Consider the following 52979-nt stretch of genomic DNA (forward strand, 5'->3'; position numbering starts at 1 on the left):
TTTTCTTTTTTACCCTATCCAATTTTTTTATTAAATTATTTACGTAAATCTAAAATAAAAATAGTTTATTAAAATTATTTTTAAAATTACTTTTAAAATGTTTGTGTGTATCATATTGATATCATGTCAGCAAGACGTTTGAAACAACTACAAAATATTTTAAATTATATTTTGAGTGGGTTAAAAAAATTGCAAATAGTGCATCATCATTTAATGCCAAACAATTTTGAAAAGTAGGATAAGAAATTGACCTTCAGGTGTTGACCAGTAAATAAAATTATAAAATAAAGAACCTTGACTTTTATAGGATTATTTTATGAGGTATTAATTTCAAGTTTATAACAAATTAAAAATTCAATAATTTTTTTTTATATTACGATAAATGCATACATGTAAATAATTAAGAGTTAGATAAAAAATATAAATGCTTTTAAAAATAACAATTAAGTAGAAAAAAAAATATGGTAGTTAATAAACTAAAACAGAAAACGTACGTTAAAGAAATCTTGTTAATAAAATAAAAAATGATAAAGTCAACTTTATAATTATTGTTTAATTATAATATTTACTGTGATAGTGAAAGTGATAAAAATGCATTAAATAGATGAGAGAAAAATGCATTTAATTTTCTTTTTGTGCGTTTATTTTGGCACTAGACCTCTTAATTATATTTTTTACTCTAATGGAACGCTTTTATAAAATGTATCCTCTAATTAATATTTTATTTAACTATTGACAAAATTTTACTTTTTAAGATAAAAAGTTATATTTATAATATTTTAAATTTTAATTTTTATGTTGTATAAAAGTATTTCAACGGAGAAATGTTATAAAATATTGACTTTCTACATAACTCTATAATAAAAATGTCTCGATAAAAAAAATCATGTAATAATCTCTCACTCTCGTCAAATATGGATGCATTATATTTGTGTATTAGTGTATGTAAAGTATTAAATGTATTGAATAATAAAATAATTCTCTTTTTCTCCTTAAACTTAAGTTAATTGTATTTTTTAGTTTTTTAATTTTAAATTCTGTAATTTAGAAAAATTGTTTGTCCTTCACATCTTACAACTAAATGATGTAAAAATAAATTCTAGGAAAATAAACATATAATTGGATACTTGATAAAAGGATTCAAAATTGAAAAAAATATTGTATAAACAATCTTTATTTAATAAGTTGGAGGAAAAAACAATTTTACTTTATAATAAGTCAAAAATATATTCAAAAGTATTTAATGTATGTTAATTAATGTTAAATTTTTCTTATTATTGATATTTATCATTTGACTCTATATATTAATATATTAAATTGAAGTCTCCTTATTAAAAACCAAATGTCTTCTTCTATTGAAGCTTTGTCAAGTTGTGGATACATAGAAGAAGTTTCAGAAATGAAGGAGAAGAAGAGGAAAAAAATGGTTTCGAACCGTGAATCAGCGAGACGGTCACGAATGAGAAAGCAGGAGCAACTACTGAAATTCACCAATGAAGTCAATGATTTGCTAAGTGTAAAGAAGAAGATTGCAAAGTGCATAAAGGAAAAGGAAGAAGCATTTGCTCGAACTGAAGCAGTTAATAATGTTCTCAAGGCTCAGGTTAAAGAATTGATAGAACGATTGTCTTTTTTAAACTCTATCATTCAGGTTGCAGATGTCAAATAGTTATCTCTTCAAATCCTTCACACTAAACCCTTATAGATTCTCACCCAACAAAAAAACTATGTAGTTTATGTTTTCTCTTTTTCTATTTGGCTACATTTGAGTGATTTAATTAAAGTTTCAAATATAACTTTCCTTTTTTCAATGTAGTGATTTAGTTCACCATTTGTATACTTTTAGTTTAATGACTATTATTATTGGAATTTAAATGTGTTTGATTAAATTATTAGCGTGGTTTAGTTAAGTTATAAATAAATAAATACAAAACAAAATGAAAGTTTACTTATGAATCACATTTTAGTACTCACTCAACTCAATTTTCATACACTCACTTCTCATATGTTTAGTATTTTCTATAATTTTTATGTTTTGTTTAAATTAAGGACTAAATTTGAAAAAAAAGTGTGAGAAAAATGAGGTTGTTTTGTGATTGAGATAAATATAATGAAAAAGTGCATAAAAAGTTTTAGAAAGTTTCTTACTGATATAACATGTGTGACTGAAATTATTATTTTTTAATTGATAAAAAAAATATTACAAATTTGTCATTGTACATAAAAGAATGCATATGACTTGTATATTTTGTGAATTTAGGAATAGGGTTATGATTGTTGGGGTTAGGAATATAATTAAGGTTAAAGTTGATGATCGGAGTTATAATTTAGGTTTAAGATTATAGTCATGATTATAATTAAGGTTAAGATTATGAGCAGGATTAAAGTTAGGGTTAGAGGTTAGAGTTATGATTTAGGGATATATTTAAGGACATAGGTTAAGGTTAGGGTTGAGAATTGAAGTTAAAATTTTAACATTATTATTATTATTTGGATATTTACTTTTTATTATATTATTATTGTATACTTTTTTATTATAATTATTTTTTATATTACAATTATATTTATTATTATTATTATTTTATTAATTGTATTAGAGTAAATATATTTTTCATCTTTCGACTGTAATATTATAATTAATATAGTCAAAACTTTAAATCATGTGATACTTGTAGCAAGAAAAAGACTACTGAAATGGATTACTTAAAATAGACAATATATAATAAAATATTTTTGTATACATGAATTTTTTTATATATATATAAAATATGAAAATATAAAAAATAGTTATATTTAATATTTTTCATATTAAAATTTGGTCTTATAATTATAATAAATATTATAATTAATATAAATATAAATATTTCTTTACAAATATTAATTATAATATTTATATTAACTATGAATATTAATTACAATTATAAGATCCAGTTAATATTTATATTAATTATAATATTTAATATTTAATATAATATTTCTATTAATTATAATATTTCTATTAATTATAATATTTATATTAGTTATAACATTTATATTACTTATAACATTTATATTAATTATAAAATTTATATTAATTACAATATTTAGTCTTAATACATATCCTTAAGTTCCACACTCACTCAATATAAACTATCCAGCCTAACAACCACACTAAACTTTTTAATATTATAATTAATATAAGTATTATAATTAATATTAAATATTATAATTATTATTTGTTAATATATGAGTTTTGGTTTAATTCTTCTATTTTTATATTTTTTTTTCATGATGAAATTGTTGTTTGAATGTTAATATAACTGATATGTCAAGTTACATAATAGTTAATAGTTATGTATATCATAAAACCTTTTATAAAAAAAATATTATAATTATTATAAATATTATAATTATTATAATAAATCTCTAACTCAATCACTTACTCAATAATTGTTTCTTCTCAACCTCAATTCTATTTAGTTTTATTATAATACATTATAATTAATAAAAATACTATAATTAGTTTAAATATTATAATTAATATTAAAATTTGACCTTGTAATTATAATTAATATTTATAAATAAATATTCACATTTATATTTTATAAATATTAATTATAATTATTAGATCTAGTTTTAATATAAACAAAATTATTAATTATAATATATTTTTTAAAATATTTTAAACCAGTTTTGTATAAAAATAATTATGTAAAGGGAAAAAAAAGTTAAAATTAGTTTTATTCTCTAAACTTTCATAATAGGAACATGAATATTATAATATTATAAAGTACTTCGTGATAAGAGTATGTTTGTGATGTAAAATAAAAATCAAGTTGTTTATTATCAAATACTCATTTCAATAGTTTATTTTTATTTTTTTTATAAAAATTTTGATGTTAAGTATCACTACGCAACTTGAGGTAGGCTGACACCTAAAGTAACAACAATCATCTGTCACTGTCATCACATGAAAAAAAATATTATTATTAAAAAAAAAAATATGAGGGACTAACCAAAACTCATATGTTAAAACGATACATATGTATATTATACTTATTCATAAAGAATTATAAAAACAGACTAAATGAAAGTCTATTATACCAATGAAATGATTCTCAGTGAATAAATCCTAAATTAGTCATTTATTTTGGATATGTTGATCTGTAGTAAGTCACACATGAAAAACTTTCCAGAATACTGGAGTTTTGAGTAAAAATAAAAATTATTTTTGAGTTATAAAAAAAAAAACATGTTTCACAAAAAACATGATTGTCCCACAAAAATTAAGACAAGTATTTCATTGATTCCGAAGCATCCACAAAACATTAGTCTTAGCAGTAAACGCATCACAAACGACTTTCTATGTCCCCCCAAATACCAATCCTCGCATGAATTGCTAGAGATCCAATAAGTCCAACATTTATTCCTTCAGACGTGTCAATTGGACAAATGCGTTCATCAAGACAGAATCACATTCAAGTCAGACATTAGTAAGTCGCATTTTTTTAGCTTCCTCCATAGCATATATAACTCCATAAAACTCAGCAATCAAAACAGTCTGAACTTCAAGAAACGCTGAAAAAATATCAATAAATTCTCCCATACTCCCACGAAAAATACCTCCACAAGTAGCAAGACCAGGATACCCCTAACAGCCCCATCACTATTAATTTTAACCCAGCCCGGTGAAGGAAATTCCCATATAATAGGAAGAAGACGAAGAACTTTACCACTACGAGTCTTACTACCAAAAAACTTAATCACGTTGAAGTCCAACATATCATTTTTCATTGAAGCTTTAAACGAATTTCCCACTAGACAAGTTAAATCTTTAATTATCGAAATAGCCTTAGAAACCTCAATCTTATCCTAAAATCTAGCATAATTTCTCATACGCCATATCATCCATATAGAAAAGGTTATCACCGCAAGCTTAATCAATTTAACCAAAAAACTACCATCACTCTTAATAAAAGAAAGTAGATCATCCTTATTAGAGAAATGAGAAGTAAGAAAAATTTGTCGAACCCAACTCCAAATATGCAATGCGTTTGAACATTCAAAAAATAGATGTTGAATAGATTCCTCATGCTTTTCACAAAGCGTACACATAGAACATATATGCAAACCTTTATTTTGAATATGTTGATATGTAGGAAGTCGCCATGAAATTTTTTTCCAGAGTACAAGAGTTTTGAAAGACGGAATAGATAAATACCAAATGAATTTACCCTAACCACCTGAAACTTCTGATTCCAAGAAAAAAGTCTTAACCGATTTAAGAGTAAAACAATCAGACTAATCTAGAATCCAATGAATAATCTTATGTTACTTATTATCTTTTTGTCCTTACTTTTCTTAACAGCACCACATTCAAACACTAATGCCCTTACAAATTCACCCGATAAACAAAATCCACTCATATATAAACATAGTTCATATACAAAAAAAAATCCTCAAGAAATAAATATTCTCACAATCTTCGTCCGAAATTCGATAATTATATATAGAATTTAAAAAAAAAATTCCACCTCAAAAGAGTAATACTAGTTTCCAATAAAAACATAAAACACATGATAAATATATATGACAATTAAGATGGGAAAACTGAATTATCAAATTTAAAATGAAATTTCAAAAGATCAAGGTGTATATAACAGGTATTGTCAAGCTTTCCTTTTTACATATAATATTTTTTTCTAATTTTATTTGTCCATTGTTCACGACAAATTGATTTTCATACAATGGATTCGGAAAATGAAATGAAAAAAATTCTAAACTAAATATAAGTATTAACAGAAAACTTGTAAATAGTTGGAAGTGTTAACGGAAAAAAGTGGTGGCGGGTAGTCTGACAGGGAAGACATGGTGCAATTCCAGTGTTGTCAGGTCTGCGTGATTGCAGAGTGGCGCTCACATGGGTGAGTACATACTGGTTCGCTCACTTCCAGTCTTAGAATCTTTTTCAAAAATAAACTTTTCTACAAAAATATAAAAATAAATTATTATTTATTTTATTTATTTATTTATCCAACTTTATCTATTTCTTTTGCAAGTTCAAATTTGATTTCCTAAAATTTAAATTAGGTCGATGAATAATTCATCATGCATCAGAAAATCGACTAAAATTCAGTTGTTTAGAAAACAAATTCTGACTAGATTTTTAATTATTTAAAAATAAATATTAAATACTGTCTTAAAATCGATTTTAAATATAAATTGCAATTATGAATATAAGTTTAATGTAATTTTTTACGAAAAATTTAAGGAAAAAAATAATAAAATAAAAAATTACATTGCAGTAAAATTTAAAATAGTTTTTTAATATTTAAAAATGCATTAGAAAGTATTAAATTATTAAAAATTGAAAGTAGAAATTATTAATTAAATTTAAAATATTCACATAATAAACGAAAAATATTTTTTGTTAATAAAACTTGAAAATTATTATAAAAATAATATGTAATTGGGAAATTTTATTTTAAATATGCATAGAAATATTATTCTATATTATTAAAATAAAAATGTCCTATTAAAATAATTATTTTGAAATATTGTAAAATAACATTATTAAATATCGAAATACATTTTTAAGAGTAATTTTAAGATAGTAAACTAAAATATATTAATTGACAATGAAAGAAGTAATGACCATATAAATAATCTCATATGATAAAAAATTATGTTTAAAGAAAATAATTGAAAACTAAGTTGAATTGATTAATATTATTTTGTAATAGCAATTATTAATTAATTATCGTTTTGGTATAGAATTAAAATGATAATGATTCAGCCGACATGTGTCTAACATTATATAAATGATAAGATAATTTTAAGTCCTCTTTAAAAAAAGTAATAAGAAAATAAATAAAGTTTTTAAAATTTATCTGTAAACAATAAAACAATAACAGTTTGAGAATAATTTTTTTAATGTTTCAATATGAAACAATTTTATGTCATTGACTTCATATTAATCAAACTTTTAATAATACTTTTAAAACTCTTCAATACTATTGATAAGATATTTTAAAAATTACAAATTTAAAAATAAAGTTTATTGCATGGAGTAACGTAATGACAATAAATTCTATTTTACAGTAAACATTTTCACAATTATTCAAACTTTAATTTCTTTTGTTCATGGTATACTAATCGATCATTTGAGGCATAAGTAAAAAATCTCACTCTCCATCAATGTTTTGTAAACAATTTCTAATTTAGTCTGAGTTGAATTTAGTATATGTACTACGTTATATCTGATTTATATTATTGCTTTAAGAGTACAAATGTCACGCTTTTTTTCCACTCAACTATTTTTAACTATAAACTAGATCATTTATTAAATTAAAACCATAATGCTGATAAAAAACTAAAACCATAACATCAAATTTATACCCTCCTTCCTAAATAAAGACAATCACCATGTGTTTCTAACATTCATCTTCATATGGAACAATTTTGCATCACATATAGAATATTATTTCTTATCTTGTAATTATATTTATAAATTATCGAATCACATTATTTTAAGTATACGTCTCCAAAATTAACCAAAAAAATATCAGTGTACCTTCATTAATTTGAAAAAAATAATATACATTTTTGTTAGACTTTGTATAACACAATATTAAATAAGTTTGACATTATCAACCTAAACTTATAAAAGATATTTCAGCTAACCTAGCCTCCTCCGTCCCTCAGGACCAACAAACTTGTTATCCATCGATTATGTCTTTCAGTCTGATCTTAGGCCCTAACTCATTCTTCGTGGACGAATCTTGCAGAGGAACCCTTGAGTTTTCGAGGCATTGGATTCTCACCAAGATTTTACTTACACCAACATTTTCGTTTTCGCTTCGTCCAAAACTGCTCGTGCAGATCCTTCCCTCTAAGGTGAAACGCTCCCCTACCAATTCAATTTGACATCCTATAATTTCGATAAATCACTTAACCCTGTTCATCTTCAACACAAGATGACTCGATGAATGAACTACCTTTAATATAACTAACTAACTATATAAGATTTACTATAGGAAACTCATCCAATGTACTTTTTAAATACTCTAACCTCATTATTTTTATGGAAACTATACTTCATTTCGGAGAACTTATAACCATTATCATAATTTTTATTTCTTTAGTGAAAGTTGAATTGATATTCACTATAATTTTTAAATTTTTGAAATTAAATGTTTCTATTTTAAAAGGAAAAAATAGATTTTAAAAAAATAAAAAAAAACTGAAATTATATTTTAATATTACTTTACGGTTTGACAAATTAAAATAGTGTTTGGCAGTAATAATTTTAATATACATACTTGATATTGACTAATAACTACACGTATACATGTGAGAGCAATTTTTGCTTTATGTACGCTGTGAATTCAAATAAGTAATTTTGAATTAGTTGATTAATAATTGTAATAACCAAATACTAAAGAATGAAACGAAATTAAGCCAAGTTGTGTTATTTTCAGTTATTGCAAAAAATATTATTTTTTACCATGTTACAAATATAAAATATTTATTGATTTTGTGGATAATTAATCTTTAATTAAAGACTCTTCTAAATACAAACGAAATTATCTGTTTATTAAATTTCTTTGTTATAATATGATTTATATTTTTAAACTAATATTTATTAATGATTTATAGAGATTTTTTTATTATAACTGTTTTTTTACACAAATTTATGTTTATATTTTATTCTTATTAATATTTTATTTTATTATTTTTATTTTTTACTTTTAAAAGTTAACAAAGTTGTTTTTTTTTTAATTTTAAATTTATTTTATTTATTATCATTTAATTTAATGGTTTGTTACATGTGTTACATGTGTGTGGACCACATTATTTAGAGAGAGTGGACAAATTTGTTGTTTTATACTATTTTTTTCAATTCTTATTATACAGTTATGAATTTTTCATTTTATCTTTATTAATATTTTATTTTATTAATTTATTTTTGTTATTTAGTTATGTTATTTTATAATTTCATTAGTTAACAAATTAGTTTTTTAGTTTTAAAAATTTATTTTATTTATTACTACTTAATTTAAAAAAATTGGTACGCTGCAGTTTTATATTTTTTTTTTAATTTTTATTATACAGTTATGAATTTATGATATGATTGACTATACATGGACGGTTTTAAATGATACTTCTTATTATTTTTTTAATTTTTAATTTGATTCAAATTAATCAATTTTTTTTTGTTGTTTTTGAATTTTGGCATGTTTGTTTTGGTAATTGTTTATTTGTTTTAAACTGATTTTTTTTCTATTTTAAAACTAAAAATATTTGTAAATTTATCATATATAATTACTATGGCTTATGTTTCATTTACAATATATCAGTAAATAATTTATGTGTTTTCGTATATATTTATATTTATTAAAATGTATTATAAATTTATATTATTAATATAAGTATAATAATAACACTGTTGATTTGAATTTTAATTTTAAACATAAATATATATATATATATATATATATATATATATAAATGACGTGTTCTGCTAGTAAATATAAATTGATTTAAAAATAATTTTTTATATCTGTAAAATAACGAGTTTTAATTTTAATTTCTATAATTTTGTTACTGTTATAAGATTTGAAATTATTATTTTTAATACTCTTAAAATTAAGAAATTGTTTTTTTAAATATTATTTTTATGCTTTCAAATTTTAAAATTTAATTATATAAAAATAAAATATATTTGTTACATTAAATAAATTAAAATACTCTAACAGTAATTTAACTACATATATAGATACAAGTATAATTTTTAAAATGTAAAAGATATATATTATATAAGTATTAATTATACACATAAGTATATTTAAGTTTTTATTAACAAAAATATATTTTTCATAACTTAATTAGTTTCTTAATTTTATAATTATAATAACAATTTATATAATAATTTTAATTTTTAAAATATATATTTTTTAAATTGTATTAGATCTTTTACATTTTTTGAAATGTAACAAATATAAATAAATAATAACAGGGTAACTTAATTTTACGGTGGAACAAAGATGTCGTCATTGCGTGCGCAAGCAATGAGGCGCTCCTTTCAGGCACCTCGAAATTGGCCTTCATTGGAATTTATCTTTCTTCATAATTAAACACTGCCAACCCTTCGCACTTTTTCTATAAAAGCTAACCTCACCTTTTGTTATCACCTTCTTCACCAGAACCCTTTTCCCACATTTGTCTTCTGTCCCCAATTTTTCTATCGCCAACAACCTCTCCTTCCCCTGTTTCCTCCATTGTTCTTTCTTTTGTCTCATCTCGTTTCAGAAAATTAATTAGGTCCATCAGAAGCAGATCTGCTTCAGATCTAGGGGTTTCTTGTCCCAAATCACGACTTGCTGGAGTTTCAATTGTGTTATAAGAGCATAGACCTTTTGCAAAAACACACCAATGTTTTCCGAATTTTTGTGACACACGCTATGCGTCGAATTCGTCTGCTGCACTCGTTTTCCGTTGTGTTCCTATACTGGTTCTATGTTTTCTCATGAACTCCCTCTCAACTCCGTGATTAATTAGATCCGTCTCCGTAGTTAATTATTGTTCTATTATTCCAATAATTAATTAGATCTGTAGCTCCTATTTCCATTAGCTTTCATTTTTTGTTTGTTCTGTTATAAAATCAAATCCAATATCCCTGTCGGAAATGGCATCGATTCAACGTTCGGCGACAAGTTCTGGATCTGAAGCAGGAGATCTGCAAATCGACGAGAGAAAGCGGAAGAGGATGTTGTCGAACCGCGAATCCGCGCGGCGATCGCGGATGAGGAAGCAGAAACAGCTGGAGGATTTGACCGATGAGGTTAGCAGATTGCAAGGCGCGAACAAGAAGCTTGTGGAGAACATCAAGGCCAAGGAAGAAGCATGCGCTGAGACCGAAGCCGGGAACAGTATTTTGAGGGTTCAGACCATGGAATTGACGGAACGATTACGCTTCTTGAACTCTATCCTTGAAATCGCTGAAGAGGTCGGAGGTTTATCCGTTGAGATTCCCGATATTCCAGATCCTCTCCTCAAGCCGTGGCAGATTCCTCATCCGACGCAAGCGATTATGGCCACCGCAAATATGTTTCTGCGTTGATCCATTTGCTCTCAGTGGATTTTATTTTTATTAGTTGAATTAATTAATTAGGGTTATTAGCGTGGTAACCTTTGTCATGTGCATTATTAGTGTTATGTTATGTGTTGTTTTGTGTCAAAATCGTGTGGTCCACAATGCTTTGGATTCCTGAGATGAACGTGAGGTGCAGGGTGTAGATGGCTAGCAGCGGCAGTGTCCCTTGTCCCTTTGCGCGACTTGTAATCATTTTCAATGGTGGCTGCTTTATTTTATAATTAAAATGTTATCGTCGTTATCCTCTCAGCTTTAGCGGAAAGTCGCTTATTATTATCTAATATATTATTATCTAATAAAAAGTGATAATGTATGTTAAGTGAGGATTCTTAAAAGAATTTATAATTTTGTAATAATTATTTTAAAAATTATTTCGAAGATAGTTTTCAATCAACAGTTGTTGTAGAATTTTATGTTATTTAATTTTAAATTTATTTTTTATTATATATATTTATTTTTAAATCCATCGCATCAAAAATTTAACTTATTAAATTATATTTTCCTTTTCGTTTTTAATTTAAAGCTGCCCCAGTTTGGATAAATGTCCACCACAATTTCATGACATCGCAAGTCATGGATTATGAGACAACTTATCCAAAAGACGATGGGACAATGAATAAACAGATTAGACTTGGGATTAATCTTGATTGTGGTTAGTATTTATAGAAGTATGGACTTTTTGTAAGTAAACGCGTTGAGTATTCATGTTCTTACATCTCTCAATTTTCCTTTTATTTTATAATGTCATGTTATTTATCTTCAGTATTTTTACGATTGTTTTCTTCATAGTAGTTTTTTTAATAGTAATTTTATTTTTTATGTAAATATCTAATTTTCTCTTTATAATTCTTTTTTGAAAATATTTATCTTAGTGGACGAACAACTCGTTATAGTGTATTGATTTCTAAAATTTCAATCGATTTTTCTTTCAGATGACATGTGCATCTATCATGACATTGTAGTGACTTTTGAACGCAAACATTAAATGTTTCCAATCAAAATTTCACTTAATTCAATATGTGTAAATTGTCACTAGTGTTATAATTTTCAACTATTCTAAACCAAGAATGATTTCTTGATTTACTATAACCAACAATTAAATCCATTCATACGTTAACACACTAATAAATGAAATGAGTATCACCTTCAATTGAAAATTAATTTTCTTTTTTATTTTATGTAGATTTCGCCCCTTCTTTAGTGATATTTTCCAACCCAATTTGGGTAGCAAATTATGAAAAATGTGTTTCAATATAATTATTGCAAGTAGTTTGTGGACCATTAGAACTCAACAGAGGTCTATCAAACATTCTTGAAAAATTTGTTTCAATAAATGAAAATTTTGAGAATTTTCAATGGACTTTATATTGCATAATGTTAATTGGTAATAATGGTGACAAGAAGGGAGAAAAAGAAGAAGGATTTTGAAAATTTCCCGTGGTGATGACACAAAGGGGAAAGTAGGGGGAGGGATTTTAATAACTTTTAATGAAGTAGTTTTACAAGGTTGAAATAATTTAGTCAATTATATTAGTCTGGATTAATTTATATATTTTTTTATTGTGAGTTCTTTCGTTCTTCTTTCCTTTAGTGGTTTTATCCTATTTTTCTTAGGTAGCTCTCACCATACCTAACATAATTATTTATTGAGTGTTAATATGTTGACAATTCTTCATTACATTAAATTATAACTGAAAGAAAAATATATATTTTTATTAAAATAGAATAATTTTAAAATTACATTAATTAAATCACAGTTGTAAACACATTTTTTCGATGTGTAGTTGTCAAAGTAATATTTTTCTTACTTATTTATTTTTCTCTAAATTTTTCAACTCCAAACATTGTTCTTACTCTCATGCTTTCCCCACTCAAGCGTCACACCTTCACCTCCCTCCTATTATCACTTAACCACCATCCAACGATATTTTATGAGCAAATTCGACGTTCTAACACGACTTCACTTCCTCCTATCACCACACAATCATTATTGGTTGACTCTATGAGCAAATCCAAAGAACCACAACCTCGTCTCCTTTCGACCACCATGCCACCACTATTTGATGACTCTCCCATTAGTAGTTCCAACACATTGGACTATATCATTCTATTTTTATTTATTATTTATTTATTTTTGTTGTATATAATAGATTATGAATCTCACAGATAAAGACATGTTAAATACAAAATTAACGTGCAAGAAAAGATAAAAAAATCAATAAAATGTATTTGATGAACACATACATAAATGAAGCATGATTTCAAAAAATAAAAATGTACAAGTTCAAACAAAAAAACAAGAATTACAAGGATGACGAAAAATAGATGACAGATGTATTGATCAAATTTATTTAAGTTAGATTCACTTGTATATTTATAGATTAACTATAACAAACTAAATAATTGAAAACTTAACTAACTAACAAACAATCATCTAACTATAAGAATAAACAAACATTAATGCTTATGATGATAAACATGTTGGACTTGAAAAACAAAGTCAAATCTAAAAAAAAATGTTTTCATGATGATGTTTTGAAGATATTGTTGAAGATGTATTGTGTGTTGTAACTTTTATTATTTGCATGTTTTTGACAAGTAATCACAAGAATCACAATTCAACACACAATCAAGCTTAAAATTAATTAATAAAAAAATATTTTTAAAGGTTAAAAACATGTGAAAAATGTTTAAGTTTGTTTTAATTTATTAAGTTTTTATGTATTCAATTAAATTATTCTTAATATATTTTAGAATATAATAATCGATTATCTCATATTAACACATGAACTAACTGATTGAATCAAATAAAAGTTTAACTAATTTTCAAAATTTATTGAGAATAATCAATTATCCACTTAAAATAACTAATTAAATGTGTTTTAAATAGTTTTAATAAGCTTTTCCATAACTCTATAAATAGATTTGATTCACTCTTTTACATATTTGATAATACTTTGAAAAGTGAAATCACAATAGTTTATATAAATTATTTTGACTTGTTTTGATTTTCTAAAATAGTGTTTTATAGAGTGATAGTGCTTTCAAAATGTTGTGTAATGCTACTATGTTTTCTAATAACATCTTTATATTGTTGGAGTGTTTTTAGTTTGTTTCATCTTATGTGTTCAAGACTTGGTTTTGTTGATTTTTTTTCTTTGTGTGATAAAAGGATATGATATATCATCTTCATAGTATTCAAAAATTGATATTATTTTACTTCTTGTCTTGCATTTATATATATATATATATATATATATATATATATATATATATATATATTAAATGGTTGTATTAAACATGTAAAAATAATAAATATCAATTATTCTATGGTTGAACAGATGAGTGTGAATATATCATCTAATGTTTTATTTAAGTTGTTGGTAATATTTCGCAAATATTTTTTATGTAGAAATTACAGTGTCAATTTTTTTATATATATAACTAAACTTGTATTTTAACAATTTTACTTCTAAGTTCCACTTGCAGCATAATTATTATGGAAGTGGTTCGGAGATTGTGTACAGGGAAGGTGTTAGTTCTTGTTGCACGACTCAGCCTATAGTTTCAATGCCAATAATAATTTTGATAGGTGGATTTAGATAAGCATCAGCGTCAATGCATATCACCAATCAATCATTAATTTCTTTTTTAATCAACTGCTAATGATAAACCGATTATATATTTAAGATGTGTTTCTGATAATTAGGATAAGATTAAGATATATAAATAAATTTAGAAACTAGTTTGATAACTTATAAGGAAATATGATAGATGTAATAGTAAAAATATGTATACATAACAAATTTTTCTTTAAAAGGGAATCTTAGCAGTATCAATAGTCATAAAATGGTGAAAGATTGAGAAAGAAGATGTTACAATTTTTTCTCTAAATAATGTTGAAAATTACAAAGGTTATAAAGGGTAAGAAAATAGTTGTAGTAGTGATAATTGACTTGTTCTGTGAAGAAAGTGGTGGTTACGTCAAAGTAAGGGTGTTGTGAAGATATACAAAAGAAAAAACAAATTATTATCTTATTTTACGTAGCTCATCATCATTTAATCAAATAATAAATAAGACGGAAATAAATTTATAGGATAAAGTTATCATGCTATGTTGACTAATTAAATATTTTTTTTATATCATAATTATTATATACAAGTCTCTTTTCATATTTACTCAATTAAACATTCGAAATATTATTTTTTCTCTCTCTCTTAAATATATATATATATATATATATATATATATATATATATCTTAACACATTATTCCCACAACTAATTAAAATTATCTTGTATTTCTCTATTTAATTTAATAGAACTTTAAAAAATAAACCTAGGAACTACAGCTGACAACATTATAATTTGTAAAAAAAATGAGTAATATTATTTATGATATATATATATATATGTATTTTTAAAATTAATTAAATTCATTTGACTTAAATTTTAGAATACATACTTTAAGGTTAATATTTTAAGATTTTATTTTTTAATTTTTTAAAATTAGACTAATTGGGCTCGACAGAAGGTGAAACAAGGTTTAAAACAATTCTAGCCCATAAGAAAATGGGTCAGGCTAACCAACATATTTAAGGCAATTGATTCCTACACCCAATCAATTTTGAATGCCACCCGACGAAAGTTTTAAAATTCCATTATGACATTGTCTTCTTTCTTATGAAAAATAGTATAGACTGAGGTGCAGAGAAAGTTGGTGTTCTTTAGTGTTCGTTGGAGGTGAAGATGAGGCACTTTTAGTGTGGTGATGGTGGTAGATCGTTTCACTCTTAGGTTTGGTTGACATTCTTGTGAGGTAAGAACATATTTACACTGGTTTTCGCCTTCTCGATTCCTTCATCCGCCTCAGTCACCACAACAACCTACGTCGCTCATGGGTTGGTGTTCGTTGAAGGTGAAGCGACGCTGCCTCAGTGAAAGGAGAAGTGCCGAATTTCGAAAACGAAGGTGGCTGCTGCTGTATTCGGTGCTGATTGAAGGTGGATGCTGGTGTTTTGGGTGATGATTGGATGCACATTTAATTTAACCTAATTTTCATTTCATTAAGAACACTTTAGTCTTTTTGCATGAACAATTTGGTACGAGTCAAAATTGATTAGGTACAGGAGAATCAACCCACATTTAAACTCTTCATCCTTACTTGTTGGGCTGGATCGGGCCGGGCAAATAATTCTTAATAAAGACAAGTTCTTCATGCACGATATCAATTTCAATCTGTACCCTATTATTTTAAAAATTTTCCAAAATTATCCTCTATTCTGGATTAGAATTCAAAAAACACAATTTAAAAGTCAATTGTTATGGAAAAGAAAATCTAAAATGCATAAAATACATTTTGAAAAATAAAATCTGAAAATATATTATTTCAAAAAGTAATTTCCAAAATTCAAAATCCAAAAATGTATTCCGAAAAATAAAATCCAGAATACAAAATCTGGAAATGAATTTTGTAAAATGATTTTCAAAGGTTTAAAATGTGTTCCAAAAATTTACATTCGAAAATTATTCCAAGAAAAAAGGATTCAGAAGTATTTCTTTTTATCCACACATTCATTTCATTTAAGGTCTTTTACAGAAATATTTTTATCATTTTAATGTGTAGAAGTCTATTTAGCATGTGAATTAAATAAGTTAAAAATGATATAATTTAATTTAGGTAAAAAAATTGCAGCCTCTATGCCATCCTGTGTTCTAAGTATTCCAACTACTCATTGGATCAGGTCCATTTATTAATTCTAAGAAATAGGAAAATACGAAAAATTTTACACATCAAAGAGCAGGGCGGTGCTATATACATGTTGATTTAGGAGTAGCACTCCATCCTACATAACATACACAACCTTCATATAAAAAATCACAAATTTTAACTTTCAAATTTCATAATCTAAAATTTGTATTAAATTAAAAAATAAACATTTAATAAAGAATATAAAAATTAATTTAAATAGTTTTTAAAGTATAAGAAATGGATGGAGTTGTACGCATAAATGCCTAGTGATATATTAAAATTATATTTTATCCATAAATCATTTAAATAAAATTTAATCTAATCATTCCATTAATAAATTTTTATGGATGGATATTCAGTTCATTAAAAAAAATAATACCATATATATTATTATATTAAAATAATTATTTAATTAATTGAATAGTTAAATTAATTATTTTTGATAAATAATGTCAAAATTTTAAATTTTATTTTAGAACTATCCATACAATTAAATAGTTTAAGATGAAATTATATTTAATAATATTATTCATAATAATTTAGTAAATCATTTTTCTACTAATAATTAGGACTTGTATTGTTTGTCTAACGACCCGACTTATACTGTTAATGGCATAATAAATGCATATATTCTTATTAATTAAAGGAGGCTTAAATGAGTTTAAAGTGTGTCATTCATTTAGGTATTTAGTATCATATGTTATCTTGTATGTTCATCTTACTTATTTGTTAAGGTGTGTTAATAAATACGAGATTGTGTTATTAATATAAAATGATTAGGATTAATTTAAAATAATTAATGATTTTTATTATTTACATTAATTATATTAACCATACAATCTCATATTTATTAATATATAAAAATAACTAAACAAGATGACAAGATAATATAATAATTAGTCGTGGGTAAATAAAAAAAAGTAAGCGTCACAACAAACTCAATTAAAAATATATTAAAATTGAGCACTTAGTGAATAATTTTTTTAATAGAGATTCAATTAAAAATATTTAAATTTATGAGAGATTAAAATTTGATTAAGTGAAATTAATGATATAAAACTAAATTAACAAATAATGCAATTGAAAGTATACATGTATTATGATGAAAGAAGAAATTAACAATTAGTGCATTTGAAATTGGACATATGTATTGTTAATTGGGACAAAAAAAATACCTTTATTTTTTTTCATACATGGGATCGGAAGTAATTCGTTTTGTAGGACAAAATCTATAATTTTTTAACACTTTTTTAGAAAGATTTAATTAAAAAAATAAGTTGAAGAATTCTGACAAAAAAAATCACTGGATTTTATAAAATAATAAGTGAATTTTTAGTTATTTATAGAGTTAAATAGATTAACTTAAATCTTTCCAAATTTTATTAAATAAATAAACAAATTTGTGACTATTCGTTCTTTGCGTACATATGAGAATTTAAACAAGCTATTCATGGTGATGTTATCAAATTAAATATAATTTCTTATAAACAAAACTTTTGTAATACACGCGAGAAAGAACGAGTTCGCTTTAACACGCTGAAAAATTAATCGTTTACAAATTATTCCGCAAATTAGACATAAATAATAAATTAACAACGAATGCAAAAACTAATTAAATTAGATTGAATAGTTTTTCCAAAAAAAATTGAAACTCTTACCAAGAAGATCCAATAATTAAAATTCTCACAGTCCATTATTTCTCAATTAAAACTCTTACGATGAAGATCCAATAATTATAACTCGGAAGCTCCATGCGTATGTTTCGTTGCGAAAGAAGTGAGTAATAAAAAACTGTGGTAATCAGAACTTGAGTTTAGTGAATTCCATGATTTGATCCAACCTCATGTTACTAACTAGTAAGAACATGTTCTTGAGGCATCACAACACATACAAATAAAAAAAATAGTGCATAACTTGGCTTTGATTTAACATAATTAGTTACCATGAAACTGTGATGAGTGACGATGAAATGCTATGGATTATGCTAGAAGAAACATGAACACATAGCTATTGAGAATTGATATATCGTGTAAGGCAATAGTTTTACTTGACCCGCGTGGTGGATACCGTCGTGCACTCTCACTCGTGTTGCAGACTCAGTCATCGAAAGTTTTGCACTCTATGGTCTCCGGGTTGTCCTTGCAGTAGTTCTCCAGAGGGTCCGAATCCTTTTCCTTTTGCTTGTCCCTCGCGTGGCTCGCCGCCGCGCTCAGCTCCTCCACCTCGTCCCACGCCGCCACGCACTCGCCGCTCGTGGGATCGCCGGCGCACGCTTCCTGCGCTTGCTTTATGCTCTCCTCCACCTTCTCCGATATCTTATCCGGCGCGGCGCGAACGGGTCGGATCCTCGTCACCCGACCCATCTGGATGCCACCCGGTCGCATCGCTTGGCGCAGTGGAAGTGCAAAATTTATAGCGTGCGCATTTTGCGGTGAGCCCGATGCGTTGAACCAAACCCTGGGGCTTGAAAGGCTCACTCCAGTCATGGTTGCCATTTTTTTTCCTTCTTTCTGTTTCTGTTTCGTGTTCTTTGGTTTACGAAGGAATAAAATGGATTAGAATGGGAAGATTATATCTGTGGCTCAGGAAGATTTGTGGACACATGTTTCTTATCTGGTTCCAACCAATTATATTCTCCCACGTAAAATCCACAACATGTAAGACATTTTTCTTTCAGATTATCTTTTCAATCAAAATATATATATATATATATATATATATATATATATATATTATCGAGGGGTTTTGAGAACGATTATCTTGCTTCTCCCTTCGTCGGTCGTTGTCACTCTAAGCTTAATCTTTCACCTTATTCCTCTCGGTCGTCTGGTTTCACAGTTTGAGATGGTACCTGCAAAAGGTAATCAAACGCTCAAGTCAGTTAAAGTGTTGACACTCGATTGTCAAAGTAATGTAGATAATAACATACCTGATTCTTGGAATCTGCGTTATTTATATTATCTTAATGGATCTTCATTGGTGGGTCGGATTAGGAGGTTGATTCGTGTTTAGGATTGTTCTAAACAATCATTAATCTGTAGATTAACTTACAGACTTGGTCAACCCATAACTCATTGTCATGGATCGGTCGGCCACGTGTCGTCGCGTGACCCTCTCATTGTGATCGAGTTCCTAACCGACTCAATGAGTAATTCGATCGTATACAATAAATAAAAATATATATATATATATATATATTTATGTTGCTTATTTTTTTGAGGAAAGTAATAAAGTTTAGGAGCTAATTGAGTTTTCATATTCGGGATCGTTTTTGGATTTCAATGTTCGTCTTTCGTTTTTATGTCTAAATATATGTTATATAGAGTTTTGTGAAGACTTTTTAAACCTGTTGAGTAATTAAGATAATTATTTATATATACTGACATTTCATGTGAGTTTGTTTCGAATATTACTAATATTTAATGATTTAGTTGTCATACTCTGTTATCTCTTAAAAGTGGGAATAATATATGAAGGTATTTATAATCTTTTACATGTTCAACTATTAGTTGTTTAGAAATTAGGGGAATTGAATTTTGGTTTTGTTTAATGTCTATTTCTTTCTCACATGTTTTAATTGCATATCATCTTTTAAAGATGTATATGTTATTTTAGTTTTATATAGTGATGATATTTTCAATTTGGGTAATTTCTATTTTTTTTTAATTAAGCTTCTATTCCAGAGATTCTTGATTCATGGTGTATTATATGATGTTAAACTTTTCTTCCACTATTTCTATGCCATCAACCTTTATTTTTTCCTTAGATAACATTTTTATTATTTTGGACATCTAACTTACAAATATGCCGGATGCAAATTTCATGCTTCAAAATTACAACATTCAAATTTTTATTTAAGAAATATTTACAAAGAAAGGTAACGCTAAGCTTCAAACTCAAAGATGGGAAAATAAGCTCTGCCTTTCAAATACAAATATCACACTTGAAAATAATTACAATTCTATTAAATAATTAAGATAATTTTTGGATCACTTATTGCTTTAGCTGGCAACATCTTATTTTTCTTATTTTTGCTTTTTAAATGTCGATCATGTTCCTTTACTTTTAAAAGTTAAAAATTATCTCTTTATCATATTTTTCTTCAAACATATGGTTTTTTATAAGACTCTTTTCATAATTATGGAAATTCAAGCTTGTTATCATGTAAAAAATTATATTTTCACAATTTTTCTGTTTCATTATTCTTCTAACTAAAGAAACTTCATTATTCATAAAAGATATAAATTGTAGCAATCGTCCCCATTTTCTAAATAAGAATTTACTATTTTTTCTACTTCGTCATCAGATTTAAGGAAGTATAAAACTTTCATAGAGAAAGTATTAATCTCAACCCTAATTTTTTGTTTCAAATTCAAATTTAAGTCTTTGGATGATTTCTTTTTTTGGAGTACGTACTTAGAACGATTGACTTATTTTTCCACATTTTGAATTTTTCTTCAAGATAATTTATTAAAATCTTTTTTCCACTAAAAACCTCAACTCTTAAACATAGAATTTTCAAAATAGGATAGGTTTGTGTTGGTGTAATTCGTACACATATATACATGGCCATGGTAGAATAAAAACTTAATCATTTTATATGTACCGTGACTGGACTGAGGTTAATTTTATAATATTTTTTCTAATATTTAACCATAAGCAGGAAGTTCATAAGCTAATGGGTCCCTAACGGCAATAACTAAAACTGTTGAAGGTTTGTTTGTTTCTAAAAGTATTTTATACCAGAATTGTTGGTAATCAAATCAAAGAGGCGTGAAAATCTTTTATTGGTTAATAGATTTTGGTTCCAATAATGAGAGAACCTTTGATATTTGCAGCTTTGAATAACAAATGATTGAACGATCTTTTCTATCATATTTGGAGTTATTTCGGTTGAGCCTGTATACAAATTATAAATTGATAGAATTTTTTATTCTTGTTTGGAATCTTATAAGGAATATAGTTCCATTTTGTAGCTTGATAAAAAAATATTTCGTGAGGCTCCTTATTCTCATATTTGGGTTCGTTTACTCATAGAATCACATTGTTCCTTTAGGACAAATTCACCTAGTATTCTTTTGAAATGTTAGGAAGAGTTACTATTATTATGTGTTTATTGCTAGTTTCAGGGATATTTAGGATTTTTAGAAGATTTCTTAGTGAAAGTCGAAGGGTAACATCTCAATAAAACATGAGCTATTTACAAGTTCTTAGTATCAATTTTTCAAATTTTGAATTCAGATAATTTAAACAATCGAGTCTAATAAAAAGTTTGAATTCATTTATTTAACTTATCAAACACTTTTGAATAAGTAACTAAAAAAAAAATAAAAATCTAAATAATTAACTATTTGCTTGAATAATTTAAATCCAGGCAGAAAAAGATGTTTCTCTGGTTAACACTGTCTAAGTTAGATTGATCCTACTAATAATACTTCAATTATTTCCCAAATATAAGACATAATTTAGAGGGAAGATAATGATCATTGTAAGACATTTTTTTCTTTTAAATATTATGAATGTGTATTTTATATTAACGAATACTGTTTTTTTTATTTAAAATCACTAATATTATGAGTAAACTTAGTAAATTAACAATATTGTTTTGAAAAAAAATTGAATTAATTATTTTTATTGATACCTGTAATAATATTAAAGATGTTATTAATGATAAAAGGGAGTTCATAAATATTAACGAGTACCTGATAAATAATGTCAACACTAGATTTGACCGAGAGAGGGAGGTTTTCAGTGATTTAAGAGCATGAATAATGGTTTGGATGAATAAAGATATAAAATAAAATAAAATAAGAAATAACAAAAGAGAAGATAAAATTTATGTGTACGTGAGAAAAAAATATACATAAAGGTAATAATATCTTATGGTTTCACTCACAATTGATTATTGGTGTTTTTTTTCAATTTTTTCTTATAATAATAATAGTTAATATTTATAAAATAATATTAATAACAAAAAATAAAATTATCAATTGCAAATACGCATTTCATTTCTACTAAAATATTTGTCTTTAAACTTTTTATTTAAATTTCTCCTCTTCGCGTTCTTTTTCTTATCTACTAAAACGGAATGGAGCATTCCGTTTTATGTGCAGTTACAAACCAAACTGTCAAAATCGATAGAATTTTAATTTAAAATATTAACTTATTATGTAATAAAATTAATAAGGATCGAAATGCAATGAGGCAATTGGTACTGGAAGACTGACCAACTACGGATATACCGAGAGACGAAGAGAGAAAAAATATCACGGCAGGAATAATTTTTTTTTATTTTATCAATGATGCGACTCCATAAATTGTACCATCGCTTCAGTCTTCTCCCCATTTCGCCATTATCGCTCTCTTCCAATCCCTCTCTTCTTCCTCTCGCTCTTCCGCTCCGTCTCCGAACCGCTGTGAACTTCGCTTCCATGGCTTCTTCGCGGTTGCGCAATCTAGCGCCTCTCGGTGCCGCGCCTACTGAGGACTCCGCTGCCTCCTTTTCTTCCTCTGCCACCGCCGCTACTTCCTTTGATTACGAAGGTTAGCTCAGCACTCATTTCTTCGCCACTGTTTTTGCGTTTATCCAGCAAAACTATGTGCTGTTGTTTTTTCCTCTTACAGTGTTTCGAATCCGGAAGCGTCGTGTGTTGATGACCTTATACTTATTAATCTCTTGACGCATATTCATGCGGTTGATCGGTTACCTAGAGTAAAATTTCAGCTCCATGATTTTTGTACTAGTTTACTCAATTAAGTAGCTGATACGGTGAAAATACGAAATTATAATAGCTATCGACGTAATTGAATAACCGATTGTTAATTCACCATTAACTGTATTAATGAACTTATTTTGCAATAGTTAAAGTATTTTGCAGCTAGTGAAATTTTGTGTAGTTCGATGATATGTTACCTTTTTTCTGACTGACGATAGCGTAGAGTTTTATATGAACAACGATCGAGGTTTGATTTGAGCTCCTGAATAGTTTGGTATATTAAGTGAAGAGATTCACTTCATTTTGTATCATATACTCCTTAATCTTTTTGTATTGGAGCCTCACATAGATATAGTTGTAAAATTCATATTCACATCTATAATATAGTTTAGATTGCTTTATTGTTTCTAGATGCTAACCTTTATTTTGATTGACCAATACTAGATGAGTCAACTTTAGGAACAAAGTATCGTGTTCCTCCACCTGAGATCAGTAAAATAGTCGATGCTCCACCTGTACCTGCATTGTCATTTTCACCACTCAGGGACAAAATTATCTTTCTCAAGCGAAGAGCTCTACCTCCACTGGCAGAAATAGCAAGGCCGGAGAAAAAGTTGGCTGGTGTACGTATTGATGGAAAGTGCAATACTAGGAGTCGCATGTCATTCTACACAGGTATAGGGATCCATCAAATTCTTCCCGATGGCACCTTAGGGCCAGAGATAGAGGTGCACGGTTTCCCTGATGGTGCTAAAATAAATTTTGTTTCGTGGTCCCCTGATGGTTGCCATTTGTCCTTTAGCATTCGAGTGAATGAGGAGGATAATGATAGCAGTAAACTCACAGTGTGGATTGCAGATGTGAAAACAGGGAAAGCCAGACAATTGTTTCAGTCACCAAATGTACATTTGAATGCAGTTTTTGACAATTATGTTTGGGTAAATAATTTTTCTCTGCTTGTTTGTACCATTCCATCCTCACGTGGAGCTCCGCCAAATAAACCTTTGGTTCCTGCTGGCCCCAAAATTCAATCTAATGAGGAGAAAAACATTATTCAAGTAAGAACATTCCAGGATTTGCTGAAGGATGAATATGACGAAGATCTGTTTGACTACTATGCCACCTCACAGCTTGTTTTAGTTTCTTTGGATGGTTCTGCAAAAGAAATTGCTCCACCGGCTGTTTATACCTCTATGGACCCTTCCCCAGATCACAAATACATTTTGATTAGTTCAATTCACAGGCCATACTCTTTCATTGTACCTTGTGGAAGATTTCCAAAGAAGGTAGAGTTATGGAGTGCTGAGGGAAAATTAATCAGGGAGCTTTGTGACTTGCCCCTTGCTGAGGACATTCCAATTGCATCCAATAGTGTGCGAAAAGGGATGCGCTCCATTAATTGGAGAGCTGATAAGCCGTCAACACTTTACTGGTACTGATTTGAATTTGAATTTATGTTTACTGCTGTGGCAGTACATTGTGGACATTAAAAGTTATTATACTTATTTTTAGTTAACAATTACTATTCTTTATTAAACTTAAAAAGACATTTTTTTAAAATAGACATTTTAAATGTCCTTGACTTTGTTTTCACTATTTTCTCTCGAAATTTAGAAGTGCTTAAAAATTAAACTTCCCTACTGTGTCTTTTCAGTGTTAAAATTCATTCGCATGCAAATAAAGCATGTACTTTACAAGAGCAATCATGCAGGTCTATAGTCAAGCATACATTTTTGCACATGTCTTAAATATGCACTTGAGGGCATGAACACAAACTTGATGTATGAATTATATATGTATGGAATTGTTTATGTTATTGATTGAGAGTTTAATGGAATAACCTGGATATTTATACACTCTTGAATAGAGGATAAAGTACATTCACAGCCTCCCATCCAAAATAACACGCATTTGAGGGTGTGCTCATGGAATATTATGTTCATGTATTTCAAATATAGGTTTATGTTCCTTTCTCTTACTGAAGAACTAGTTGTTTGTCTATGTTGGATTACATATGGTTGTTTTCTTCAACAGACTTCTAGGCGTTTCTCTTAAATAGATGTTTCATCATTCATTCATAATTGGGAATTCTTCTATTCAATATAAAATTCTGAATTTGTTCTCATCATTTACATTGGTGTTTTTATAGTCCCATATTATATATGGATTTGTTTTTGTGATTTCTTAATCTGTTTAAATTGCTTCATTTGAGGTTTCCAGGGTAGAAACTCAAGATGGAGGTGATGCGAAGGTTGAAATTTCTCCTCGTGATATAGTTTATACACAGCTTGCTGAACCTCTAGAAGGTGAACAGCCAACGATATTCCACAAGCTTGATTTCCGCTATGGGTATGGATACAACTTATTGATTTACATTGGTTTCTTCTCTCTATAATTTATGTACTTGTCAGTGTATTCACAGTGACATATATGGACATTATTTGATCCTTTCGAAATAAGTTGTTGCTTCTTAGTATTGCAAATATGCTTCTGTTTGCTGAGGTTTATAGTTTACACTAGTTTCATTGCCATGTCTTACCCATTCTCAAATTGTCTATCCTAATGCTGTACTTACTAGTCATATCTGTTTGCACTCTTGATCATCATGACCAACCTTTGGGTTGGTTTGCATGTCACTTTCATAGTCTTGACTGATAATTGTACTTGTAAAGAATAGTCCGAGTTATTATTTGTTTTTATGTCTAGTTCATGGTATGAATATCTAAGTAGCAGTTAAGATAATTTCTTACCATGCTTACAGTACACTTCACTCTTTTTTCATTTTTAATTTTTGTGGTGGGGGAGGGTTGAGTTGAGAGATATATGGATACAATTATATTGTGCTTATATTCTAAAATCTTGGACACTGTTTTTGTTTTCCCTATATGTACAGAGGGGTTTCTTGGTGTGATGATTCTCTGGCTCTGGTGTATGAGTCTTGGTACAAAACTCGTAAAATAAGAACATGGCTAGTTTCTCCTGGGTCTGAAGATGTAGCTCCAGACATCCTATTTGATAGATCTTCAGAGGATGTGTACTCTGATCCCGGCTCTCCTATGTTGCGGAGAACTCAAGCTGGGACATACATCATTGCAAGGATAAAAAAGGCCAGTGATGAAGGAAGATATGTTATACTGAATGGAACTGGTGCTACACCAGAAGGGAACATTCCATTCCTTGATCTGTTTGACATGTAAGTGTCTTAAATTTCTTATTTTGCTTCTGACATGTTCTCATATATGATGGTTTGAACCAAAATGTTTCAGAAATACACGCAAAACAGAACGGATCTGGGAGAGTGATAAAGAAAAGTATTATGAGACTGTTGTTGCTCTAATGTCTGATCAGGAAGAAGGTGATTTGCATTTGGATAAGCTGAAGATACTGACTTCTAAAGAGTCAAAAACTGAAAACACCCAATATTACTTTGTTGGCTGGCCGGATAAAAAGATAGTTCAGGTTACAAATTTCCCTCATCCGTACCCTCAACTTGCATCATTGCAGAAAGAGATGGTCAGGTATCAGAGAAAAGATGGGGTTCAACTTACTGCTACATTATATCTGCCACCGGGTTACAATCCATCAACAGATGGTCCTTTGCCATGCCTGGTTTGGTCTTACCCTGGAGAGTTCAAGAGTAAAGATGCTGCTGGACAAGTTCGTGGTTCACCAAATGAATTTGCTGGGATAGGTTCCACATCAGCCCTCCTTTGGCTGGCTAGAAGGTATTGATTGTCTTTGCCAACAATGGGTTTCATTTGGGTATTTTTTATTTAGCATAATTTTACTTGATCTCTCTGTTCCCAATTCAATATATATTTTGTGAATTATAAGATGGACCTCTCTTTGAATACTTTAAAAATACTGCAGGTTTGCAATTCTATCTGGGCCTACCATTCCTATTATTGGTGAGGGTGATGAAGAGGCAAATGATAGGTAACTTGATAATGATATTGTTACTGCTGTGGGATCTTTACCATTTAGTTATCACTAATAATTGTTCAATCCCATGAATTTCAATCTTATTTTCTCTTCAAATTGGAGTTTCAAATTTTTGGACCTACGAGACTGTGGCTTCTTTTGTTCTTTTCTTCAGCGTGTTCAAATTTTGCTGTTAAGTAATCATACCTCAACTAATAAAGCTGTAGAGTTTATCTGATTTTAAACCAAATATCCACATTCCAGTTATGTAGAACAATTGGTTGCAAGTGCTGAGGCTGCTGTGGAGGAAGTTATCCGGCGTGGGGTGAGCTTTATTTTTATTGTATGGAGAATATAAATCTGTTGGTCCATTGAAATATTGTGACTGAAGCTGTTTTTCGGCGGGTTCACTTGTCACATCTAGGTAGCCGATCCAAAGAAAATAGCTGTTGGTGGACATTCCTATGGTGCGTTCATGACTGCTAACCTCCTGGCACACGCACCTCATCTTTTCTGTTGTGGAATTGCACGTTCTGGTGCTTACAACAGGACACTTACTCCTTTTGGTTTTCAGGTACTTCTTGTAATGGCTTATATTTTTCTTTCTTCTAGTACCCATAAATTGTCTTTCTTATGTCCTACAGTTCCCTTTAATCTGCTTTCACACCCTCTTCTTTGAACTACATGTTACCTTGTGACTTTGAGTGTACTTTAGAATTAAAGTCTTATGTCTTCCTCCACGTCCTTCTGTAGAATGAAGACAGAACTCTTTGGGAAGCTACTAATACTTATGTTGAGATGAGTCCTTTTATGTCGGCTAATAAAATTAAGAAACCCATCTTGCTTATTCACGGGGAAGAGGACAATAATCCAGGAACATTAACCATGCAGGTAAGAGAGGAATTCCTACCTTAGCTATTCTCATATTCTGTCATCAATTAATTGTTATTGTTGTGTTTTTATATTTTGGAGGAAGAATCCTGGGATCTTTCGTTATCCAATTGCATTCTGCTTACCCTTTGTCCTGCTATGCAGTCAGACAGGTTTTTCAACGCTCTGAAGGGTCATGGTGCTCTTAGTCGGCTGGTCATTCTGCCTCATGAGAGTCATGGTTACACTGCCAGAGAAAGCATCATGCATGTACTTTGGGAAACAGATAGATGGTTGCATAAACACTGCGTGTCTAACACTTCTGTTGCAGAAGAAGACCATGAAACTGCCACAGTCAAAGAAGATGTTAGCAAAGAAACCACAAATGCTGAAAACAAAGTGGTTGCCACCAGCGGAGGTGGCAGCAGAGAAGTGTCTGAGCTTGAATATGAAGAATTTCATTCTCTGCCAAGGTCATCTTTGTGGTAACCACATCTTTAGCCTTAAATTTAGAGTTAAATAAGTTTTTTGGTACCTACAAAATTAGTCCGTATCGAAGTTGGCATTTTCAATTTTTTTAGTGTTTCTAATACGACGCTATTTTGGTCATTACAGTAATTTTATTATTCTTGAGTTGACAGTTTTGATGTGTAATTATCTTAGTAAGATATTTACAATGTTGGGAATGCAAAAGTACAGAGTAATTGTAAGAGTCAAATTAGCATATTTATTAAATGTTGGAACTTGGATATAAAACATTGAAATTTAGACAAGCAACCAAATAATTTAGACAATATTAAAACACATTAGTGCTTATTTTTACCATCTATGCATGCTTTTAACCTTGAGCTTTAATGATGTAGAAGAATTATCCGAACATAGAATAGAATCATCCAAATGATGCATGTGGAAGACAGAGCTGCAAGACGCCCTTCAATGTGAGGATGAAACACGTTCAGATTGACAGGGATCGGTTACATTGCAAGTACGGGGATATCAAAAGCACTTGACGATGTCATGTAATGATCCTTTAAAAACTACAGTTGCAATAATAGCATTGCTGGTGCAGTGGTAAGTTGCCAAATATGATTCATCATCTGTTGCTCGTGTTTTCACAAGGCTCTCTTTTGAGGCTTAGCTGAAAACAAACAATCTAATATACTTGAGGAATAACCAAACTCACCACTTATTCTTCCTATGCTGTTTAGTATCTTCCTTCATAATCATTGAGTTGTGATTCTTTTTACTTAATTAGTATCTTTTTTGTCTCTTTATAACTGTGTGTAATGTGTAACACAGCCACCCACACTCCCATCACCCCACCCACACCTCCATTCACACATTACATTCATATTTTTATTAATTTATTCTAATGAATACAATCTCTATTATTAATTTAATCAACATCATCTACTTATCAAACCATCTAGTCATCAACTCATTACTATCAACTCATTAACTCATTAGTTGCATCTCAATGTCAGAATACTATTAATATCCACTACCACAAACATTTTACATATTTGTTACACTTTTTTCAGTTTTGTTGTGACTACAACAAAACTACAAGAAGAACATCTCTCTCCTCATGTTCGGGTAAATTTCTATAATCTACTAGGTATAGGGCATATTAGGTCATATGAATTTTTGTTAACATTTTCTTTATGAATTTTTGTTAACATTTTCTTTCATGTGATTTCAATATGAGTAGAGGTAGAAACTTTTATTCATAAATCTCCAATTCAATAGATGACATACATCTCAACGTAATATTATCTTGGAAATAACTATGTTTTCACATATCACAATCACACCATCATATATTTCATTTATACATATAACTCAAGTTAAATGCTAATAAATTACATTTAATTATCTATTATATTATAATATTCAAATTCAACATATCAAATATGACAATATAGTGAAAGATAAACCAACTTTAACATTTAAAAAAAAATTAAAATGTATTTTTTTTTAAGTTTAGAAAATACTCTCTCGTTCAATTAACACTTTGTTGGCCCAACAAATTAAACATTTATTGTAATTTGCCTAATTATTATTTTGCTTGTCCACTCAAAGGTGCATACTCAACATATTTTAGTCACCTAGTGAAAACTTAGCTCGCCTAGTGATTAAAGTATTCATCCGAGGACTAAAGTATTAGTTGACGACTAAACCATTGGAAGTTTTCATAACAATCTACATGGCGAAAATTTACTAATCCAACGATCAAAATTTTAAAGTTTTCTATTAATTAAATTTCGTCCGCCGATAGTCCACTATTTTTTCCATTAATACCTAACTTTGTAGTTTGTACTGTAAAGTTTAACAACAAAAAAAAAACAACACGCAACTTAAGTATGTTGCTTCTGCAATCCTGTAGAAACACTTCATTAGTTGTAAAAACTTGTTAAAAATTAATAGAGAAAAGAATATTAAACACATCAACAATTGGTGCAAAATCCTTATTAATCTTAGAGTAAGTCAGCTCAAGTACATATTTTGAGCCAATTGAATGCCAAGAGAAAGAAATGCAAAAAATTGAAGTGCTTTGGCAGAAAACATGGCCATTTTCATTCTTCCTCCTTCACAACACTAATCTCACCTTTTTCCAGGAAATCATAAAATGTCCTGATTTTTTTCTTTTCATTCCAGTGATGCATCTTCCAGAAACTTGCAGCACCTAAACCAAGCACTGTTCCGATAATTATCTCCTTCACAACACTTGGTCCTTTCAAAGTAGCATGAGCAATCCTAGGACCAGCCATTTGCTTCACTGTCTTTAAACTTGTCAATTCTACAAGTTACAAAACCCTGCCTTTTTAATTAATAATGTATAAAACTGAGATGTAGATGTAGTTTCAAACTCTCCTAAGACTGATGTCAAGTGAATGCATGAAAAGTAAAGGAAAAGGCATGAAAAAAAAAACAAAGACACTTGAATAATTGTTAGAGAGTTTTTTTTTATATATATATAATAGTGAAAGTAAGAAGTTTGATATTCTCCCTTCATAACCCCAATAAAGAGTGTGTATAAAATAAAAATAAGATTAGGCAATTAAGGTGTTGGGGGATGGATGCAATAATATAAAAGTAAATTTGCTCGGTAAAACTAACAGATTTCGCTTAGAAATCATGATCAAATAGTATAAACTTGGATGAATTTAATTTTAAAATAATTACTATTTCTATTTGCTTTTGCTAATAATTTTATAAATGCATTTGTTTTTAAGGTTTACTGCATACAATTATTCTATTACAATTTTTTTTAACTAAAAATGAGGTCTTCCAACTAGAAAATTTAATTTTAGTATGAGTTGTTGTTCTGTCTCGATTATCCTCTTCTTCTTATGTCCAGTAATGTTATTCATCTCTCCTTATATCTGATGTCATTAATAGTTAAATTCACAAATTAATAAATTAATTTTAGGATCGTAGTTTTCAACCTATGATTAGATTCGGATACAAATAGACAAAATAAAACAAAGTGACACTATTATCATTGTTAGTAAGAACATAAAAAGGATAAGATCAAATCAGATTTACAGAGATGAAATATGACTCGTGTTCATCCCACGGTTCGGATCTAGGCTACTAATGAAGAACATGCTGAGTGGGAAGAAAAATAAGTTGTATTAAAACAAACACCATCTCTGACATCAATATTGTCCAAGTAACTGTCGTTGAAACTAATAAATGAAATAGAAGTTATAGCTACACATCCTCAAAAGTTACCGAAAATGTATAATAAAAGAAACCAACAGAATGAATAATCCCATCAGCATTAAGAATTTGATCGAAAACGTAGCACTTAAACAAGAATCCAAGATATAATAACACAACCAAATTAGAGAACTCACCACTGCTTCAGGCTGAAGATCTCTTCTTCACAACGAGTACAGGAAAAAAATGTATATACACTATGAACTTCCTCGGCATTTCTGATGGGCCTTTCTAGCCCAATCCAAATAAGTTTGGGCTGAAATACAGGCCCAATTTCTGTGGGCCTTAAAGCAAAAGGAAGCAACAAGTTATCGGTTTCTCAGTGGGCGTTAATAATACGACTATGAACGTGTCCACGCACATGTCCAACTTTTTCGACGCTGAAGCTAATAAATCGCCTCTATCATTTCTAAATAAATATTCAAAATTATCTTTCACATTTCTATAAATATATAACTTCCTCATTTTTCATCGTGGTAACGAGGATTAGGAATGCTGAAAATAGAACAGATTAAAAATAATCAGAAACAAATCCATATTTCATCAAAACTTATTTGTTCCAAAATTTTCACATTTATTTTTTATTCAATCGAATGGTTTGGTTTAATTTTCAAATAGAATAACTAAATTAAGCATGACACTCTATCAATTAAAAAAATTATTTTAAAATGTATAGTTTACTAATCTCTAAGAATTAAAAAATATATACTTCAAATTATGAAATACTTCAATTTAATTTTAACCATAGAACTCTCTCTTAATTTAATTTAAAATATTTTCAATATCAACTTCAACAGACTTCATGGCCAATGCTTCTGAAAACAATGAGAAATAAAAATAATAAACAAAAAATTAAATTGAATTTATAAAAATATTTGGGATTATGTTGTGCGGCTAACGTAAAATCCCATTAATAAGTTCGTATACACCAAAATAATTGTTTCCACGGAAAAACCTTGTCGACCATGCAACAGCTGTACAATAATATTAATATATAATATTTTCCAATACAGACTGTAATACTTTAATAGTTTTCTTAAGAATATTAAATGGAAGTAACGAAAAATAAAATCCAAAGCATAGAAAAATAATTATTTTAATAATGGGTTGTGATATGTTACCATAAACAGTAAACAAAATCCACTTCATAAATCAATAAAATAATATTTTAATTATATCTAATTTAAAAAAAAATATTATTATATTATTATAATGTGGTGTGAAGTAAAAATGTTTATAGTGTGAAAGAAATATTTTCCTTTAATAATAGGGCCTGAACGTGTTTTGTTCCAAATGCATCGCCGAGGAATAATGATACGGTGCACGTGATTACGAGTAGAGTGCACTATATAGCTTCAACTTTATTCCCATCTTAAAATAATTAAAAGAAGTGGTTGATGAGTCATGAGGGTTTAGTTAGAGAAAGTAAGTAAAATAATTAAGAAAATGCTGAACGTTGTTTTTGTCAAAGAGTGAATTACATATTCCCTCATAGTTCATAATTTTTAGATTGAGATCCTCCAATTCGCATGAAATTATATATGGTAAATAATCTGATAACAATTATGTCTGGAATTATGTATTATATATTTCAGATTATCCTGATATGGTGTTCTGATTAAATGGATAAATACTTATTAGACTAAATATTATATTAAAATAAAATTTAAATTTATATTATAAAATTAATTTATAAGATAAAATTTATATATATATATATATATTTTGAAATATTATAGCTAATCACTTAAAAAAATTATACTTAAAAAGTTAAAATATGTATATCTGTCTCAGGTAGGGGAAAAGACCTCAGAGTGTAGACAAAATCAGAGTAGATAAGGACGTAGGTATGTAGCCTCTATGTACCTACAAATATATTGTTATTTTTCGTTTTTCTCTTTTTTTTTATAAAGACATCACTATGTAACTTGACATCTCAGATAAGCTGACACCTCAAGTAACAACAATCATTTGCTATCACATGAAAAAAAATATTATTAAAGAAAGAAAAAAAAATACAAAAATATGGAGGATTAGACCAAAACCCATATGTTAACACAAACGATACATAGGTAGATTATAACTATTCATAAAGAATTTTAAGAACAGACTAGTTGGGAGTCTATTATACCAATGAAATAATTCTCTATGAATAAATCCTAAATTAGCCAACTTATCACCATACGCATTTCCTTTACGAAAAATAAACTAAGAACTTTTTTGTCCCATCACCAGATCAGCACCATGAAGTGATGGACACTGTTTATCAGAAAATTAGAGATTTATTATTCTGAATCAACCACCCTATTCTGACTAACATTGCTTCTGGCTTTAATTTCTCTGTACACTAATTAATATTTAGTTTTGTTTTTCTCTTGCAAGTTTTCCCTAATCATTGTGCATGAACTATGGCACTACACATTGACTCGTTTTGAAGCACAGTTCTGGGCAATGGAGAGACAGAGAAGTTTCTCCTTCAAACCCTCTAGGCTTTTGGTTTTCTCATTCACTATCTTTTCATCGATTTTCTTCCTTTCCACCTTCACCACCTGGCTCACCAATTACGCACCTTCAATTCACCAACAGATTCATCTTCACTTCAACACTTCTTTTTCTTCTTCTTCTTCTTCTTCTTCAACTTTTACTACTAATACTTCATCATCATCTTCTTCAACTTTTACTACTAATACTTCATCATCATCTTCTTCAACTTTCACTACTAATATTTCATCATCATCTTCTTCTTCTTCTTCTGTTGGTGACGGTGACAGTGTGGCTCTTCCACCTTTATCTGTTCAGTCCCTGACCAAAAACTTCACAGTGGGTGGTGCGAAAATTTCAGCTTTGATCGATAACCGTCTTGCCAGGACCCAGAAAAGCTACTCCAGATCCAAATCTGAACCGGTACGACACCATGTTGGTGCTTCGAATGTCAATTTCACGGCACTGCGAGAGTATGGAACTTCGCCTGAGAGGGTACCCAGCAACGAGCGGGAGAAGATAGTAGCTTTAGATGGGAATACTCAAGTTCCTTTTCTGAAGAAGATTGAGCAGAAGGGAGTTGAAGGGTGTGATTTAACAAAAGGGTATTGGGTTTTTGATGAAAGCTATGCCCTTTATTCCAAAGATTCGTGTCCTTTCATAGATGAAGGTTTTGATTGTGTGGGGAATGGAAGATTGGATAGAGACTACTCTAAGTGGAGATGGCAGCCCAAAGACTGTGACATTCCGAGGTACTCTCAATTTCAATCTTTTGGGATTTTTTTCCCTTGGTTTCTTTTCTACTGATGCAGTATTTAGGAAGAAAATGAAAGTTTTGCTTTTTGGTACTGTGATTTTTTGGCGAAGGTTCAATGCAACTAAAATGCTGGAGTTGATAAGAGGGAAACGGCTTGTTTTTGTGGGTGATTCGATTAATAGGAACCAATGGGAATCGATGTTGTGCATGTTATTGGGTGGTATTAAAGATCCATCGAGAGTGTATGAGACCCGTGGAAGGAAAATTACCAAAGAGAAGGGAAATTATAGTTTCAGGTTTCTGGTAATTCTGCAGAACCGTACTTAGATTTTGTGATGTATAGCTGGCCCTGGAGTATTAGGTTTTCATATCTTGCACTTTCAACCTTGCAGGATTATCAATGTACGGTTGAATACTATGTCAGTCATTTCTTAGTTCATGAAAGCAAGGCAAGAATTGGGCAGAAACGAAGACCAACCTTGCGAATTGATGCCATTGATCACGGTTCATCAAGATGGAGGGGAGCTGATGTTTTGGTTTTCAACACTGCACATTGGTGGTCACATCACAAAACAAAAGCTGGGTTAGCACTTTTCTTGATGCTTTTGTTTCTAGGCCTAGAAACCTTTGCTAATGTGTTAATTATGTTAGAGAAAGGATGAAACTGTACATGATTCCTAATTGCTGAAATAGAAAATAGAAAATAACTTTATAAATCAGGGTATTTCACTGTGTTAATAATGTTAGAGAAAGGATTAAACTTGACATGTCTCCTAAACTTTAAGATAGCCTAAAATATTTACCAAAAAAGAACGGTGTTCTATTCAGGAAATGGATTTTTTGTGCAGTCACCAAATTCACACAAACATCAAATCAGATAACTCAGATTCTAATGCGTGTTTTAGTATTTGTCAGATCTTTATCCAACAGTTCTGATTCTCTAACAGGATTTATTACTACCAAGAAGGAAGTCTAGTTCATCCCCAGCTAAATGTTTCCACAGCTTTCAGGAAAGCTTTAAGGACTTGGACTTCATGGGTGGACAGACACATCAATCACAGAAAAACCCGAGTTTTCTTTCGAAGTTCAGCACCATCACATTTCAGGTTTGTTTCTGATATTCACTCGTTCTAATGGCTCTTGTATTTCCCGAAGTGTAAGATGTTAAGAGTTGCTGATTAGTGAAGTTGATCCTTTGCAACAGTGGTGGTGATTGGAATTCTGGAGGGCATTGTACAGAAGCCACTCTTCCTCTGAATGAAACCTTATTAAGCACTAGTTATCCTGAGAAGAACATAATGGTAGAGCAGATAATAAAGCAAATGAAAACTCCTGTGACATTGTTGAATATAACTAGTTTGTCAGCATATAGGATCGATGGTCACCCATCAATTTATGGGAGAAAAACACGGTCCTCTAGGATTCAAGATTGTAGCCATTGGTGTCTTCCAGGGGTTCCAGATACATGGAACGAATTGTTATATTTTCATTTACAGAGTAGATGAGAGTTTCCACTTCAAACTCTTGTGCCCTTCATTTTACTCGAACCTGTATATATATTCATTCCCTTTCTTCACGAGTTTAACTTATTTTTATGTTCTCTTTAACATTGTACGATTGCAGTTCGTCTCATTCTAGACGTTAACAAAGGAAACTTCAAATTTTGGAGTACAATGAAACGGGTTGAAATGGACCCATGATGTGTGTATCCTTTTCATGGAGTTGTTATTCTCACACCGCAGAATGTTTTATCACCTCCCCAACTATTTTGCACATATTAAAATATTTTTATCACAATAGAAGCTTATTTTGGTTGTTCATTTTGTTGAAGATCCTTAGAAATAAAAACAATTCATAGAATATAAATTCATAGAATATAAATGAGTAAATTTTATTTTATAACTGACTTTATAAGATTTAATTAACATTTTTCTTAATTTGTGAGAATATATTCTGTACTCTCCTCTCAAGTAATCCCTATAAATAAGTGTTATAAGTACCACCTAAAGTTGGAGGATTTGAGTGAAGATGAATTAACTAATTATCTGGATATAAGATACAAATACTAAGCTAAGGTTGCTAAGGAATTAAGGTCTAAGATTAATGATATCTATACTTGGATAGATAAAGTGCGTTTAGATAGTAATTAAAATTGATTGTACAATTGTTGAGGTGTTGGTTGTTCGGTTACTCTCTTGCTCTTCAACACTTTAAGTCTCATTTCTCAATTCACTGGTACTCGGTTGGGGTTGACTTGCAAAAGGTACTCCGACAGTTAAGTCAGTACTCAGTATTCAGAGTGTATATTAAGAACGGAATCAAAGCATACCTTATTTACTCATTTGTATATGGTTTATTTATAGTGTTTGGTCATAGATCATCTATTATGATGGACTGAATCTATCATACATCAATATTAACTTATTATATTAACTTATTGTTAGGGAGGTTCCTTGATTTCTCGGGATGTTATCCCGATTTGGTGGAATTTGTCCCTGATTTTCATCAAGTTTCTGCAAATGTCTTAATTGGTATTTATTATAATTGTTTTAAATGTGTTTATCAGAATTTGATTCCAGTCGTTAATCAAAGTCGAGTGACATGGCTTGTTTGGTATTCGGTACAATATCATTTCTCAAGTGAATATTTGGTATCCTATGGGAAATATTCCGTATAAAATTTCAATTGATATCCAATGCTAATAATATATATAAAATTAGCCTAAAATTGTAAGCTACGAGGTTATTGGTGTTTCAGGCCTATCGAATTTTCTATTTGTATATTGTTATTTTTGTTAGTTCTCATTGATGCCTAAAATTTTAAGAAGGAATGTTTAATCACTGTAAAAAAGTAGAAGGAATGTGTAATTAATTTTCCTAATGTGAATCATTAAAAAGTTATTTTTTGTGTGAAATGTTTACTGCTTTTGGTGAAATGTTCAATCAATTGTTAGACTATTATAAAATAAAGAAAGACTACTATGATAATCAATATTCCTTCTTATATTTACTGCGAGACACTTAATTAAATGCACCAAATTAATATTATTAATAGGAAAATGATAGGTGGACAACTCTTGGAATTATATACAACCCTTGATGTGATAGATTTAGAAATAAATATATATAGTAAAAGTTAAATTTATAATTAAATGATATAAAAAGTATTAAAATAATAGTATTAGGAGTTGTAATGTGGTTGTATAAAAAATTGGAGTTGTCCATATATCATTGCCCTTATTAATAAGCGCAAATAAGAAAAATGAATTCAAAGTTGTATAAAAATTATACATTATCTTGTAAAAATTACAAATATTTTTTTAAAGATATGTCTTATAATAATAAGGATATTAGTAAGTAAAATAATGCAGTAAATATACGAAGAAGCAAAGTACAAACAAAAACAAAAATAGAAGTAAGGAAAACGAATAAAAGAAAGATTTATCAATAATTTTTTCTTCGTAGTTGGAAGTTTATGTTTTCTTTGCTAGATGTTTGTTTATTTTATAGAACATATGCGTTGGGTTTTTTAATGAGTTTTTAGTGCAAAATTTCAAACATTTGCTTCAGCTTTTAGTTCATGCAATCCCATTATTACTACTTGCACTCCTTTATTAATATCAAAAAGATCAAAATACCCTTTCTCCCCTTTATCGTTGCACCACTTTGTTATCACTATTTCTGTAGTTATTGTCACCATTGTGTCTTCTCGGAGTGCACCTTCTTCTTCATTGTACTCTTTGAGAATAAGGAGAGAGAGAGAAATTAAATTATTGGGTCCGATGAAAAGTTTGTGAAAAACTTGTTCTAAGAAATATCTCATACATTTCAAAAAGTTTGTTCCACAAATTTTGTTACAGAAAACTCATTTAAAAAAAAAATATAATAAAATAAATTATTTATTCCTAAAGAAATATGCGATAAATTCATTAATCATGTTAAGTAAATTAGTAAAGAATGTATCGATGGACAAATAAGTGTAAATTTCAAACAAAATTCTATCACATTTAATCAAATAATTGGAATATATACTAAATGTAGAGAAGTTTATAAGAAATATTGGTGTTAAAAGTTCAAAGGAACATAAATCATATAAATGAGAATATAATCCATATTCATATTCCTTATAAATTTAATTCTTGAATTGTTTTCAAAACTTAATTTCTTAAGAATCGTGGTTGATTTTCTACTTAGAAAACCTAATTATAAGAAACAAAGTTAGAATAAAGTATTAAAATATTAAAAACCTTAATTCTACACCTAGAAAATTATTGTTCAACAAGTTCTACTTTCAAATCTAAATTGTAAATATGTTTTCAAACATGTTTCAATTATAAATGTTTGGTTGATCACACTATAAAACAAAACTGAAAGCATCGAAGTTGAAATAACTACATCAAATATAAATTAGGTCAAAAATACACACAAGTTACATGATCCGACTCCAACTATAAATAAACTCCATAAATAAGAAGATTAGTTACTACAATCCAAGATAAAAATCCAAAAAATTCACTCAAATTGACAAAGAATTTAGACAAAAGGGGGGAAGTGAAGAGAAAGAAAGTAATTGCAATCCAAATAACACCTATATCAAAGATAATGTATGAATCAATCCTGCTACATGGGTGACAATATAACCAACTTCTAACCACTCTTGTCACCTCTTGCCACTTGAGTGAGCAAAGACTATTCTCGCTTAGATGAAAATAATTTGTTATAAAACGGTCTCCGTTTGCAGAGATCCTTGTGTCATTTAAGTAAAGTATATTCTAGCTCAAATGTATTTTTTCTTGCTCTTAGAAAACTTTACTTGAGCTATATATATTTTCACTTAAGTGATTTCTTCTTATTTCTTCCTTCCTACATAGAAAAATTAAAGCATTCATCAATCATGTAAACCACACAATTTATTATAACATTGTATATGTTATTTGATGGATTTCACAATCTAAAAGTAAGAAACTATAATGGATAATTGCTTAAAAAAACTAAGTATGAAAAAAATGATAAAGCAACAATCACTTTTTTATTCACAACTTGACTTGGAGTTAAATGATCTTGCAATCTTAAAATTATTTGAACCTACAAAATTGGTGTTATTCTTCATATGAAATAGCCAATTCCTTAATAATTCATATTAGGAAATTAAAATTATTGATAAATGTATTAATAATCACCAAACTTAGCAATAAGTAAATAGAAAGTTAAGTATGCATAAAAAATGACAAACTCGTACTTTGGTTGAAAATTTTAGATTATTTTTATGCATATTAACATTTGATATTAGTATCACAATGAAATTTCCTAGCCAAAATACCTTGAGTCCTTTTCTTATGCTGATTAACCTTTGTCTTGCATTGAGAAACAACTGATCCATGTTTCTTAGAAGCCTCATCATTAGATGGACGAGCCCATAATGGTGCACATTCTTTTTTATAGAAATAATCATATAAAATTTCTTCACCAACTTTTATGTTCTCCTTGGCATATATTCCAACTCGATGATCTCCTCTAACAAACATCACCTATGCATATGATAATATAGTCCAAAAATTATGACAATTCCATGGTTAAGTATACCATTTGGAGTTCAAATGGTAATTTGTATATCTCCCCCCCTAAAGTGAAGTATTTTGACTAACCTTTGCATAACAATTGGGTTTTGATGAGTGATTTGCAAATTTTAATTTGTCTCCATATCGACGAGCATCGATAACCCACTGTGAAAATGTTAAATATTAGGTTTAAAAAGAGATATTCATACAAACATCTTAAAAATGATGGGAAAGGTAAATTGATGAAAACTAAAAAAAGAGCAAAAAATAATAGTGGTTTTTCAAAATCAAGAGTAATAAATTAGAAACTAGTTGAATAAATATAAATTTCACACATTTATATTGTACATGTGCTTACTTTAGAACATCTAACTTTAGAATCATGAAATCAAACTAAATAGTGGATAAAATAATGTTTATATCATCTACATGTTAACTAATAACTACAAAATTTTGCATTTGAACACATTTTATCTTGTAATGCTCAAGTGCATAAAAAAAGTGCTAAAATAGGTTTAAATTAAGAGAAAATGTAGTTTATAAAAGGCACTTGCCTTATCATTAAGATCAAAAAGGAACGAATGATTTATTTGATTATATATTTTTCCACGTTTCTCTGCTTCTTTATGAGTGATTAGTTCACCTGTGTACTCTCCGAGACAAGCATCTTTTTTAATTGGATTCTGAAATACATGTCAATATTAATAAGAATTACATATTTTCAAATAGTCTAAAATACAACAAATTATATGCATCTTAACCTTTGCAAAGACTCCCCATCCAACAACATTTGACTTTGCCAAAAGAATCTGACAAATATAAGAAAATTAATGTAAGATACTTATATATTTAGAATTTTATTAATGAATAAATAGAAATAATTAAATAATTAGTTACTTACCCTCTCTTTTTTACCCAAAAGAAGATTCATATTTTCACACTGACCATATCCACCTTCAGGTAGCTCCTTCGATAGTTCTCCGGGTAGCACCCTCGATGAACTATCACTGCAACTATATAAAAAAATGTCATTTAAAACTGTGAAAGATTCAATTGTTCTCCAATCACTTGGAATTGAAATGGTTAATACAACTATAATGCTTTTAATTAATATTATTTTAACAAATAAAAATTCCCTGAAACTAAGATATTCCTCTAAATTGGCAACAACAACAAAAATTATGATATACGTATGGATTATTTTAGATGAAATTATTTAAACTTTTTTTTTTTGTTTTTAAATCTTAATTGTGTTCAATTGTAGTTAGTTTGAGGGATGACAAAACATGACGGATCCGACAGGCTGACCCGCCTAACCAACCAACTCGGCAGCCACAGGTGAGGCGAGCTAGCCCGCCAACTTGTCCTTCTTTATTTTGGCACTTTTAAAGAGGAATCTTATGGTTTTGAAATTAAAATTGGTGGTGATCAATGTTTCATATAGAACTTTTTTTATATTAATTTTTTTATACATAATTATATTCATTGAAGTATTGTTGATATTTACTTTGTTTTGTTAGACATTTAATCTTTTTTTTATCAGAATATTAAAGTTTGATTTAGTTTTTATTGTTCTTCATTACCTTTTTATTGTTCAAAAAGTGAGATCAATACCTACAACTAAGTAAATAGATCCAAAACAAAATAAATACAAAAAAAGAAAAAAAAATTAAAAAAAAGTGGCAGACCAACTCACCTTTTGACGGGATAAGTTTAATTCCAGTATGTATAACCTTGATAAGCCAGCTTATCCCGCCTAGCTTTTGCCAGCCAGTGACAGTCGGGTCAAAATGGGTCAGGTTGATCCATTTTGCCAATGTAATTAGTTGGATTAATGTTTCATATGTTTATTTTGAATTTCTAATATCATCTGCATTGATGTATATATATATATATATATATATATATATATGGTAAACTCTAAAACATTATGGAGACTTTAAGTTTTGACTCTCGAGAGACACAAAACTTTCGAGAGCATTGATGCTTAAGGATTTTTCATCAAAGTCCTCTTTTCGAATTAATGGGCATGCATAAATAGTTGTCAAATTCTCGTAATAATTTCTACTTAATTGTCAAATTATCACATAACTATAAGTAAATACTTCTTTTACTTATCACTTTATGACTTGTACAGTATTTTTTGTCAATATTTTCAAGCAAACAATTAGACAATTATATCTTTTAACTTCTAAGAAAATAGGAAAGATAAACGAATATGAAATGATACAATTGCTTTTAAAGATACAAATAAATAAGTAATTACATTACCTAACCCAACAATTTCGACAAATATCTGGGTCACATTCACGGTTGATTGCATAGCATGGACATTGTCTAGTTCTGCATTGATTCTTAGAACAATAACATCCTCTGTACCGGTTACCGCAAAACTTCGAACACCTAAACGTATAAATAAAAAAAAGTACCACAGTTCATATTTATAATGGATTTTTCTGCCTTAAGTGAAATCATGTTTCTTTCATTTTGATTTAAAATGGCAAGGAAAACCATATTTGACAATGTATCCAAATTACCTCTGTTAGAGGCCTTAACAAGATTATTAACAAACCAATTCAAATAGACAAACACATCAACATGAGAAATATGAAATATCATACAACTATTGTGTCTACTTCAGTAAGTGAAAATTCACATACCCACAATATTTTTCACAACGAGTATCATCACGATGGCAAGTGCATTCCTTTGTGCACATTCCTTGACAGCTACAAGGAGTATACTGCGCAGTACTTCGTTTTTTCCCATCACCCTTTTTTCTCCATCTAGGTGAGAGCACAACTGATTTTCGAGAATATTTTCCCTTTTTTCTCTGCAACTGTGATCTTGATGGCGTCTCTTCCTCCTACCAAAATAACTCAAAACTAGTACATATACATCCAAGTGCCAAAAGTTCTATGTTTAGAATTATTCTTCCTTTACTTGCCTTAAAAAATCATTAAACAAGCACCCTTTTAAACAAATATTCAAAAAAATCAATCTTTTTTCTTGTTTTAGCAGAAAATTCAATCTTCCACCCCTCCGAAAAACGATCAAGACAACAGAAGAAAACATAAAAAGAGACAAGGAAATTGATGCTAGAAATTCTCACCATGCTCTCTGCATTAGTGTGATCATTGTTATTTGCAATTGAAAGTGGCATGGATCGATGGAGCATTGACTCCTCCTCAGCAAACATGTACCTAGCTACTTCCGAGCAGGTTTTCAATCCAGGAAGTAAGTTACGAGCAATAAGACAGCTGCAAAACGTGAATAGCACCACGTAAACCAAAACTTACAAAAATATCACAATTGAGAAAGTTAGCTACCAATGGATTTCAAATACAACCATTTTAAAAGTTGCTCTATCTGTATATATAACAGTTGGGAGATAATATCCTAAGAATGCATTCAAAACCTTAATAGAAAACATTGAATGCTTATTACAAGAAAAGAAACACTGGTATAGCATAATGCTTGCACAAGAAAGAAGAATATTTTACAAATCTACATGCACAGCCATAACAATAATAATAAAATTGAAGATAGTTAACTACATTAAAGAAAAAAATTGAATATACTCTCAGAACATGTACAGAAGAATTAGTTTTTCAAGTCCACTATTGTGTTCTTCCACTTCCATGATTACTCTCAACCTTGCATCTTAAGTAATGCAAGTTGAAGCTAAGTTTGATGCCACCATTTTTCCAGCAAAAAACAAATTTCTAGAAGATGAAAGGTAATAACCTAATTACTCAAGATGATCCAAGTGTTTTTTGTGTGAGAAGCTCCATACCTGTTTTTTCCAAACACTTCTACTCCCTTCAAATATAAGTCTCTTTCTAGAGGTTTCCAATCCAGGTTACTTGTTATCTCCTTAGCATGCAGTTCTGTTGAATTGGACAGTTGGATGTCTTTTTGACCTTCCACAACCTCCTTGTCTCGTTCACCATGGTTAGAACTACCAGAAACTGTTATTTTGGAAGTATATTCAACAAGACTTCTACAAGATTCATGATACATTGCGCATTTTCCTTCACTGCCAACATCCAAATTCAGTTCCTTGTTGTGATTATCAATGTTGATGACCGTATCATCTAAGATTGTCTTCAGCTTATTACAAGAATCCAGAGACTCTTTAGGAGGCAATGTTGAGTTCTCTTTTGTTGGATTAACACTTTTGGCTTTAGAGGAACCTTCAGCTGAACTTTCTAATGAAAGCCTCACATCCTTTAACTGCGACAAAATAAAATCGAGACCAATTCACAACCTTAAACGAATTGGAAAGCATTTATCATTGAAGAAATGGTGCCAATACAAGTCAACAAGTCACTCATAATATTGAGGTGTCATAATTGTGTATGGTAAAACTGTTTTGAATAAAATACCAATAGGAAAAAAGATATATTTTTGAAATAGAAACCAAGAAAAAGTTTTACATTTATATTCTTCCATAGCACTAACATGAAAATACAAATGATTAGATATCTCAGACAACGAAAAAGAAGAATACCAGAAGGGCACATTGATCACTACATGGTTGTCTGTCATCACCTTCATTTTCAGACCAAACTTGTTGCTTTTCTGTCTGTGAAGTAAATCATCAAATTGGTTTATTTGCTGGAGTTGGTAACAGATCAAATTGAAAAGAACATGAAGAGTTATTCCTTACAGGATATATTAAAGGTTGAGAAGTGCCATGCAAAGAACAATTAAAGATCTGCTCAAGAAAATTACAAGACCATAGATAGACAAAAAAGTTCATCACATTAGACACCATGCTAATGACAAGAATGTTAAAAGGATAACGTTTAAGAATTTACCAAGCATTGACGACAAAAAAGGTTATCGAAAGACCCTAAACTAGCACTCAACCCTTTCTCCAAACATATACCAAGATGAGATTCGCATCCACTACAGTGACAATCTTTAGAAAGCTTGTTTAGACTTTCCATTTCAATTTCCTTGAGTTTTTCAAACCTCTCCTGTATATTTTGATGAAAAAAACACAATACACAAAAATGGTTACTCAAAATATTCTTGGTGCAACATATTTTTACGTAATTAATTAGGATTAAGAATATCAAGCATATAATCATGTTCATAAGTTATTCCAAATTACCTGGATTTGTGAAACAGTTGTGTTAACAAACTCTTTAACGATACTCAGTACGTTTTCAGTTGATCCATATTCATGAAGTGTCTTCCTATATATTCACAAGTCAAAATTTTAACTTTAGAATAGAGAAGCTTCAAACATTTGAAAAAAAAAAAGATAAGCCATGTAAAATTAGCTCAAGTTTGATATTAAATTTAAGGTTTAAATATGTTCTTGCTCTCTGTATAATAACGGGTTTTGATAAAGGTTCCACTAAATTTTTTACTTTACTTTTTTTTTCTCTAAAATTAAAATCACTACTTTTTATCCTAGTATTTATATATGACATAAGTTACTTGTCTATATGTTGAACAACATGTCAAATGAAATGACCTTTTAAAATTATGTATGTGTTGGGCTATAATGTCAAAATATGATACCTTAAAAGACTCTATAACTTTTGTAAAATAAATATTATCTATCTATACTAAATAAATATTAAAGATTAAAAATATAATTTAAAATTTTGAAAGGATGAAAATTCAAGAATTTTTTTTATAGAAACTAAACAAACAAAGAAAATTATAGAATCAAAATAATTCTCTAGTTTTATTGTATTAAAAACATATTCAAATCTAAATTCAAACACTGCATGATGATGATGAAAGTTTCCTCTCCTTAGCATGGAAATCACTGGAAGTTCAATAAGATTTTTTCTGGCAAGAACTTAATATGTGAATTAAAGATGTATTTGGCTGACAATAAAAATTGCTATCAGAAATTCTAACTTAGTTGTAATTTATTTTTAATTTATAAACAAACAAAAAACTTCTACAAGCAACTACAATTCCATTTTAATTTACCACAGAATTTGGTCTTCAGCCTCAGTGAAGTCATGTTTAACATCTTCAAGATTTACCGTCTCTTCCTCACTGTCACTGCATATAACCATTTCACCTTTATTGATATCACAGTAAATTTGTTGCTTACCAATAACTGATTGATCTTCAGCCATTTTCTCATTTCTGTTTAACATGAAAGATTTAAAAAAAGTCAGAAAATAAATAATTGACATATATAGAAGTTTATATTTGAAGCATGAAGTTTTGACTTGAGTGAATTTTGCATTGTGCATTATTTTTTGAAAATTGAAGTGAAACGCACCTAGGCACATAAACCCAAGATGTATACGAGGGTAGTTTTTCCACGTATGGAATCTCAATGCTTTTTGCCATTGGAAAGTCCTCGTTGCTGATTTCATCGTTATCTGCAATACTCTTCGGGGGACTAATGTGCTTATAGAATGGACTTCGAATTCTTGAAGATAGAATATTGGTATTCTCCTCACTACCCAAACACCCCCTCTCTGATATTACTGATTTAACCTCTGCAAACAAAGGCTCAATATTCTTCCAATGTCTTCTAACTTTTTCCTATCCAAACACAAGTGAGATTAACCACAGGCTAGCAAAAAATGTTTGCAAATGAAGAAAATAAATTGAAATAAGGAATTATATAAAATTGGCAACCAAAACACTAATTGATTAAAAGAAAAAGTTGCAGTAAGGTGTGGGGAAAAAATAAAAAATCTTTCAACTTCAGTCTATAATTATTTAAATCTATATTAATCTCAAATTCATATTTTTGTATTTTTAGTCTAATAATTTTAATAGATAAAAATTGAATTATCTTTTAAATTTTAAAAATAAAAAAAGTTAATATAAATCAGTTGAAGTTATAAAAAATTAAGTTGAGTCAGATCAAGTTTAGTTTGATTGAAATTATTAGTTCAAGTCAAAGTATATAAAATCAAATCCAAGTCAAACTAAATTTGATATGACCAATAGATCGAACTCATATTGAGTCTTTTTTTTATTATCAGTCATAAAAAATCAATAAATAGGGATGGTTCAATCCTTATACAAAGATTTCTTTGTTTTCATCTTACCAAAAAGCACTTACCATACTGACAAAGTCACAAACCCAAAATACATAAAAGACACAAGAGACCAATCTTATACAAGCTAAGGTTGAGTCTCAACAAATCAAATTCAAAATGGAGACTTTAAATATAATTTTAAAAAATTATATAAACTCAATATAATCTAATTTAAATTAAAATGAATAAATTCAATTTTATCCAATTAAATTGTATTTAGAATTTAGATCTAATATATTTTATTGGATTTATATTGAATTTCAAAAATTCATTTCATCCATATCAACCCTTATAAGAAAGAATATAATCACAAAGTCTAAAATTCCATTTAAATATCTTAATTTAAACGTTTTCTCTTTCTCTCTAGGAATATCAAGAACTGACATAATAAACAAGATCTTACTTTAGCTGATTTCCCTTGCTTTGCATGGATTTCATTTGCTGATTGTTTTATCCTGGTCTTCAAGATTCTTCTTGTAGCATATTTTGTTGTCTCTCGAAGTTGTTTCTATCAATGTTATAAAACAATTAAAGCTTACACATACTGCTATTAAGATAAAAATAAAGAAAAAGCAAAAGCAAAAACTTCATATCTTTTACAAAAAAATAGTAAAATTTGTCCATTCAAGATCACGGTTGCTTGTGTAAAAAAGAGAAACAAAAATTGAAGTTTACTCCTTATGCATTAAAACCAAGGAATGAGTCCTTGATAAAATGAATTATCAATAGCCAAACACACGGATAAAAATGAAAAAAAAACCCTTGAATGTCATTTATATTTTTACATAGAAAGAGAAACATATACTTGTTTAATTTCTTCCTTTATTATCCGATATCAGATACAAAATAAGATTATACTGTATAAATTAATTTTGATTCGTCATATAAATCCGATCCAATAAAGTGAAATAAAAAAAATAGAATAACATTTAGATGAAAGAAAAACAAGAAAGGGGAAAAACACAAAAGTGATGAATGAAAAACATACATCATGATTTGAAGGCGACTTAGTTGTTTTCTTCACCATAGATATTCGTTCGCAAAGATTGGTCGAGAGAAAAAGAGATAGATAATTTCGATTCGTCTCTTCACTTTTTCTCTCACATATAAAATATGATGTAGCCGCTTACTTCATATTTATATTTAAGGATGAAATTTTTCTCTCACATATAAAATATGATGTAGCCGCTTACTCCCTATTTATATTTAAGGACGAGATAAAGATATTTAAAAAAAATCAAAAATAAAAAAGAATAAACAAAAAATAAAATATATAATTTTGTTTTCAAGAATACAAATAAATGAGATAAAAATTAAAATTGTGATACATTGACAACTCACTTTTTTTTCAACACACCCACCGAAGAATCTTAATACTATTATTTTAATATTTTGTACATAATTTACTTACAATTATCTTTTATTATATATATATATATATATATATATATTTATATATATATATATATATATTTTAAATTGTTACCTCAAGAATTATTACAACTCCCTTATCTAAGTATAATTTTTCTACAAATTACGTGTATAATGGATTATGAGTAATATAATAATAGATTATTATATTGATATTTTATCATAGTTAAATAAATATTTAAAATAATAAGTGAAGTAAAATTATTTAGTTTAAATTTTAATAATTTACTCTTATATATTATTATTTTAAAAGATAACTTTTTATTTATTAAATTTTATAATATTTTTTATTTTAATATATAATTTTTTTTATTTTATTTTAAAAAAATATTATTTACATCAAATTATTTTTAGAAATATTAATATAAAAAAATATTTTATTATATAGATCAAATCAACTACAATCTTCTATTATTATTATTTTTAATTTTCCATTCTCTTCCTCTTAATTCAAACAACTATAATTTCTATTAATTGTTTTTCTTTCTTTTCTCAGTTTCTCCTTCACCCTAACAGCCATTGTAGATAGACTTTAATGGAAGAATTGATAAAGCTAATAAATTGAACTAAAGATATTATCATAACATTCTAAAATCTGAGTTAGCATTTTATCAATACTGCTTAATTTAAGGTGCCGTTTCATATGGGATTTAATGTTCCTTTTCTTTTACTAATTGCTTGCGTGTTGGGACCACCAATCTCAACGGTAATATTTCTTACCAATTAAGATTAATTTGTAAATAATAGACATATAAATTTTATTTAGTTAGATAATTAAAAAAATATCTATAGTAAACACATTATTAATTAACTTCGTTAAAAAATATTATTAATAAAAAGTAAATTTATAATATTTTTAAAAATTGAAAAATGTGTCTTTTTTAAACTTATTAAGTCCTTAATATTTTTCTCCAAATAATACGAATTTTAGTAAATAAAAATTAATAAATTTAATTTATTAAAATATGAAAGGTATTTATTATTTTATTATTAAATATTTAATATTTTAAAAAATCTAGCAGTTAAATGAATATTAAAAGAATATTTTATTCTTTTTAGCATCTGCAAGTGTAATTTTGATGTAATGTAAAGTAATATTTACATCATAACTGCAAACAAAAATCATGAAAAGTATGATTAGTGTGCTATTTATTAAAAAAATTAAAAAAAAATCTTATATACCTATATATAAAAGGATTCTTCACTATAACTGATTTTTTTTTACATACTTTTTTCTGATTCTACCATTATTTAATATATCTCATTTATTGATACAATGAAGTATTTTGTCATTTCATTTAAATTACTTAAAATATATATATATATATATATATTTTAAATTAATATTAATGTACAACTTTTATATGACTCTTCACTCTTCTCTTCGTTTCTTATTTTAAGGCAACAACATAAAGAAAGAGAGAGAGGATACAGATTTCCACACCAAATCTCATATAAAATAAAATAACTTTCATTTTCAATCACCCTCTGTACTCTATTTTTTGTTTTTTAAATTTTGACTCATCCAAAATTATTATTTATATATGTATGTTACATTTCTATCATCATAAAAATTAAGTAAAATAGAAAAATGTGATACTAAAATGTGTTTTCACTCATATATATATATATATAATATGTTTATGAAATAAAAGTGTAGATCTTTTATATTTTAAAAAATAAATATAGTTCACAACGACAATGTGGATTATAGTTAAGTTAAAAAACCCAAAACCTTTTAAAAAAACTAATAACACGAGATAACTCACAAGAATTTCTTTTATTATAGTTTTTTTTAATAATTTTGATAATAATATTTTCTTATATTTCTTTGTTTAAGAAAATTTTATTTAACTTATTTAAAATTTATTAAAGTTATTTAAAATTATTTATGAAACACAACGAAATATATGAAATATTAAAATAATATTATTATTGTAACATTTACATGTAATTTTTTTAAAAAATTACTTATGCAAACTGGTCCACAAACATGTGAGCCAGTTATTATGTAAAACAATCCAATAAAATTAACTCACAATTTTTATGAAAAAAACAACTAAAATAGAACGCGTCAATTCACTTATTCATCCCTAATATTTTATGAATAAATCACCACCAGGTAAACATTTTTTGTTTTCATCCGTAAATTTATTTATTTTGCAATAAATATATTAAAAACAATTTTTTAGTTGGTTGACAGTTTGAAGAATTTTGCACCAATGGGCGACAATATATTTATTAAATTTATTTATTGAAATATGTATAAAGATTAATTTAATATTTATAATAATTCTTTATTATATATTGACATATATTAGTTTTTAAAAGAGAAAAAATATAAATGATTGAAAATAATTTATAATAATGATAATAATTAGAAATTAATAAACTAAAAGTTAAAATTTTTTAAGCGTAAATAAATAAATATGACTTATTCCAGTAAATTTGTAACTTGACTATTTCTAAAAGATAATAATTTCTAATAATATTATATTAAAAAATAATTTGGAGTTAATAATTTGATATTTAATAATTTTTTGATAGTGTCACTCCATTAAATCTTTCTAAGAAAAGTTGAAATCATCACTTTTGAATTATCTAAAAAAAACTTGGAATTACATTGAACTTTTCTAAAAAATAAATAATTTAAATTTTAAAAAAATAGAATAACATTATTTTTTTATAAATCTGAAATATAATTAATTTTTAACTCTTAATATAACAACTAAAAGAATATCACTATAATAAGATATTTTATGTATTATATGTATCAAATTTATGATATAATACGTTTCATACACATAATATTTAATGTCACTGTTGCTGAGAAAAAAAATAATAAAATAAAATTTAATGTCACTGTTAAATTAAATTTTATATTGATTGTATTAAATTATATAATTAATAATATTATATGAAGTAATAAAAACTTATTTGATTGCATTAAATGATATAATTAATAATATTATATGAAGTAATAAAAGCTTCTTTGATTGTATTAAATGATATAATTAATAATTTTATATGAAGTAATAAAAGCTTCTTTACACACACACATATATATAAATTATAAATATAAACTCACTTATTTCTTAGTAAAAATATTTTAACAAAATTTTAATTTTGAATATCTTAGTATACATATGTAACCAGTGCTCTTCTACACTACTTCAAAAACAAACACGAAAGCTACAAAAATGCGTAAAACATCAAATCTAATCTCTAAAAATTAAAAGAATAAATTATAGATCTTCTTCTAATATTAATATTACACTCTCAAGCTCATCAACCTTTTTAGTGTATTTTACAATAACAAAATATTGTTAGTGTTTCCATATGTCCTTTATTTTAATATTTAATACATTGAGACAAAAAAAGATTTACATTTTTTTTGGATAGATTAAAATAAAATAATATTTATAAATTATTTTTTTTACTTTAAGTGATGTCATACTTTATGAGGTCCCAAAATAAAATTTATATAGAAATTTACCTACTTATTTATAAACATTTAATATATTTATATATCTATTTGATTTAATAAATAAAATAGGTAATAATATTAATAAAATAATATATTAAGTACATGTAATA

At 28.1% G+C, this 52979-nt stretch overlaps 6 protein-coding genes, 1 long non-coding RNA gene and 1 pseudogene across 14 annotated transcripts; 4 read left to right on the forward strand and 4 right to left on the reverse strand.

Annotated features, from left to right (window-relative positions):
* Window positions 1-1342: 1342 nt before the first annotated feature.
* Window positions 1343-1669, forward strand: LOC137816094 (bZIP transcription factor 53 pseudogene; annotated as a pseudogene).
* An 8477-nt stretch (window positions 1670-10146) lies between these two features.
* Window positions 10147-11383, forward strand: LOC137816096 (bZIP transcription factor 53). The gene has a single exon (XM_068619190.2). The coding sequence runs from the start codon at window positions 10667-10669 to the stop codon at window positions 11099-11101; it is 435 nt and encodes a 144-aa protein (XP_068475291.1). The 5' UTR covers window positions 10147-10666; the 3' UTR covers window positions 11102-11383.
* A 7300-nt stretch (window positions 11384-18683) lies between these two features.
* LOC137814788 (calvin cycle protein CP12-2, chloroplastic) lies at window positions 18684-19442 on the reverse strand. The gene has a single exon (XM_068617693.2). The coding sequence runs from the start codon at window positions 19379-19381 to the stop codon at window positions 18983-18985; it is 399 nt and encodes a 132-aa protein (XP_068473794.1). The 5' UTR covers window positions 19382-19442; the 3' UTR covers window positions 18684-18982.
* Window positions 19443-23067: 3625 nt separating this feature from the next.
* On the forward strand, window positions 23068-29644 carry LOC137814789 (Prolyl oligopeptidase family protein). 5 transcript variants are annotated; one of them, XM_068617697.2, is made up of 11 exons: window positions 23068-23429; window positions 24047-25034; window positions 25823-25951; window positions 26496-26795; window positions 26869-27327; window positions 27473-27538; window positions 27788-27848; window positions 27948-28097; window positions 28277-28414; window positions 28559-28878; window positions 29257-29644. In XM_068617697.2, coding segments are annotated over exons 1-11 (2856 nt in total). In that variant the 5' UTR covers window positions 23068-23185; the 3' UTR covers window positions 29258-29644. The 5 variants fall into 5 exon arrangements, with proteins under 5 accessions (XP_068473798.1, XP_068473797.1, XP_068473795.1 ...); XM_068617696.2 differs by having other exon boundaries at window positions 23071-23429; window positions 29260-29644; XM_068617694.2 differs by having other exon boundaries at window positions 23071-23429; window positions 28559-28866.
* A 1189-nt stretch (window positions 29645-30833) lies between these two features.
* On the reverse strand, window positions 30834-32295 carry LOC137814790 (cytochrome c oxidase subunit 5C-2). Its single transcript, XM_068617698.2, has 2 exons — window positions 32257-32295; window positions 30834-31193 (listed from the first exon to the last, which is right to left on the reverse strand). Exon 2 carries the CDS (start codon window positions 31162-31164, stop codon window positions 30970-30972), a length of 195 nt encoding a protein of 64 aa, XP_068473799.1. The 5' UTR covers window positions 31165-31193; window positions 32257-32295; the 3' UTR covers window positions 30834-30969.
* A 2104-nt stretch (window positions 32296-34399) lies between these two features.
* TBL6 (TRICHOME BIREFRINGENCE-LIKE 6) lies at window positions 34400-36933 on the forward strand. 4 transcript variants are annotated; one of them, XR_016514470.1, is made up of 5 exons: window positions 34400-35352; window positions 35468-35660; window positions 35750-35940; window positions 36273-36463; window positions 36562-36933. XR_016514470.1 is itself a non-coding variant. In XM_068617699.2 (5 exons), exons 1-5 carry the CDS (start codon window positions 34571-34573, stop codon window positions 36860-36862), a joined length of 1626 nt encoding a protein of 541 aa, XP_068473800.2. In that variant the 5' UTR covers window positions 34400-34570; the 3' UTR covers window positions 36863-36933. The 4 variants fall into 4 exon arrangements, 1 of the variants encoding a protein (XP_068473800.2); XM_068617699.2 differs by having other exon boundaries at window positions 36305-36463; XR_016514472.1 differs by lacking the exon at window positions 35468-35660 and having other exon boundaries at window positions 34465-35352.
* Window positions 36934-39740: 2807 nt separating this feature from the next.
* Window positions 39741-41107, reverse strand: LOC150029685 (uncharacterized). Its single transcript, XR_016514473.1, has 3 exons — window positions 41002-41107; window positions 40677-40884; window positions 39741-40219 (listed from the first exon to the last, which is right to left on the reverse strand). It is a non-coding gene; the product is annotated as an uncharacterized LOC150029685 (long non-coding RNA).
* Window positions 41108-41339: 232 nt separating this feature from the next.
* On the reverse strand, window positions 41340-48978 carry LOC137814792 (histone-lysine N-methyltransferase EZA1). The gene is made up of 16 exons (XM_090296900.1): window positions 48940-48978; window positions 48355-48459; window positions 47177-47445; window positions 46876-47037; window positions 46037-46121; window positions 45738-45899; window positions 45587-45634; window positions 45428-45502; window positions 44711-45150; window positions 44027-44174; window positions 43575-43780; window positions 43186-43317; window positions 41816-41927; window positions 41676-41723; window positions 41469-41597; window positions 41340-41357 (listed from the first exon to the last, which is right to left on the reverse strand). Exons 1-16 carry the CDS (start codon window positions 48976-48978, stop codon window positions 41340-41342), a joined length of 2178 nt encoding a protein of 725 aa, XP_090153026.1.
* Between the last annotated feature and the right edge of the window lie 4001 nt (window positions 48979-52979).

Source organism: Phaseolus vulgaris, chromosome 1 (genome assembly GCF_051622355.1).
Source record: "Phaseolus vulgaris cultivar YP4 chromosome 1, ASM5162235v1, whole genome shotgun sequence".
Lineage (NCBI taxonomy): Eukaryota > Viridiplantae > Streptophyta > Magnoliopsida > Fabales > Fabaceae > Phaseolus > Phaseolus vulgaris.

Coding starts and splice junctions, on each gene's coding strand:
- LOC137814789 (XM_068617694.2), top strand. CDS start 23,186: ATGATGCGACTCCATAAATTGTACCATCGCTTCAGTCTTCTCCCCATT. Junction 25,952..26,495: donor AAGCTTGATTTCCGCTATGG/GTATGGATACAA, acceptor CTATATGTACAG/AGGGGTTTCTTGGTGTGATG. Junction 27,539..27,787: donor GATGAAGAGGCAAATGATAG/GTAACTTGATAA, acceptor TCCACATTCCAG/TTATGTAGAACAATTGGTTG.
- LOC137814792 (XM_090296900.1), bottom strand. CDS start 48,978: ATGGTGAAGAAAACAACTAAGTCGCCTTCAAATCATGAT. Junction 43,318..43,574: donor CGTTGTGAAAAATATTGTGG/GTATGTGAATTT, acceptor TTATACGTTTAG/GTGTTCGAAGTTTTGCGGTA. Junction 41,724..41,815: donor TTTTGGGTAAAAAAGAGAGG/GTAAGTAACTAA, acceptor TATATTTGTCAG/ATTCTTTTGGCAAAGTCAAA.
- TBL6 (XM_068617699.2), top strand. CDS start 34,571: ATGGAGAGACAGAGAAGTTTCTCCTTCAAACCCTCTAGGCTTTTGGTT. Junction 35,661..35,749: donor ATTATAGTTTCAGGTTTCTG/GTAATTCTGCAG, acceptor TCAACCTTGCAG/GATTATCAATGTACGGTTGA. Junction 36,464..36,561: donor TCAGCACCATCACATTTCAG/GTTTGTTTCTGA, acceptor CCTTTGCAACAG/TGGTGGTGATTGGAATTCTG.
- LOC137814788 (XM_068617693.2), bottom strand. CDS start 19,381: ATGGCAACCATGACTGGAGTGAGCCTTTCAAGCCCCAGGGTTTGGTTC.
- LOC137816096 (XM_068619190.2), top strand. CDS start 10,667: ATGGCATCGATTCAACGTTCGGCGACAAGTTCTGGATCTGAAGCAGGA.
- LOC137814790 (XM_068617698.2), bottom strand. CDS start 31,164: ATGGCTGGTCCTAGGATTGCTCATGCTACTTTGAAAGGACCAAGTGTT.